General features: G+C 38.4%; 3 protein-coding genes and 2 long non-coding RNA genes across 29 annotated transcripts in view; 1 reads left to right on the forward strand and 4 right to left on the reverse strand.

Annotated features, from left to right (window-relative positions):
• Positions 1-14285: 14285 nt before the first annotated feature.
• On the reverse strand, positions 14286-14832 carry LOC133714697 (uncharacterized). The gene is made up of 2 exons (XR_009848799.1): positions 14725-14832; positions 14286-14651 (listed from the first exon to the last, which is right to left on the reverse strand). It is a non-coding gene; the product is annotated as an uncharacterized LOC133714697 (long non-coding RNA).
• A 5261-nt stretch (positions 14833-20093) lies between these two features.
• LOC133713697 (uncharacterized) lies at positions 20094-34546 on the reverse strand. The gene is made up of 6 exons (XR_009848202.1): positions 34454-34546; positions 26738-27029; positions 25447-26073; positions 20636-20953; positions 20393-20511; positions 20094-20262 (listed from the first exon to the last, which is right to left on the reverse strand). It is a non-coding gene; the product is annotated as an uncharacterized LOC133713697 (long non-coding RNA).
• Positions 34547-47728: 13182 nt separating this feature from the next.
• Positions 47729-52219, reverse strand: LOC133718294 (uncharacterized). Its single transcript, XM_062145103.1, has 5 exons — positions 52067-52219; positions 51430-51766; positions 50126-50181; positions 48280-50035; positions 47729-47876 (listed from the first exon to the last, which is right to left on the reverse strand). Exons 1-4 carry the CDS (start codon positions 52184-52186, stop codon positions 48296-48298), a joined length of 2253 nt encoding a protein of 750 aa, XP_062001087.1. The 5' UTR covers positions 52187-52219; the 3' UTR covers positions 47729-47876; positions 48280-48295.
• Positions 52220-58916: 6697 nt separating this feature from the next.
• Positions 58917-69622, reverse strand: LOC133714083 (putative acyl-activating enzyme 19). Of its 7 annotated transcripts, XM_062140136.1 has the most exons (15): positions 68811-69622; positions 67729-67929; positions 66181-66900; positions 65094-65761; positions 64627-64702; positions 64436-64522; positions 63996-64039; positions 63083-63191; positions 62719-62778; positions 62053-62137; positions 61850-61914; positions 60942-61001; positions 59925-59969; positions 59380-59492; positions 58917-59306 (listed from the first exon to the last, which is right to left on the reverse strand). In XM_062140136.1, the coding sequence occupies exons 1-15, from the start codon at positions 69618-69620 to the stop codon at positions 59060-59062; spliced, it is 3390 nt and encodes a 1129-aa protein (XP_061996120.1). In that variant the 5' UTR covers positions 69621-69622; the 3' UTR covers positions 58917-59059. The 7 variants fall into 7 exon arrangements, 5 of the variants coding, with proteins under 5 accessions (XP_061996120.1, XP_061996121.1, XP_061996122.1 ...); XM_062140137.1 differs by lacking the exon at positions 62719-62778; XM_062140138.1 differs by lacking the exon at positions 62053-62137 and having other exon boundaries at positions 59168-59306.
• Positions 69623-69830: 208 nt separating this feature from the next.
• Positions 69831-72089, forward strand: part of LOC133714084 (phosphatidylinositol/phosphatidylcholine transfer protein SFH10-like) — a 3621-nt gene continuing 1362 nt past the window's right edge. For 4 of the 19 annotated variants that reach the window (XM_062140146.1, XM_062140143.1, XM_062140150.1 and 1 more), the window contains exons 1-7: positions 69927-70137; positions 70300-70355; positions 70436-70537; positions 70620-70663; positions 71239-71352; positions 71451-71529; positions 72070-72089. The exon at positions 72070-72089 is cut by the window's right edge. In XM_062140146.1, the coding sequence (XP_061996130.1) occupies positions 70086-70137; positions 70300-70355; positions 70436-70537; positions 70620-70663; positions 71239-71352; positions 71451-71508 (426 nt within the window). In that variant the 5' untranslated portion in view covers positions 69927-70085 and the 3' untranslated portion in view covers positions 71509-71529; positions 72070-72089. Of the gene's footprint in view, positions 70138-70299; positions 70356-70435; positions 70538-70619; positions 70664-71207; positions 71353-71450; positions 71530-72069 lie in introns of those variants that run through there. The other 15 variants (XM_062140149.1, XM_062140145.1, XM_062140148.1 and 12 more) reach the window with 11 other exon arrangements.

Consider the following 72089-nt stretch of genomic DNA (forward strand, 5'->3'; position numbering starts at 1 on the left):
TGGACAGCCATCATTTCAAATTACCGGAATTTACAACCCCTTCTACAACAGGAGAAACAGATCTCTTGATGATTACTCCTGATGAAGTTGCCCGAGCAAGAACAAAAAATTATCAATTTATGCACATTGGAGCAGTCCAAGTAGGCATAAAACTTCTTGCCCGAGAAGGCATAAACTGTTCAGTTCTATGTGTCTTACAAGACAATAGACTAACAGACTTTCAAGCTAGTCTGTTGGGAACACTTGAAGCATCTTTATGCAACCAAGTAGCATATTACAACTACTTCCCAAATTTCTCAACCAGCTTGAAAGATGCAGCCCACTGTCTCAGACTGAGAGTCAAGACAGATGGCATATCTATGAAAAAGGATATGCAAGAACTGGCTATAGTATACAGAATATACTATAAACTGATCAGTACCACCGTATAACCTAAAACAAGGATATCAAATATCACAGGTCTTACTACTGGATTCCTCACCAGCCAGAAGAACCATTCACAACAAATTCACAAGGTTACTTGGAATGAAGTAACTTTTCTTATTGAATGGAAATTATCTGGTCCGAAAAAACCAGCAGAAAATGCCAAAGAGGCAATTTATGAAAGCAAAAAGACTGGAGATATCAGTCTAAAATTTGACGATCACAGAAAAACTGACGTCTGTCCTGAAAATGTCAGGATAAACAAAAATCTTCTTAGAAGAAGCTACAGCACTAGAGAAGCTAGTGTTAGTGGTACCAAATTCTCTGTTGAAGAACCAACAGAGCCAATCACTGAAGAAGAACTAGAAGCTGATCTGAACAGACCAGTTAATATGCTTAGAGCACAAAAGCTGTATGATCTCTATGATGAAGCAGAATTTTGCGAAAATCCTGAACGATTAGAAAAACTAATCGAAGAAATGAAAATTTTCAAACCAGGAAAGGAAAGAAAACTCCTTCCCTATCAAGATATTGAAATGGAAGAAGAAGAAAGCTCCAATTCCAAAACTTTCATCATTCGAGAAAAGGGAAAACTGAAACTCCCTATACAAAAAGCCCCTACAGGAAGAAATGGAGAAAGAAATTCTCAAATATTTGTCCCAGAGGACAAGATACCCAGAGTACCAATTTCCAATTATGGTATTTGGCTAGATCTAGACAAAGCACTAGACAAGAGAAAAACTCTTGACCAATGGGTAGACAGCCTGATGATGGCCTCTGCTCTTACCCTTGGAAAATTCGAAGCACCAGATCTTCAGATGTACTTTGAAACTACTCTCACCGGAGTAGCAAAAAAGTATTACTTCTCTTTCAAAGAGACTGCCAGAGGGAAAGACTGGCTAGAAGAAATCAAAACTTCGAAATCTCCGTATGATTTTGCAGTACCCCTGTACGATCAGTTCTGTGGAGATCTCTCAAATCTGAGTGAAAAGGCTAAAGAAACTGCCAAATCAAATATCTATGCTCTCAAAATTTGTGACATGAGATATTTTGAAGAATACTTGAATGAATTTCAAGAATACTACTGTACGATTGGTGAACTAGAGAATACAGATCTAGTCAACCTGTTGCACAGAAAACTCCCTGAACCATGGAGAACAGCTGTGAGAGAAAGCATAGCTGAAAAACCAATTGAAAGATTTCAGTTGGAGGAATTGCCAACAGAATCAGGCAATTACTAAAAGAGCAATGCAAAGCCAATCTTAGAGCGAAGATGGCTAAGAAACAACTCAAAGGAGTTGAAAATTTATGTTATGGGATACTGGATATGCCAACCAACTGGGGATGTCATGAATCCAAGTTCCACAGAAAGAAAAAAGAAAAATATTACTCTAGAAGATTCGAAAAGAGTAATAAGAAAAGAGATTGGAAATTCAAGAAAAGTTCCAATTTCAAGAAACAAAAGGATAAAAACCCTAAAAAGAAATTCTTCAAGAAAAAGAAGAATCACCAAGTCAACCATAAACAACCAAGCAAGAAAGCTTGCAGATGTTGGTTATGTAAAGCTGAAGGGCACTATGCCAATGAATGCCCAGAAAAGGGTAAAAGATCTACTAAAGCTCTATTCAACGAATACGAGTCTATAGTAGAAACAGCAAATATGAAGGGCTATGAAATAGCCTATTCTGGTGATGAAGAAGATGACAGGTCAGTTTACTTTGCCTGGTCAAAAGAAGAAGAATCATCTGATTCTGAAACAGATTCTGAAGTAGAATACTTAGAATCCAGACAGATGAATGTTCTTAAAGTAAAAAACTGGGAAGAAAGCAAGACAGAAGCAATAATGTCTTCTTATCGTTTGTGACTACTGCCTATGTCATGAAAAGAATGGACTCCCTATGTTTTGTGAAGAGTCAAAAAAGACTTATCACAAAGAATGCTTCATAGCTGAAGCAAGAAGAAAAACCAAGCATGGCCTTATCAGCCAATTGGTTGAACAAGAATATGAAGAATATTTCTCTGAACAAAAAGAAAAAGAAATAGAACCTTTGTTCCAAGAAATCATGGAACCATCTTCCTCAAAAATAAAGGAAGCGAAAATCGATGAAGAAAAAATCAATGAAGATATAGAACTGGTTGAACCACCAGAAATTGTTCCAGAAGAATGCAAACCATTCATACCACAGGAACAAGCTCAGGAAAATGAGCTTCAACAGTCGAAAATCGTCTCTACTAGTAGATACAGCAACTACATAGAGATTGGATTAAAATTCCCTGATCACAAGAAATATCATCTACATGCATTTGTAGATAATGGATCAGGATTCACTGTTGCAAAGAGATTTGCAATTCCAGAAGAACTCTGGTAAGAAGATAAGAAAAGAACAGCTACTGGTGTCACTTTTGACGGAAGCCACCTTACAATGAACAAAGTAGCAAAAAATGTTCACATCACCATTGGTGGAAGAACATTTATCATCCACAATGTTTGGCAATCTGAAGGCCAAGGATCAGATTTCTTGTTGGGAAATGATTTTATTCTCCAACAGAGATTCATCCAGGATGAAGAAGCAATAGCCTTCAGAAAAGGAGAACGGGTGTTCTGGGCAGACCGACTTACACAGGCAAAAAGTGTAGTAGGTCCAAATTTTACTACTCAGTATCAGAGATCGCAACAGAATAGTGGTGATCTTACCCCCTACAAACCCAAATTCGAACCCATACTCCAAATCAAACAACAAGAGGAATTACTTGTTGAAGAATCTTCTGACGAAGAAGAAGAAGAAACTAGTGAAGATGAATAAGCTAGTTTTCTCCATGAGCATAACCTCAAGCACTTTCAGAATAAGCTTGAGTCTCAGAAAATTCCTACTCTTGATAAAATCAAGAAACTACTCGAACAGAATATCGATGTAGACCCTCAGAAGTTTTGGGAAAAAGACCCAGTGGTCTGTGAATTAAGATTACATGACATGAGTGCTATCTGTCATGTCAAAGCAATTCCTCAGTACAAAGAGGAAGATCAGAAAGAATTGAGAAAAGATATTGAAGATCTCCTGAACAAGAGATTAATTCAACCTTCCACTAGCCCTCATCATGCTCCAGCATTCTACATGAGAAATCATGCAGAAAACCTCAGAGGAAAAGCTAGAATGGTGATTGACTATAGAGATGTCAACAAGAAGACCGTTAAAGACGGTTATCAAATTGCTCAAGTACGAGTACTGATCAACCAGCTCAGAGGAGTTAAAGTATTTTCAAAATTCAATGCAAAGTCGGGATTTTAGCAAGTCAAGATGCATCGTGAGAGTATTCCTCTCACTGCATTTGGAACACCACAAGGTCATTACGAATGGTTAGTAATGTCTTTTGGTCTAAAACAAGCCCCTTCAATCTTCCAAAGAAACATGGACAACATCTTCAAACAAGTGGCTGAATTCTGCGTCGTCTATATCGATGACATCCTTGTCTTCTCCAAAAACAGAGAAGAACACATGAAACACCTCCACGAGGTTGTCAAGCTGATAGTTCAGCATGGAATTATCCTATGAGAAAAGAAAATCTTCTTTATCCTCGATGAAGTTGATTTCCTAGGAATGTAAACATCAAGAATTGAGTAATAAAACTCCAACCCCACATTCTTGAGAAAATCTGGAAGTTCCCAGATAGAATTCCTGATGCCAAGAGTCTACAAAGATTCTTAGGAGTTATCAATTATGGGAGAGATTTCATTCCCAAAATCTCAGGACTAACAGCAATGTTATCTCCTAAAACAAGTTCCAAGAGAAAATGGAACTTCACTGAAAATGATGAGAAAATTGTGAAGCAGATAAAAAATCTCTGCAAAAATCTCCCTCCTCTACAACAACCAGAGGAAAATGATGAAATTATCCTCCAAACAGATGCGAGTGATAATTACTGGTCCGGTGTTGTTCTGGCAAAAACACCTAGAACTAACATTGAAAAGATCTGTAAATTTTGTAGCAGCAAGTTCAGCCCTGCAGAACTAAATTATCCCACAGGGGAAAAAGAAATCTTGGCTGTCAAGAAAATGATTTTAAATTCTCCAGCTTTTCTTGGAAAACCCTTTACTGTACGCACCAATTGTGCCAGAGTAAAGAATTTTAAAAATTTCAAACTTGATAAAGCTGCTGATAGAGGAAGATTAGCAAATTGGCAATTATTTCTTAACCAATATGATTATAATGTTGAATTAATTGCAGGTAACAAGAACTATCTTCCAGACGCCCTAACCAGAGAATTGGCAATGTTCAGCCGAAAAGATGACGACGAAGGTCGCAATCCCAAAAGTAGAAGAACTGGGAAAGAACATGAACCTGCTGAGGATCCTAAAGAAAAAATCCTCAAAAGATTCCTGCTAGATCCAAAAGGACTAGCTACAACTAATCAATCCCAGGGCAAAGGATTGGCTAGCCCGTCTCAAACGGCAGACGGTAAAGGCTCATCAAGACTGTTGAAGGCTGTTGCTTTGCCAAAAAGCAAACCTACTCCAACTGGAGTAATAAATGTTTTTAATTATGAACTTCAAACATTTGATGCTCCTGTGTTCAGAACTGGCAGGAGGCTAGCGTACCACCAGAAAGCTATCTTGGATAATCTCTTATTTGCCTTTCAAGAAAGAAGCAGTGGTATGATGTTCCCAGCTCTCTTCGCACTAGCTGAAGAACTCTATGAAAATGCTAGACCACAGTTTGAAGAAGTCCATACACAGCAGAGTGCTGTTCGAAATGAAAAAATTCACTTCCTTGAAGATCCAGAAAGTGCTAGAGTTCCTATCATTGCACTAAAAGAATCAGATTGGTTCGAATTCCATAATCTGATAGGAAGTCATAATTCTGAGGTCTGTATTCCTCCAACTCTCTTCATAATTGCTGGACCTTATGTTGGAAGATACTTGGTCAATGTTCAGAGTGAACATCCTCAAGAACACAAGCTTTGGCTTGTTGAAAATGGTTTTGTCCATAATCTATGGACCAAAACAAATGATGATCTCAAGGGCCTGCCCCCTATCATTGTCAACACAGTCAAAAATGTCAGAACAAATGACTGCATATTGCGACTGAAGTTCAGATCCACTCCACCAGAATGGATACAGAAGATAAATGGTGAAGTTGAGTACATTTCTCCATATCATTATGTGAGAATTATTCAAAGAAGATATCTTCAGCCCGCCTGTGTTGGATACAATGGCCAGCCAAACTCAAGCATTCCATGGATGAAGGCCATGACCTTAGAGTATATCAAGAAGATCTTCTCTGAGGATACAAAGAATACTTTCCTGGCAGCAGGAGAAAAAACAATAATCACTGCTTACGATCATCCTGACGTAGTCAGCAGTGACCTTTTCCTATCTCTCACAAGAAAGGAGATAGATTTGACACTGGCATGCTTACAATGGGTGAAAAAGCTTGAAACAGACAACCACTACAAGATGTATGTTGATACAGATGTTGAAGACAATGCAACAACTGCTCGTATGACCCAGGCAGATAACAACTCATTTGTCCTTGGTCACTATTCAGAAACATACGAGAACATGTGAAGCAGCAGGTGTAGAAAGCACTGAAAGTACTTTTGGACTTTTCCCAAAAGATGCTTTTGCTTTTCAAAAAGAAAGGTGAAAAACATTTCACCTAAAGGAATCTGTTTTTCCCTTGTCCGACCTCCATCATCAGGAACACTCAGGAAAGCAGAAAATCACGGAGTTGTTCTGTACATTTTTATGTTTTGCATTTTGGTTTGAGGTCCGCTCCCTATATAAGGAGCTTTGTGTTTCAGTTGTAAGGCATCGAAAAATCCTCACATCTAAAAAATCTCTAGATCAGGAAAATTGAGCAGAAGAGTCTTCTCTCAAGAGGTAGCAGTGTGCTCCTTCTTTTCTGTTTAAGTGGAGCATTTCCTTTTCAAGTAAGTATTTGTAAATCATTCTTATGGATAGCTAAACAGCTTCTTAGCTGTTTACTTGAGAATGAGGCTCTGAATTTTAGTCTGTAAATTATGTTTGAATAAATAATTTCAGATTTCTCATCCACCTTGTCATTATCTTAAGTTCAATGTTTTAGTATTTAATCTACGTCTGCCTTATTCCTGTACTATTTTAGGCTTAGACTTTCTATTTCTTAGAAAAAATTGACTCATCTTAAGATAGAAACAAGCAGCAGTGATTCCGCCTGTTAAAGTAACCGTTAGGTGAAAAACTTGGGCATGTTGAAGGCTAGTTTTGTTTTTCTCAAAAGTGTGAACATTTTTTTTTAAGGGAAAAAGCAAAGGTTAAACCCAAAAGTCAGCATAGGACATATTAGGCACTAGTTTAGAAAAGACTACCCCTATAGGTCTTTTCCTCTAAGATTTGTGTAAATGGGCACAATACAAACTTGTTGGTGCAAGTGGGCACAATACATGTGATTTCTGGGTAAACAGGAATTAACCCTTGAGGAAAAGTCTATTGTGCGCCGACCGTAGCAGCAAGCCAATTCACATTAAGGACCAGTTTGGGATTGTTGTGCTATGAGAATAAGCACTTTTACTTTTGCTGTGATCGAGATGAAGCACTTTTGAAATTGCTGTGAGAAGAAGCAGTTGAGTGTTTGGTAACTGTTTTCAAAAGTGTTGTGAGAACGAAAAGCAATTTTTAGGTGTTTGGTAAGTTGCAAGTAAAAAGTGTTGTAGCTGGGTGTAATTATCAAAATGGCCATAAATGCTAAATATGCTACTAAAATACATAATTTGTTTTATGATTATGTATCTGTACCAAATTAAAATTTGTCTCCGGTATTGTTCTTGTACACTAGTTCAAATTAACAATGCATCACTTTTATTTCAATATGTATATTAATTATAGAAATTATATAAGCAATTTTAGGTTTCTTGTAATATCGGTTAAATTTTAGCTTTTGTGGTTGAGCCCGTGAAAATTTAAGGATTTAAGTTATAATTATTCGAGATATAAATTTGTGCTCTCGATAATTATTAAGAGTGCTCGGGAGTAATTTCAAAATTTTTAAGTAAATGAAATCTTCAATTTGGTAAATCGATAATAAAGTACACGTTATGATGAGTCCGTGGTAATTTTCGTGAAATTTTCGGACGTCAGAGCTATTTATTTCATATTTCGGAAGTTTGGAAATAAGGAAATTCATTTTAAACAAAGAAAATTGGCGGTGCGATCTGGGCCGTAGATTTCAATCACCATTTAATCTGGCCCGTCACTTTCAAGTGTATAACAGTCGAGATCAGATCAACGATCCAGAAACCTCCAGAAAATTTCAGAACTTGAGACCCGTCTCGGGTATCCGCGACAGGACCTGATCCTCACTTCCAATTCCGGCCATCACCAAGCGTCGGAATACCTTTGTTCGGACCGCATCGTCGTCGCGACCAAGCCTGTGGCTTGGGTCTTCACCAACGAGCTCCGATGAAGGCGATTCGAAACCAAGAAGCTCCAGCATTTCCAGGGCGTTTTCCGGCAACTCCAGCGATCATCGGCAATGCATGAGGTACGAAAGTGGATCTCCTCTTCACGCTCTACCTATTGATCTACTTGATTTCGACTATAGTTGAGTTTATGATGATTAACATTTTGGGTAGAATTCGGCCACTGCCGAGGCCACTGTGCAGGGTGGCGGCTTGGTTTGCTTGGTCTGGTTCCGACCTTAATGTATCACTATTGATATTTATCGTTGGTTAATTTCCAGTGTTCGTGAAGATTAGTGAAGAGCCAAGAATTTTGGGTCGTCTCTGTTCGAATTGTCGAAGAGGAGAAAAAATTGGGTAATCAATGTTCAATGTATATTTAAAAAAAGGACGAGGACAAATAAGGCTATTCAGTCAACTTCATTAATAACTCCGTGTTTTTCAGCTCGGTTCCGCAAAAGCCATTTTGAAAAGCTACTGAAAGTAGCTTTTGATTTCCTACTGTGGGCAGCAGCACTTCTGCCCAGAAGCTAAAATTTTGGAGTTTACCAAACAGCCTCATTGAGCAGTGAGCACCAGAAGCACTTTTGAACCAAAATCAGGTTCCAAAAGCAATGCCAAACTGGGCCTAAATAATACCATAGCGAGCCTCCTCATGTCTTGGGTTGGGCATCCGCTATTCCATTGTAGTCCAATTCAAAAGAGGACTTTAACCATAAATATGAAAAGATTAATAATCAAGTTTAAGTACTTGTGTAGGGTGTAATATGAAAAATAAATTATATTTTTATAATAACATTTTATTCTTTATTATAACTTTATATTAGTGTATTTTACTATTTTAATAATCAAAAACTTGTAGGGTGAAAAAAGTAGTTAATAGGGTGAGAATACCAATGCTATCAGAAGGAGAGAAATATAAGAGTAAATACTATCTCATGTCCAGCATAAAGATATGAACCTTCTACTAATGAAACATCCAAATAAAGGTCAAGAGTTAACTTAGACCAATTACAATTTTTATATTAAAAAAATTATCTTAAATTTGGTATCATACCACGATTTGAATTTCTTGATGAATGATGCATCTTTCAGAAGCTTGTATCTCATTCTGCTAGTCTAGTAATGGAGAAGAAGATCAGAGGGAGATATCCCAACATTAGGAAATCCGAATATCCAAACATGGATTAGAATATGAGAAATGGTATTATAAGGCAGAGCTTCAAACTCGAGCATTCTTGATGTATTGTAATGCATTCTGAAACTCTAAAATAGAAAGAGGTCTGAACGTACATTTGTTCAACAAAAAAATAAGAAATAAAGGAAGAAGTAAATAAACAGTTTTTTTTGGGTGATCGGACCAAATTACCCTTAATATTAACAGTGGGTAACAGAAAATTTAACGGCAGTGACTAAAGTGAATGACGGAGCTAAACTTGAGTGACTAAAGTGATATATTTGAAAAGTCAGTGACTAAAGTGTCGAACAAGTTAAAGTTGAATGACTATTTGTGATATTCTCCCTAAAATTTAACAAAAATGTTGGGCCTTCACCATCTCATTTTTGTCGCCTACTTACTACTATAACTGGAAAGTCGTTTATTTTGACCATAAATTTTATTATTATTTTTTTTCGTTGTCAGTGAATTAACTTTTGATATTTGGAAACAACATATGTATGATGTATATTTGTTTTTGCTGGGTCGTTTGGTAGTCGTAATCTTCAAAAGAACACATGTTGGTCATGTGACCATAATCCCCTTGTGTTCGATGCCATGTCGCCATGAATATATATCTCATTTTGACACCTAACCAGCCTAAGCCACATGGTTGTCATGTAGCACCTACCCAGCTTAAACAGTTCTCAACTTCTCACCCTGGCTTAGGAAGTAGGGAATCTCAATTATGAAACTGATGCCCAACTTTAGGGAAAAGGTAAGCAAGTAACGAGGACAAAGATAGTGGGACATAATCACATAACTATCCTTTCAAAAGATGAAAAGGATTAGGGAGGATGGCACCATCTACTCATCTTTATTTATTTATTTATTTATTATTATTATTATTATTTTTCCATTTAGTGGAAGGTAAGACTTAACTTATCCACATGGTTGATGGGAAGGGATGGCATACAAAGAGTATTTCTCATACACGGTTGGCTAGACTTCTTTGTTTCAAGTTATGTTTGTATCTTCCTGAATGTTTTACATGTATCCCATATTATCTTTTTTTTTCTTTTGTTTTTAATTGGTAAGGAACAGCACTCATATAGAAATGTTAGCCGTTTTCATTGACATCTCATTTTGGTCTGATTCTTAATCCATCTTGTATTCGCATAGTGATTTGATTTTAATCTGTGATAAAAGAAAGTTCAGTAAATGATTGAGTAATGAGATGTAGGGTGTGATACCAACTAGACTCAGAATAGCAAACCTAATGAATGTTATTTTTATCGGCAAAACCTTGCAACGACAATACCGAATACTGGAGTTGGTATTTCAGTTTCTCTACCATAGTATAAGTACAGTTACATGTTAGGATATGTGGTTATGTTAATGATCTTAACTCAGCATGCATTATGTACATCCAGGAGGGCTGCTCACACTTCAGTGTACGATAAGAACCCTGATGAACAAATTTGCCCCAGCTTTGTCCACTGTGATCCTTACTCAACCTGAGAAGTACTAGACTCCAAACCTCGAAATGGGGTATTTCGACCTGAGACTGCGCAGAATTCCACCCCAGCTGGAGAGTCTGGAGCTGTGAATGGTAACGAGACATTAGTGCTGGAGGAGAAGGCCTTGTACCGCCCTACCAACATTGAGGACTTGGAGAAGCCTCACTGACTTGAGCAGTCGAGCCACATTCAACCTTTCCGCCATATTATATAATAGAATGATTGGATTTATAGATAGATGGATTATATATTGGCGTGGCTACTGCCGGCTGCCTATATATGGTTGTAGTATTAGTTCGTAGTGTAAAAGTGTTTGCCCGCTCCGCCATACAAGAACTGGTTTGATCTTCATATTATTTAGTGTGTAGTAGGGCTGGAGTTGACTGCATTTTATATACATGTGTCACGCCCCGAATTTTGAATAACCAATTCAAATCCGAAACATGAATAAACAATTAATACAAATAACGTTCTGAATTTTTTTCTCAGAAACAAACACACCACTCGCCACTCAACACAAAAACTCGAAAACCTTGAGTTAATTATTACAATTCACTCTTACAAAGTAAAATTGTAAAGCTGTAAATGAGCATAACAAACCTCACAATATAATGTTGTAATTCACATAACACTACTCTAAGCAGCCCGATCACCGTCCTGGTTCTCCTGACCTGCAGGGTTATCCGCTACACCGTTTGAATAGTGTACCGGGATTGCAACAACACAAAACCCGGTAAGCTTTTGACAGCCCGTATGAGTAAAAAGAAAGAACTGTTGATTTATTAAATTACAATTCTTATAACTCAACAACACAACCAACAATCTCAACATCCACGACGCAAACGTCAAACCAATTCAATATCACCACTTTGGTCCTATCACACAACACTATCACCACTTTGGTACTATCTCACAACACTATCACCACTTTGGTCCCATCCCATAACACGTTAGAGCTCTAACTGCCTCGTTACCTCTGACACCTTGGCCTAGGGTCAAGCAACGGCAAAAATACTTCGGTTAACACTATAACCGTCGCGCTTTGGACATCCCCGTCCTCAGCACCATATACTTCGGTTAATAATAAACCGTCGCGCTTTGGACATCCCCGTCCTCAGCACACAACTTCGGTTAATAATAAACCTTCGCACCTTGGACATCCCCGTCCTCAGCACACAAACACTCCGGTTATCCTTAACCGTCGAACTTCGGACACCTCATCCTCAGAACCCTACATTCTCTAACTCTATACATCCCCCAATGTAAATCATGAATATTAACAAGAACTCATCAATCATGTTCATCACATATAAATATGGTAAGTCACATGTCAATTCATAATAATTTAATCATCCCAATTCCACACTCTTCAATGTCACACCATTCACATATAATCACGTAAATATATATATACGTAATTATCCGCTCAGGGATAATCACTAATACCAACTATAGTTCACATGCAATAAAACTGAGAAATTCATTTGTATAGTAAAAATCATTTTACTTACCCATGGACCGTAGTTGATCAAGTCCATATGATTTTAAAACAAATATTTATTCCATAAATATTTTCACGCAATTACGACAAAATAAGGTAATTAAATTTATTCGGTTCGTAATATGAACCACGTGAGGTTTACTCACCTCTAAATTCCCGTTGCGTCTTCTTAACAGCTCAAAATACAATTTCACGAATCGTCCGCCAAATCAAACCGTCGATCACCTAATCAAACATGACCTTAACTTAGCCAATAACTCAAAAACATAATCAAACGACAATCCAACGGTCAGATTGAAATTAAATGATGATCCAACGGTCGGATCCTCACGGATCGCCTTCCTAATCACTGTTTTGCATTTATACGAAGATCCAACGGTCGGATCTTCGCCCATGACCACACAAAGCCACTGGGACAGTCATAAGATCATCATATCAAAACTACAAGTCCATCTGACGGTCCTAACTTCACAGATCACAAATCTAACGATCGAAATCGATCTAAACTTAAAAATTCATAACTTAATCATACGATATCCAAAAATTGCGTATAATATATCGAAATGATCGTATTGAAATATAGAATCTGAAAATGTACAGAAACCATATTTTTGATCCCCGGAGGTGGCCAGAAAGGGCCGCCGGAGTTAGTGGCAGAGCCGCCGCCGACCACCACCAATGGTGTCGGGGCCGGGCTGCTCTTCTTCCTCTCATCATGCTTAACAACTTTCATAACTAGCACGAAGTCTGAAAATGACCGGAAGGGGTCGAAAATTACCTTGAACAGTATGAAGGTGGCCGAAATTTTCCAGAAACCGGCGAGAAACTGCAGAAAACGGCGAGCTCCAATTCGACGTAAAAACGTCAATTTAAGGCTTCGATTCCTTCTGAAGAGTTGTTAAGAAACTCAAGAAGAACTCACTGGTTCAAGAATCACAGAAAAATATGGTCTGTAGCTCGAGATATACCGATCGAAAGATTTTCGTTTCGGATTGAAAACTTACCGAGCTCCGACGAACGTGAAACCGGTCACTCTAGGTACAATCCTCCTAGTATGATGATCAGCAGGTTGAGGGGAGTTCATGGAGCCAAGGATCGGAAGTTTTGGTGGCCGGAGCTAGGAGAAAACCGGCGTTGACCAAAATCGAGCTTAAATCGGACCGGGCTTGCCGCCGCCGCTACAGGCCGCGCCGCCGTGCAAGGCTGCCACAGACAGGTGCGCAAGGACCATACGAAGCCAATGGAAGAAGTTTGGTGAGGATCGGTGGCCGGAGGAGGAAGAAATCGTCGATCGAAGTTTTGGAGGCGATTTCCGGCGGGGAACTAAAATCGCAGCAGATTTTCCAATTTTGGAAAAATTTGTTTTTATTTTTGGAAATTTCCAAAAATGGAAGCTTTATACTAAATTGGAAGCTTTTTCAAAAAATCATAACTAATTCATACGAACTCCGATTTTTGCGTTCCGCATATGCACGCGATCGTATCGACGAGCTCTACAACTTTCATGAAGAAAGTTTTCCCAAATTCTGTACGTATAAGAAGTCACTTTTTAAGACCCCCTAAATAACGTTCGTTTTCGAAATAAAATCGTTCGAACTAATTCCACAACTCCTTCAAGCTTCGTATTCGTGCCCACGCCTACAAAATCATTTCCAAAATGACATCGGACGTTAATTTAAATTTTTCGGGTATTACAACATGTACCTAGAAATGCGCTGCCTTCTTCCCATGGTATGGTTCTATAAAATACTTGGATATGCTTGTCATCTCTCTCTCCCTCCCTCCCTCCCTCCCTCCCACCATCTTAGTAATATGGGACTTAATTGATGCTTATGCCATGTTGAATTTGGCTTGATATAGCCTCATATGGAAACCATCTTCTAGGACTCTGCACACCCATGCTTCAACTATGAGTGATTTAAATCACGAGTCATAACCTTCAAATGCACACGTTTAATGCCTAAAATGCTTGCGGGTAATCAATCCTTCACTACTTTGGATTCTGATCTCAAATTGGTGCTATTATGAACACATGTGAGGCATTGTAGCCTTTTGGAAACACATACAAGAAAATATAATAAACTCGTAAGGCTTTGAATTTGGTTCAGATATTGCCAGAAATTGGACCTCCTTGGTTTAGTGAATTATTTGCTGCAGCTGCAGCTGCAGTGTAATCTTGCTGGAGGCAATGGAGGGGGGAGCTCACGTTTAAGGATATTCCTACCCGAAAGCTTTTCTAGTTCTTGCCGTGTCAGATAAATTGTAGGAGTCATAATTTCATATGATAACAAATTGCACCTAAACGTTTAAAAAAAATAAAAATGAAGATTCCTATTGACCAAAAACAAGCTTTTGCATTTTCATAAATCAACAAATGCAACCCAGTTGTCACCTTGGGTGCGAGAACGATTAAGGATGCTCATGCAACTGTTAAAACATTGATAACAAGAAGCAATATAATTTACAACAAAAATCATCTATATAGAACAACTCATTGTTCCTGTAGAGACCTGCTAATTCCTCAACATTGAAATTCCTTGGACTTGCACCTTCGGTGGCATCCAAATTAACCTGAATCAGAACCATGCTTCCGGAGCTGGAACATACACAAACAACCCTGGAAAAGTTTTGGATTAATATGAAAGTGATCATATAGAAATTCAGTTTTTGTTAGCTCTGTACTTCTTTACCTGCTGTCGGGAAAGTTAGACTGATCAGACACCAAGCTCAGGTGCTCATCGACACAGGCAGATGAAGTAATTGGATCCTTAACATTGTATTCCTAGAGTAAACCTCCCGATTCCTGGAGTGAACACAGCAGTGGTCAATGTGCTATGTAATAGTAGTAATACACTGAATATGAATAAACGAAACACCGTCTTTTACAATATTTTAGGGAACACAATTGCGATTCAATGATCAAGCAATCAGTGTCATTTTGCAAAATGTCTGAATATAATAAAAAATTGAACCCGAGCCTAATCATTTATAGACAACGGTTGCTCAAGTTTAATTGGAAGAGAGATCACCATTAAGTCTTGCAAATCCAGAAAAGTAAGGCTAGTTTTCCTTAATTAATAGCCTTATAGCCTTATGCATCTCATAGAATTCTATAAAATATAAATTAATAAGTGCGTTTAAAGGAGAATATTAATGCATGCTTGATGTATGGCTTTGAAAATAAAGAAAAATAGTTTTCCTTTTCTGTTATTCAATATTTGTTTGTTTTTTATGAACTTTCTTATTTTTCTTTGAAAACTATGTAAAATTCAAGGTGTGATGGATATTTAAATTGAAATCGGAATTCCGCCACTGATGTTCAGTGAACAAATCAACAAACTTGTGAATCATAAGTCTTATTTTCTAGACTTATGTATGATAATTTATCACATTTTCGATACAAAATAGTTCATGGTAACAAATCATACGGTAAAGCGCAAACACTTTTTCTAGTTGGTTAGAACCGAAGAGAAACTATAGTGCTTCTTCAACCCATGTTCCTACAGGGTGATTGGATAAAAAAGTGGTTGGCAGCGTGCTTTCGCCAAACATTTTGTATTTGAGATTTTGCGCCTAGGCAATCGTAGTTGGTAACAAACCAACAACTATTAAGCTGAAAATTTGTTTCCTCTAGTCAGAATGAAGAAAGTTAGGTCCAAGGCCCGATTTCACTTTCAATTCCGAGGCAAGCTCAACAAAATTTTCTTACTCAAAATAACATATTTCATCTTTTTACTTCCGAATCAAATATCCATCACACCTTGAATTTTACATAGTTTTCAAAGAAAAATAAGAAAGTTTTTTTTTTGAGGGGGAAGACGTCAACTTTATATATGAATAAGGAACTAGTTCATACATGGAGTAGCAACAACGCTACTGATAGCTACAGGGACAGGCCCCTGCCATACAAGATCTAGATCAGAATTGAGAGCTAAACTAGCTAGCCTATGGGCGACTGAATTAGCATCTCTGTAACAGTGAACAAAAGATGAACAAGGAATAGAGTCTTTGAGAAACACAATATCCCCGACTATAGTACCAAAACCAGAGAGATCAACATCCTCAGAAAGTAGTGAGTTAACCAGTTTAAGGCAATCAGTTTCAAAACTCACAGGAGCCATCCCATGCTCCATGGCGTATTGAACTGCTGCTCGGCCTGCCATGGCCTCAACCACATCAGGCGCCTCAGCGTAGCCAATTGTGCGACACATACCTCCCAAAACAATCCCTGAATGATCCCTTACAATGAACCCAATACCACCTTTATTGGTGCTCTTATGAAAGCCACCATCAAGGTTAATTTTCAACCATCCAATAGGAGGGGGAGTCCAAGGTTTGAGAGGCCTGGAGGGTCCCTGGCTAGCTTGTGACCGCACTGAACGTGCAAGCAACATATGCGCACGCACTTGGCCTGCAATTTGTGCCGGCGTCATGCCTTTACCAACCCATACCCTGCCATTGCGTTCTTTCCATAAAAACCAAAGGCAAGTGAGCAGCAGATTAAATTGATCACCACTTAGCATCCCCAAACACAACTCAAACCAATCCATTATGGAAGAATGGACAAGTTGAGTAGAGGTAATACCACTAAGCTCCGCAAACATAGAAAGCACATCCCTAACAAACCAACAATCCCGACAGACATGCTCAATGGATTCATCACTATCATTACAAAAGAAGCAGCCATTCTCAAGGAAAACATGCTTACCACGTAATTGAGAAACTGTAGGAAGTATAAAAGATGCCACCCTCCAGATATGAACTTTGATCTTACCCAACACATTAGCCGACCAGATTTTCTTCCAAATAGATGTGTGAGCATTAGGGAAGGAAGAAGAAGCCCCCATGTACATCTGACTAAAAGCTAGTTGATAAGCAGTCCGTGTAGTAAAGATTCCTTTCCCATCATAGTGCCAAATGAGTCTATCCGGTATAGGTCTACAACTTAGAGGAATACTCAGAATTAAATTAGCATCAGCCACATCAAATAGACTGAATACCAACTCCTTATTCCAGCCACCATTGTCCCCAAATAGATCCTTCACAAAATTCGGTCCAGCAATAGGCCGAACAATAGGCCTGAAAGATGAAGGTCTAGGCAACCAAGGGTCATCCCAGATGCGAATAGTAGCCCCATCCCCAACCTGCCATCTGATGCCACTCAATAACACTGCCCGGGCTGCAAGAATGCCTCTCCAACAAGAAGATGGAGACCCACTCAAGGTAGCTGACCAAAAATCACCAGTAGCAAAATATTTTGCTCTATATAAACGAGCAAGTAAAGAATTCGGAAAGCATACTAACCTCCACCCTTGCTTCGCAAGTAAAGCAAGATTATGGGCATAGAGATCCCTAAAACCCATACCTCCTGACTCTTTTGGTTGACAGAGTCGCTCCCAAGACATCCAATGAATTTTACGATTTTCGTTCTTACAACCCCACCAAAACTTAGCACACATTTGGTGTAACGAAGCACAAAAAATTTTTGGAAGCAGAAAACAACTCATCGAATATGAAGGTAGAGCTTGTGCAACTACTCTGATTAGAAGATCCTTCCCTGCACCGCTGAGAAGTTTACCTTGCCAGCCTTCAAGCTTCTTACTGAGACTTTCTTTGATGTACGAAAAAGTGGTAGTTTTATTCCTACCAACATAGGTTGGTAGCCCTAAGTACTTGTCATGCTTAGGAACAATGACAACCCCCAACAGAGAAGCTAATTGCACCTGCAGTTCTGCTGGCACCTTCTTACTAAAAACCACACTACTCTTTGAAAAATTCACTTGTTGACCCGATGCAAGTTCATAGTCACTCAAAACAGCCTTTATATGAGTACACTCCTCAATAGACGCCTTCCCAAAAAGCAGACTATCATCAGCAAAAAGTAAATGATGGACAACCGGTGCATCCGGGGCAATCTGCACCCCCTGTAGTAAACCTTGAGAAGCTTTCCTCTCCAATAGAGCAGAGAAGACTTCAGCACATAAAAGAAACAAGTATGGTGATAATGGATCACCCTGACGCAAGCCTCTGGTAGGAGTAAGATAACCCCTCGGTTTGCCGTTAATCAGAAAAGAATATCGTACCGTGGTCACGCACTGCATAATTATCCGGACCCAAGACTCAGCAAATCCAAACCGTAGCAACACAGCTTCCAAGAAACACCACTCCATACGATCATACGCCTTACTCATATCCAATTTCAAAGACATGACACCCTCAGCGGCTGACATACAGGTATGAATATGATGAGACACCTCATTGGCAATGAGTGTGTTGTCAGTGATCAACCGACCAGGAATAAAAGCACTCTGATAAGGGGAAATCAAATGGGATAGAATTCTCTTAAGCCTGTTAGCTACTGCCTTAGAGCATATTTTGTATAGAACATTGCATAGTGCAATAGGCCGAAGATCAGAAACTTGAACCGGATTTGCAACCTTTGGAATCAAACAAATATGAGTATAATTAATTGCACCGAGAAGTGATCCTGAATGCAAGAAATGCTGGACAGCCTCAACCACATCATGACCAATCACTTCCCAATACTGCTGAAAGAATAATGGTAGCATGCCACCTGGACCCAGAGCTTTAGTGGGGTACATTTGGAATAGAGCCTCCCTAATCTCTGTCGCCGTATAGTCTGCACACAACTCTGCATTCATAGCAGCTGTGACCTTTGGCTGAATCAACTCAACCTTGGACTGCATCTGAGAGAAATCAATATTAGCAGTTTGGAACATTCTCGAAAAATACTCCAAAACAACTCCCTCCATCCCACTCTCTGATGATTGCCAAACACCTTGCTGATCGAAAAGCCCGGTCAGTCTATTCTTGGCCCTTCTATTGGTAGCCTTCCTGTGGAAAAACTTTGTATTTCTATCACCTTCCTGTAACCAAGTGACTTTTGAGTGTTGCTTCCAGTATGCATGCTCTGCATTCAGTAACTTGTCCAACTTAATAGACAAACTAAGGCTCTCATCTTGATTAGAAACTGAAATAGGGAGTTCAAGAAGCTGCTGCAGTCTACCACGGATTACCTCAATCTCCCTACCTCTATTCCCAAATTTGGTACGCTGCCAGGCATTAAGGGCAAACCTAGAATTCGTAATTTTCTTCACCACCTTGAACATCGGAAAGCCCTGAACGGGGACCTGCCACCCATTGTTGACTGCTGCTAAACAATCATCATGCTGCACCCAGAAACTCTCAAACCGGAATTGCTTCCGACAACTCCGCCATGGAGCCTGAGCCGGCGTGGAGTACACCCCTAGCAGAATAGGAACATGATCACCATGGATAGGAGGTAGGTTGGTAACCCTAGCTTCCATGAATGTATCAATCCAAGTCAGGGATGCTACTACTGCTCGATCCAACCGACTTCGCATGCCAGGCCCTCTCCATGTGAACGGGGCACCGTAGGAACCCAAGTCCACCAAATCGCAGAATGACAACGCGTCCCTGAAAAGTTGCATTTGCCCTTCACGACGACGCTCTCCCCCTTCTTTCTCACTAGCATGAAGGATTTCATTAAAATCCCCCACCACCACCCATGGAAGATCAGAAGCATCTCTTAAAATCCTAAGCAAACCCCATGTACGGTGGCGTTCCGACGTGGTAGGGTGACCATAGAACCCTGTTAGTCTCCATTGCAGACCAGTGCCATCAGTTGAATGTATCTCCAGATCGATATGATTCATTGACTTCGTCTTGAATCTGACATCAAGGCCATCCACCCAAAACATAGCAAGACCTCCTGACTGACCGCAAGAGAACACGGCCTCACAGTTCAACAACCCAATCCGACGTCGCAAGGCATCCATATAATCTGGGTTGTGGACTTTGGTTTCACTGAGAAAAACAAAAGAAGGTTTCTTTTGTTGAATAAGGCGCTGCAGCGCTTGAACGGCGGCGTCGTTGTTGATGCCCCGACAATTCCAAGCAAGAACCTCCATTGATCGATGCTTGGAAGATACTGAACGCAAACCCTAACCCTAGAGAGCGTTTTCGATGAGCAGAAAAAACCGCTATAGCAAAATATATTGTCCAAACATTTAGAAAAATAAGAAAGTTCATAAAAAACAATATAAAATAAATATGTTCAAAGTTTCAAATATAAGTTTAAATTTATCCCTCCACTTCATAAATTCAGTTTCATGGCCCAGTGTCTAAACCTCGAAGGGCATAGTCCTATTATCTCTCTTTCTCAATCATCACCAGAAACCGAAGACCTGCAATTAACCAACAAATAACTAATCAACATTATTTAAAAAATAATAATAATAAACATTATCAAAATATAAAAATAAAATTCTAGAACCTAGATAGTAAACAAGCGATCAAACTAAGAAATTAACTTACCTTCGGTCAACTAAGAAAGAGAGATCATTTTCAGACATTCTCTCGAATAAGAATCCAAATAATTGGATCAGCATCTAAGGAAATCTGTTGCTTAATTCTCGCTCTACATCCTCCCACGGCTGCAAAAAAATTAATTAATTAATTAATTAATTAAAAACTTAAAAAAAAAACTATATAAATAAAGATATATTATTAAAATAAGATAAATTCAAAAGGCAACGAAAATAATATAAACGTACATACCAAATATCTCCCTGGATCAGCACCATGAAACACCAGAGCTCTTACAAATCTTAAAAGTCCCACATAATCTTCACGAAAACCTTTGTCAGGATTTCTGTTATCGTTACCGTTGTAAACAGTTACGAAATCTTCGTGACGGGGCTGGTAGATTTTATTTTTAATGGCACAATATGCATGGCCAAGGTGCCTCACATAATTATGAAATTTTTTTCCCAATCTTCAATCTCCTGAAGCCCTAACCGACAATCAGCAGGAAGATAATATCGCTCCCTGATATTCATTAGTATCGGATGATATTCCAGCAGCCAAAAATTAACCCTTCAAAATAAATACACATATAAAAATATGAGCTTATTAAACAATTACACTAGATGATATAAGAATTCAATACTCATGGTTATGGGATAAAGTGAAAAGAAAAGGTGCATGTCAAAAATCCAAAAATATGCATGTGAAACAACTATAAATAAGTCGCATGTCTTAGTTGAATGTCTAGTTCCTTATGCATTTTATGTTGATGAACAATTTGAAATCATGTTCGAGTTCATTAATAGAGTGGTTGCATTGAACATATAATAGCAAAACATGCAACAATTTGATGATGAAGATCATATATCTGCAAAATCCAGACAGAATTTAGCAACTAGTTCCATTGAACGTCTAATAACAAAACCTGAAAATCCCTCCTCTCTGTTGAGACCAAAATTTACAGATTTTGAGAAGAAAAAAAACGTTGCAAGCCTACAAGAATGTGGCAATATCCAAATTATCTACTGATGGGTTTGTTGCAACACCATGCAGAAACAAAGGAAAAAAAAAAACCTGCAGGTCCCCTAGTCCAACAGATAAAATATAAAAATAAAAAAGGGGAGAGCTCCCAAGATATTCACAGGTGGATGTAGAGTTGTGCTCCTTTCTAATAAGCTTTCAAGTTTTAAAATTAAAGTCTTGGATAAGCTTCATCTCTCATTGGTTGGAGGCCAAGTCAAGGTGGTTTAGAATTGAAATTTTTATCCAATGAACGAAGAAACTGCAGGCTTTCAACGTGGAAAGATAGGAGTTAGTTGTTGTTATGGTTATTCAAATTTCAAACTTGAATTGAAAGGCATCCCTATCTTCAGTTGATCCTCTAATCCATTATTGCCTATAAAAAGGCACGTCCAGAAGCAACAGGGGGCAGAAGCAGAAAAGGCAGCAGAGAGGCCGAGCAGGGGCAAAAAAAAAAAAGACTAGAGAGCAGAACAAAAAAAGAAGTGAAAGCTCTGCAACATTAAAGAGCAAAAGCCAGCAGCACGGAGGCACACAAGAGAGAGGAGAGCAGAAAAGAGAGTTCACACAAGACCGGAGTCCTACAACATTCCATCCTTAAAAGCTTTTCAAGAGAAGCCACTAAAGGAGAACCACGTTTCTGTAGAAGAAGCTCCATAAGTCACAGGTATATAATTATAATTATCACCTGAAATTACTGAACTTTTCCTTTCATGGTGCAGACATTGTCAAGTGTTAAGATCCATGAAGCAGGGCCAAAAATCTCTCTGGAGTATCTATGTTGCTTCCATCCTCATAATCTCCTGCTGGTGACCAAGGCGATTACCACATCGGCAATCACGGAGAAGTCAAGCTGCTGCCCACAATAGGCTCTCTGGCACGCATCAAAACCACAACACCATCCCCATGAGGTGCTCTCCTGGTGAAGGACCGCTACGTCAATAAATGATGGTGCTCTCCTGGTGAAGGACTGCTGCTTCAACAAATGATGATGCTCTCCTCGCAAATAAATGCAGTGTCCCTTTTACCTGTGTCACCATGGAGCTATGGAGGTCCCCGAAGCAGTCGCTATCCCGTTTACGATACATGTGTATCAACGGGTGTATGACCAATCCGGTGGAATTTTTTAAGCCTTGCAGCAGTAAACGAAGTGTCAGCGGAGCTTCAACGAAAACAAACAAGCTCCATCAAAGTTCTTGCCTGCACCCTCACCTGTTCCAAAAAAGGATCAGCAGGGTCACCATCAAGAAGCCTCCTACATCCTGCATGCTTCTCCAATATAACAAAACAGATGACCTTGCACCACTTGCAAACAAGCCGCACAAAAGAACAGACCAATATGCAAGCAAGGAGGGAAGGAGATCAAAAACTTGAAGACCAACCTGACGAAGCTGAAGCTTTTCTCCTCTCCGAACCTACCTTGTCAACTGAATCCTAGCGCAGGGCAGAAGAAGATGCATAATTGAAGCAGCTGTATAAAAGATCAAGAAAGAATGCAGCAGTCGCATTTAATTAAAGCAATAATCACCACTCAAGAAGCTGCTTTAAGCTAAGAGGTGGAGGAACATGCAAGACCCACCTACACCTAAAGACAAAAGCTTTAAGTTATATATAAAGCTATCATTTGCTGCAAACTTTCTTTGAATATGGGTCAGACCATAAAGAGCAACAAGCTTTGAAGAAACATAAGTTTAGTTAAACTTTGTCTCTTCTCCCTCTCACGGTGATCAGAACGTGGTGGAACAATGATTAAGGAGACCAAATAAAAGCCATGATCATGCCTTTTTTTAAAAAAAAAAAAAAAAAGAGCTTAGCGGTGGGATCCGATCAGTACACATCAAGACAAAAATTTCATTATGCAATTAAGCATAATTGGCGAACCATGGTGCTGTTGTGGGGATTAAATAGCAAAGTGACGAGGAGCATGGCCACGGTGAAGCGGTGATACGTTCAGAGCCTCAAATAAATTCTCTCTCTAAGTCAAACTAGCCGGGCCTCCTATGAAAAAAATCGGGAAGCAAGCCCATTTCAAAGCTAGTCAAGAACTCAAGATGGGTGCCCAAATCACTTGAAGCAAATCACTCACTTGAAGTAGATCACTATGGTTCCGTAATATGATTCGCCGATAAGTGAAGAAGGCGACACAAAGCCCATTGCAAAATCCAAGGCCCATTATGAAGCTCGGCATGTTTGGGTGCCCAGATCACTTTTTCACCTAGCATTGATTAAACTAAAGCCTGAGGATAGATATGGGTGTCCAGATCACCTTAAAGCTCGAGCCCGATTAATTTGCAGCCTAAAAGCCCATACCAAATGACAAGGCCCACTGCAAATCTCAGTACATCGGGTCTGGGTCAAATCAACAGACACTTTACCAAATTAGGTGTCCCAAAGAAATACATTTGACGGGTTCAAAAAAATATACATACATCCGTCGGATAAAAAGTCGGTACAAAACCGAAATACCAATTCCGATGAACTACAGTGGTTTGATCCCTTCACAGGGTATGTAGGCAATCTAGCAACCCACTAGATGCAACCACAAGTCCAAACAGAATCCCTGACTCCACCAGTCAAATTCAGCCAATCCTAAATTGAATCACTGACTCCAGTCAAATTCTCCAAACACCAGAAATACCAAATTCGATGAACTACAGTGGTTTGATCCCTTCACAGGGTATGTAGGTAATCTAGCAACCCACTAGATGCAACCACAAGTCCAAACAGAATCCCTGACTCCACCAGTCAAATTCAGCCAATCCTAAATTGAATCACTGACTCCAGTCAAATTCTCCAAACACAAGAAATACCAAATCCGATGAACTACAGTGGTTTGATCCCTTCACAGGGTATGTAGGCAGTCTAGCGACCCACTAGATGCAACCGCAACTCCAAACAGAATCCCTGACTCCACCAGTCAAATTCAGCCAGTCCCAAATGAATCACTGACTCCAATCAAATTCTCCCAGCACCAGAAAATCAAATCATTCCCAAATCACACAAAATTCAAAGGCTCTAAACCTTTCAAATCTCCCAAACACAAATCCAAAATAAATGGGTCATCTACCCATTTATATCTCAAATGCCGGAACTACATGTGGTTTGATCCCGCAAAGGGCATGTAGGCAATCTAGAACCAAATCTATCTAGATGCAACCGCGTCCTAAACACAAAAATCGAATCCCTGGTCCACTTAAACCAAATTCGTCCCAAACACTACTCTCATTCCAAAATCAAAGCCCTCCAATGAGTCATTCACTCATTGGAACTCTTGAACTACGAGTGGCTTGATCCCCCTCCAAGGGTACGTAGGCAACCCATTCAAATATCCGGGTGCAGCCGTAAAAACAAACAAACACTCATCCCATCAATTGGTTTCTTCATAAATGGAATCAAAGGGTGTTTCCCTGTAACAATGGATTGTAATTAAGAAACACATTCTGTCTTGAATGGGTCGAACCCGAAATAATAAAAACTCTATTCACTAAATGAATACGAGTGAAATTATGTTGGGTGACATTTACGCTTACTGTGTGCAATTTTCACTCAACACTCTCCCTAATTATATTAAACCAATGGGGCCTATGCACTGTGTTTAGACTTGAAGCTGCCATTTATATCTAGTTATAAGCACTAGTACTACCTCCAAGGTTCAAAGCAAAGAAATATCTATTCCTTTTTTTTTTCCCTTTGTTTTACGATTTGCAGTCCAAAATGCTACTGTTATTATGATAACACATGCTAGGAGGGCATCAATTATGGCTTCATAAGTAAAGTATTGTCTACACATATGCAACAACCTAAATTAATAGTAGAAACACAAAACCATACTACATGTTGGAAGCTGCAACAGTAAAACATGATGGGGATGTGTGTGTTCAGCTCTGGTAAATAATAGGAGAGTCATAATTTTGTAGACATTTTATTCTATGCATTATAATCCTCCTTCTAAAGACCAAATCTAAAAGAATTACGGCACATCCGACCTCAAGAAAGGAAAATTGCATGTAATTGAGAAAAGAGGGTTTGTGACTTATTCTTACTCAGTAGAGTCTTGAATCATATTATAAAAGTGTTGTAACTCCTCGTTTAAATTATCATCTCCCAATATGCTCTTCAAGAATGCTAAAAGTGCCACTTTCAATTCCGGATCTGATTCACTGGCGGGAATGAAATCTACTTCAACAGAATTCGCAAACATTCGAATTTTTCCCACTCGGCCAGTTTGTCTTCCCATTTTGTAATAACCATGAAATGACCGTATCGTTTGCTTTTAGTATCAAAGAAAATTAATTAATTCAAATATGAGAAATAAAATTTGTCAAAAAATAATTAAAAGAAATATTTAATATGTAAGCAGATTTACCTAATAAAGCGCCGGTGAATATCTCGGATCCTGTTGGCAGTTCTATTAGGCTTCGTAATCCAAACGGAAGCTGACCCCGTAGTTTGTATCCATACATCATGGGGATACCTTCATAGGGAATTAACAATGGATTAACGACCTGCGCTGTTCTCAAAGCATCTACAATCGGTGAATTAACTACAGGCCTACTTCGTGATCCTTGTCCGCTCCTATTAGAAGCCTCAGCTAAAGACATAAATTCGTTAGCCTTTGGAACTTTTTGCCTGTCCTCGTGTTTCGTCTTTCCCCACTTGTGTGGAAACATCTACAAAATTTAAATGCAAACGCCGGTAAAGAATGACTTTTTAAACTGCTCACAATTAAACATAAACACCAGAATTCCCAGATCAAAAACGAAATACAGATGCTTGAGAAAACAGTATGAAATCTATATCTAGAAAGATGGAAGAAATACAAATTAAAACTCAGTCAGGCTTAACATCAATGTAAATTTTTTTTTGAGTGGAAACTCGATGATATGTACATGTTTTTTTAACTTGGTAATCCGGTATCATACAATATCAAGAAACGAACTTGTCCTACAACAAATTAATTAAATTGCACAAACCCAATTTTATGATCAAGGCACTAGAACAGTAAGACAACTTGATTAAAATTAAATTTTGAGTGCATACACGAGTTTTCACCTCAATCAGTTAAGTAGCGGGTTAAAGCAAAACGAACAAGAGAAGGATAAAAGAATTTGATCAGAAGGAAATTCCAGTGACAAGTCATAGTTATAACCAAAGCTATATGAGCGCAAGAATTCAAATTAACAAGAACAGAATTCCAGAATTAGTAAACAGAACACTGGATTCAAAAATTAGAACCATATTCTACCAAATTACATTATCCCCCAATTGAACATCAAATTACCCATCAAGAAACACTTAACCCAAGATAGCCGACAATCAAAGAAACACCCATACCTTGAAGGTTAACAAACACCACGAAATGCTTGCCGAACAGTTCGGGCCTATTCAGATCCGCAAACGCAGACTCGGGGAGGGAGAGGCGGAGAGAAATAGGTTTGCTTCGGGAGCTATAAAATACTGTACGCATGGATTCGGTAGAAAACCGACGACAAATTCCGTCAACCGGGTACCGATCGATGTTGGTCGGTTTCTCAAATCTGCAACCGAAACCGAGCCACCGCCGGTGGTTACCGACAAATCGGTATACCGAATTTCGGCTTGAACTAGAATGTGTGCCCGCGCTTTGCTGCAGAAATTACTGTTGTATGTTATTGGGATAACTGAAATTTAATACGATTGATCTTATGACATCACATAGTACAATTTTTATGTAAACCAACTAAGAAAAACAATGAATACGAATTGTTTTTGTCAAAATTTACAGATTAACCTATACTGAACTACTCAAATAGTAGCATGCAAACAGATAAATCAATTGAATGAAATTACTATACCGATATGAAGAAAAAAATAAGCAGTGATTACATTATATTGATTTTATGAATTGAAATCTAACAATCCAAATGAAAGATTGTATACTCTGTATACAAAGACTGGTATCTATGCCAAGTTTGTTTTTGTGAATTAGTGTGTTGGATTTCTATTTCAGACTAACAATTTATTTAATGAAAAAGAGTGAGCCTAGTAATGCAGTTTATGTTTTGCTTAGTTTTGTTTATGACGGTTTGTTTTTAAATGATAAACTATAAACTGCCAAATAGAAATTTTCATAGATTTAACCAATAGATGAACATGCTCAAAGGAGATTTCGTTGTTTACTCAATGAAATTAATCTGACAACCTGCGCTCAAATGTAAACAAACAAAAAACATGGCATCAAATTTGATTTGAACAAATTATTGGGAAAGTATCAATCCAAATTAAAGAGCTGCAGTTTGCTTAGAGAAGAAAACAAAAACAAAAAAAAAGTGTAAAAGCTACAGAGAATAAAGAGAGCTGCAAACAATGATCCAAAATGGAAAAAAATATTTCAGACTTTGAAGTTTAGTTTTTCATTCAGAGAACAAATGCAACAGACATTATTTGTAGCAAATTTTATTGCACTGTTGTTTGAAATTTATATTAATTGCTGTTTGTTCTTTGTTTATTTGTAAGCTGATTCACATTTACAGAGACATGAACAAAAAATAAAGTCAAATGGATTCAAAAAGTTTATGAAGCGAAAAAAAACTAATTAGCAAGTATTTAAACAAAAACTTAATAATAACAATATGTAAATGAAAAATATGCCTCAGATCAAGGTTGTATCTAAAGATCCCTTTTTTTTTTTTTAGCATAATAAAGCAAGTATAAGTGATTGTGAGATGAAATGTCATTCAGCTGCTAATCTAATCTTATCTGTACATATATGTTAGACTTGTGATATCCATAACCACATAAAAGTGGAAATTCAGCAATCCACTAATTAATAGGGATATAAAAACTGAAGTGAAAAATATATTATTCTGGAATCAACTTAGTAACTGATCCAAAAACAGTGCAGCTAATCTCTACTATTGTAATGTAAATGCAAAATATTGATATTGAACGAAAGTGTTTTACAGGCTGACAGAGAAAGAAAGAAAAAAACACAATAAACTGATATTGAACAAAAGTGTAAATAGCAGAACTACAGAAACTTTTTAACGATGCTACATGTAGTTTTCTAATTGTGTTGATTTTAAGGGAAAATTCTAGTATATGTTGACATATGTCATACATCAAGTTTTTTGAATATTTTAGACCGTTGGATATAATTAAAATTTGAATATATCTGACGGTTTAGAATATTCAATAGTGGTAACCTGCTTACCCGTTAATCTGTCTGAATTTTTTTTTTTTTTTAAAGATTCCCAATTACATATCCAAAATAATTTTTTTTTTTTTTGAAAGGATCCAAAATAAAATTTAGAAAACCCTAAATTGAAAAGGAGAAGAAGAAGATTAGAGGAAGAATATCGTCCCCGTCCAGATTTCTCGTCAATTTTTTACAAAAGTCATTCAGTTTTTGTCTAATTTTGTTCTAAGAGAAAACCCTAATGTGAAGAGAAGAAGACAAGAGGAAGAAGAAAGAGCTTTGATCGTGGAAGGATATGTCACAGCACACTCGTAAGTTCTTGTTTGCTTCCTTTCATCCTTAAGTAATCCTTGTTTGCTTCAATTTGGTGTTCAATTTCCCACCAACACCATGCACCACGATTCCTATTCTCAAGTTAAAATTTTGGATTGATGGGAATAAACAGGGTGCAAGGATCTTCGTTTGTTTCCCAAAAGAAGAAAAAAGCAAACAATTTTACTTGTTATATGAATAATCCAACAATCCCTACTCTAATCTTGGGAAATTTTTTGATCGATCAAACTTCTTTGATCATCCATATAAACCAGGAACTAGCTTTCGTTTCAGCATCAGTACTCCACAATCCAAAACACCCCAAAAGACTCCACATTACAAATCCCAAACCCTGTTTCTTCCTTAAATTGTTCTACTACGTACGTACATATTGTTACACCAACTACTGAATCCTAGGCCAAAATTATATATGGGATGCATATGCACCCTCTGTAATCAAGTGTATTATGTTTAGCTGTTTGCTTTGCTAGTCCTGTGTTGGTATTACAAGTTGGTTCTGAGGATGTTTGGCTTCTTGGGGACATTTGTTCCAGCTTTAGTTTTGGTATGAAGCTGCTGTCAATTTCAAGCAGCCTGCAGTTCCGACATTAAGGTGTTTAAAAGCCTTTCAAGAGGAGTACTTTTATTGTTTCATCTTGTTATTGGGCATCAAACACTTTCAGTTCATATCAACTTTAGATCAAAGTACTGTTCTTGAATGCATAGTCATGATCAGCCTTCACATGCTGATTCTTTTATGAAGTTGCTGTGAAGGTTTGTCATTTATATTTCATTCTTTTGAACCATTATCATCTACTTTCAATAGTAGTAAACCATTTTGGCCAATCATTTTTGTCATATCTTGAAATCTTAGTAAGCCATTTTCGCTACCAGATTTCTAAATGGTTATCTAGATGGTCCTATGGAAAATAATAAAAAGGAGCAAAGTTTAGGGATATGTGAGATAGATAAACCTAGAAAATTCTGTAAACGCATTGCTGTACGAATTTAGTGTCATGAGTTTTTGATTAAAAACATCGTTAATTTTTTTTCTTGTCGGCTGTAAAGATTAAAACTAAAAGATTCTTGATCCAATCAAATTTCTGGCCAAGGCGAGATGGTAATTAGTCAAGTTGAAAGTTTCACTGGTATTGCATTTTGAAATCAAGATCTGTAAGCTCAAAAATGGTAGAGCGCTCAAGCTTTTTGGGCTTTTGAGAGGATGGTGGTTCGAATCCACCCAGATCTACTACAGCTGGTGGCTATCTTTTAGTGACAGACTTGTAGTTCTTTTTTCCCATTCTTTTAGACCTAGCTTGCTAACGTAACGATAGGGTGCGCTTTATATTTTGGGACTGGTTTCACCCGACCTCTAATAGCCTTCTAACTTGTAATCTTGTCTGAAAATTGTGGCCATTTCACATGAATGACATTTCGAAATGAGAATAGAACCAACCTCGGCACTGCTTTTCTTATATTAGTAGATATTATTAGTACACTGTGATTTTTTTTTTTTTTTTGGGATAAAGATTACACAGTTGCTGATTATGGTTTTGGGTCTTTTGACAATTCTGTCTAACGACCATGTTTTAGTTGACTGTAGACGAATATGTTAACTACTCTGATGAAGCTACGTGATTGTTCCAATTCTTTCCTTCTATGAAAGAAGTTATACAAATGTTGTTGGACGTCGAGGTGTTGAGAGTTGTTGGATTACCTCTCAACCAAAGATGGTATCAACACATTGGATTTGGTTTTTGGTTGATATACCAAGTATGGGGAGGAGGCATTCTGAGGGGAGTAAGATATACTGTCTAAATTAATTGTACCAGCTGCCGAAGTAATTGAGCACCTTCTTTATCTTGCTTACAACTTTCTGCTAATTAATAATGGAAAATCTTAAGCCATCAGCCTAGGTTGAGCACTTGAGTTAAGTTCTTCAAATCGTACTTCATTTTTCATTCTATAGACTATGATGGGCTTTAACATAAAATGTAAACTTGGAATTCCTTCCTGCCTAGAGGTTTCTTTTAGTAGGTGCCTCCAATTTTTTTAGCTTGTTTGATTTGATGCATTTAACTGAACATTATTTACAATCTTGCAGCTTCCCTCATTAAAACCTAGTCAAAAGTAGTAATTAAGGTTGTAATTTTGATAAAGCTTCGATATTTCAAGTCTAAATTATAAAATTGATCATAGAACGAATTATGGTAAAAAGTGGTGATCAAGTTGCAATTAGTGTTAATATTTCACTATTACAGGTTTGAGAACTGTTTTACCAATGAAGCAAGGAATTGTGGTAACTGTGGTAATCTAGTTGTAATAAGTGTTAATACTTCACTATTACAAGTTTTCAGAACCACTTTACTAATAAAACAACGAATGTGTTGCTATACTAGTAAAACTTCATATATTTAAGTAAATTTCCGGTGAGTCCTTTATGTTGTAATGAAGTTGTCAATTTTGTAACTACTGTCCTTGAGGAGTTATTTACTTATTTAACGATGTTTTTTCCTGATTTTACGACAATTGAGGTACAAAGTAGTAATCAAGGTTGTATTTGTGGTAATTCTTCAAATTACAGGTTTGAGAACCATTTTGGCAATGAGACAGTAAATTGTGGTAGAAAAAGTAATCAAGCTCTTATTTGTGGTAATTTTTTATAGGGCAAATTACTGGTCACACCCTCATCTTTTTGGGATTCGACAGTTCAGTCCCTCGTATCGTAATTTTAACAAGTAACTCCTCAGACATTCAAATTTCACACAATTTGGTCCAAAATGACCATTTTACCCCTCACTTCATTTAAAAAAAAAAATTATTCTTCTCTCTCTCTCTGATACAAATCTACAAACCCCCTCTAAAGCTCCAGTCTTTCTTTCCCCAACTATTTCTTCTTCAAATTGCAGCAATGGATCCCTATTATGAACAAAGACTCAGAGACGAAGTCATTTACCTCCACTCTCTCTGGCACCAAGGTCCCCCTAATCGCCGAAACCCCATTCCCATTCCCTTTCCCAATTCCACAATCCAAGCCACCCCAAATGGCGGAAACCCCCAATTGCCGTACCCGATCGCCGCCCAAGAAGGCCCCACCACCAAGAGGAAAACAAGAACCGAAATTGCAACAACAAGAAGCCCTCCCAACCCGACCCGCGTTCGGAATGCCCGGGTCCGGCTTTGAACGATGACTCAACCTCTGAGTGGCCCTCGTCTGGGTGGACAGTGACTTCAGCCAAGCTCAATTTGGCTCCGGCATCGGCGGAAGAGCAGTTGAGGCACCACGCGCTTCGGCTACACAACAAGGCCTTGGAGGCCTGCAGCGGATTCTTTAAGGGCATTGCCGGGTCAGGTGGTGGGTCCGAGAGTGAGGAGGAAGAAAAGGATTGCAAGGTTGGAGATGAGGAGAATGAGGAGTACAAGTTGTTGTTGAATTTGTTTGTGGAGGAGAGTGGGTTGAGGAGTTATTACGAGGGGAATTGGGATAGTGGTGATTTCTATTGCTTGGTGTGTGGTGGGTTGGGGAAGACGAAGAGGATCAAGGGTTGTACCGGGCTTGTTCAGCACGCGGTTTCGATAAGCAAGACGAAGAAGAAGAGAGCTCACAGGGCTTTTGCTCAGGTTGTGTGTAGGGTTTTAGGGTGGGTGGGATTTTGGCCGAAAAAAAAAAAAAAAAACAGAGAGAGAGAGAGAGAGAAGAATTCTTTATTTTTATTTTTTTTAAAAAGGAAGTGAGGGGTAAAATGGTCATTTTAGACCAAATTGTGTGAAATTTGAATGTCTGAGGAGTTACTTGTTAAAATTACGATACGAGGGACTGAACTGTCGAATCCCAAAAAGATGAGGGTGTGACCAGTAATTTGCCCTTTTTTATATTACAAGTCTGAGAACTATTTTACTAATGTGACAACAAATTGCTATCAAAGTGGTAAAACTTTATGTATATACAGTAAATGAGGCATGAGTCCTTAATTGTGTAATAAAGTTCTCTATTTTGTAACTAAAACTTTTGTTGTGTAAATCTCATCATCCATGAGATAATTACTCGTCTGACAACGCATTTTACTATAAATTACAATAATTGACTTGTAAAGCGGTAATTATGGTCGTTTTTATGATAATTACTTGAAATATGATTCCATTTACAAAAATAACGATCACTTTACCAATGTTACAACAAATGTTTTGTCGATATGGTAAATAATCATATTAGACCTAAAACTTCTCAAGTCCTTATTCTTGTAATCCAGTTATTTTTTGTGTAACTAGAGTCCTTTCTTTTGTAAATTATATCATCGATGAGATACTTTACAACAAACCACCACATTTGACGTATTTAGTTATAATTATAGTTTTAATTGAAGTAATTACTATATTTACGATCTTTATTACAAGTTTTTGAACAATTTACGTATAAAATAATTAATGAGTACTTAGTATGGTAATTTTTTTCTTTTTAAAGCACACATGTCAAATTATAAGTGGATAACCTGTTGACCTGTACAACAGGTTTCACCAACTAATTTAATTTAATATATATTTATTAAAAAGTTAATGTATGACAAACATCAACATACCTTAGACTTACCCAATTTTAAGAGCAATATGCAGTTTTAATATGTTTTGTTTTTAAAGAAAACAAAATCCAAAGTTCATAGATTCAAAAAAAAAATTGATGAACCTGGTTAAAGATCACTTGCACAACGGCAGTTAAAAGGTAAACAAACAAAGTGAGACAGAATCTTGAACATAAGATCAAATTCAACTTGAACAAACTATTGGGGGATTAACAATCAAAATATAGGAGGTGTAGTTTTCCAAAAAAGAAAAAGAAAAGAAAACAGTTTAAAAGCTATAAAGAATAAAGAGAACTGGATAGAGTGGTTCAAAATACAAACAAATATTTAAGAGTTTGAAGTATAGTTTTCGATTGACAGAAGAAATATATTTTAAACTATATCAAGTTAGCAGAATATTATAAAGTATAGCTGTAGATAAAGAAACGCTTTGTTTAAAAGACAATCATATACCACTTGTAGCAAATATTAATGCCGGTTTTTTGCACATTCACATCAATTGTTATTCAATTTTTTTTTCCATTTGTAAGCTTATTGATATTGATAGAAACAAAAACATAATATAAAGTGAAGTAGATTGAAATATAAACCTCCATAGAGCAAAATAACTGATCAACAGCCCCCGTGAAAAACAACAAAAGATACAGCCAAAACAGGTCTCAGGTTAAGGTTGCATCTGAAGGTTTAAATGATTTTGTTTGTTTTGGCATTAATCGAGGATAATAGGATTCTCATATTGGAAACTAACTTGGTGCAATGGGGTTCTGATTTAGCTATTAATCTAATTTCATATCTATTTATACTTTGACCTTTTCATATTCACAACCACACTAAATTTGAAACAGAGCAATCCACTAATGAACAATGCTGTTAACAGTGAAGCCAATAGTAAATCATATGGGAACAAATATAGTGATTGATCTAAAGACAGTGCAGCTAACTTCTATGAATGTAATGTAATCTTGTTTTCAGAGTTTTACTCACCTTCAAAAGGTAGATGGATCAGTTTTAGGAAACCTCTTAACAACTGCCTTTTGATGAGCTAAGTTTATTTTGATAATGTGCACACAGTGTATCTCCGCTGCGAGGAAAGACAAAATACATGAGTAATTCAGAATTTCAGATGATAGCTATGTTGTTTCAATTTTACCAAATTAATATTCAATTTTTATTTCAATTATAACAGTGACATTGATAATTTGCATTAGACCTTTAGATGAGTATAGGTCTGCGGTTTATGGTCAAAAGAGGAGATTTTAGTTATACTGCAGTGATGAAGTACAACTGTGGAAAGAGATTATCAATTGAATCAAATTATTACAGTAATATTGAAAAAAGAAAAAAGAAAAAAAAAAAGAGCAGTTATTATATTACATAGATTTTATAAAGAAAAATGTTCGTGTACACAGAGATTATTGCAAATGATTGTGAGAATAAATCTGATTTAGTTGCTAATCTAGACTCATATTTACTTATACTTTAGATTTCTTACATCTAAAATTATACAAAACTTTAAACTTAGCAATGCACTAATGAAAGCTAAAAAATTTGTATGACTGAGACTTACGATGTAAAATTTGTCCCTAATATGAATTCTATTGGACCAGGTTAGTCTCTCTGTAATAGTTTTTTGTTCATTCCTTTTCAGTTGCTTTGTTTGAAGAAGAGATATACAAAAGTTTCAAACTTGTATGACAATTTCAACAAAGGCATATATGAATGTCTCTGCTCTGATTCCTAAACTGATCAAAACTTAAATTCACAGTATATAGTGTATTTAGTAGGAAACAACGGAAACTTTTGAATTCAGCGGGATAGTTAGTTAATGAAGCTATGGATTATTACATCATCTGACACGTTGAAAAACTTACCGAAACAATATAAGGTATGAATTTTAGTGAACTTTATGATGAAAATTTAAAATTCTGAATCATATCAAAGACTGCACACATAAAACTTTAGATTAGATGTTACAAATGGATTATATCTATTGTCAATAATTAAATCTGGTTTTAAAAAGTTTGCTTTTTGAAGTTATTCAAAGGGAACAGAAAACACTAGAAAATGAAATCAGATTTTGGATATGAATAATTTGATCGGATGATGTTTAATTAACATAAGAGAGAAACAACAAAAGCTTCCGTTTTGACCAATTTCAAATTTCAGAAATCAATCATTATCCAGGTAAAGAGATTCAGCTCGTTCTAATCGGTGTTATAAATCAAGAATCTTTGACATACCTTGTTATGAAACTGACCCATTTTCATATTACCACTAGAAGTCCTCAGTTGCATAAGCTACGCACATGGTTCTTTAATTATCTGTTTTGTTTGTTAATTAGTCGTTAGGGTTAATTACCAGTTATTTGGGTTAATTGCTTATCTCATTCTTATCTCGTCCTCATGGCTGACACGTGTCGCTGTTTGTGTGATCAGTATGAGCTATATAATTCTAGTTGTAATCATTCTGAAACCCGTCTATGAAAAATCCCTTTTGTTTAATTCTCTTTGCCTTTCATTTCCTTTCTGCTAGCTCTGCCAGGGTTTCGACCCTAACAAGTGGTATCTAGAGCCAGTAATGGTCAAACTTAAGGGCGCGGGGGCGAAGCCGTTGTCTCCTCCGCACGTCTCTGGTGAGCTCTCTCACCTTGAGTTTGAGTTTCAAGTCCATCGAGATGAGACTACTGCTCGCCTTGAGGAGACGCAGGCAACTCTGCAGGCTTCGCTTCAGGCAACGATTGCCGCTTCCTTGGCTGGTTTCAAATCTGCGATCATGGAGGAGATCTCCCATCTCCAGCTCACTCAACAGGGTAGCGCTGCTATCCCACTTCCTGATGGCTCCGTCCGATTTGGATCGGTCTCTTCCCCGGTCGTCCGATTTGGGGGAGGTGATCCTGTTGAGTGGCTCAACAAGGCCGAGCAGTATTTCGAATTCTACCAGATTCCAGAAGAGAGAAAATTATCAATTGCAACTATGCATTTAACTGATAAAGCCTCAGACCGTTGGTATATGTTTCGGCATGAATTTCCTCATACATGGCAAGGACTAGCTGACCTACTCATGCAAGAATTCAGTAGCTATAACCGGTCGAAATACCAGGCTGCCTTGGCCAGAATGTCTCAGACTGGAAGTGTGGAACACTACAAGGAGCAGTTCACCAAGCTCTCACGGAGAGCTCCTGGAGCAGTCGGAGGCCACATCTTCAACCCTCGCTCGATCGGAGGGCCTTCCGTCCCCGCTTGGTAATATCGCTCATATCCCTAATTTTTCACTTGGTACTGATGATGTGTTGCTCGGGTTTATTGGTGATTCTGTGACTAGCACTGTGGGAATACTTCCTGATGCACTGGTTAGCCAGCCCTTGGCTCACTCTAGCCCCCTTAATTCCACTCTCGGCATGTCAGTTTCTAGCTCTAAGCCTGTCTCTGTGGGGAGTACTACGTCTGTTAGTCGGAATGGGAGTTTGGGGCCTCATGTGCAGATGGGGGGGTGGGGGTAACCCCCAGTCACAACAGTTCCAGCACTCATTCACAGGCTCACAACCCTCGGGAGCTTCCTTAGGACCCTTGCACAATAATAGCCTTAGTTGTAAGCGGAAAAATAAACTACACATGAAGTTGCACAAATAATAAACACAAGATGAAGATCATATATATAGCATAGCCTAGCAAGATAATAACATAATCGGTTATGAACATGAATCATACCAGCAGTGGTGGAGAAAGCCATCGATCTCGCAACAAGGTCTTCTGTGATCCTCTCAACTTAATTAGAAGCTACTATCTATGGGGCTAGAACTGTATGCTTGCGTATTTGGAGAGGTCACAGGGACCTTGTATTTATATTGTACAAAACAATGAATACCTGCCCATAACAGGTTACTTAATATCATTATTACTGTATCTAACAAAATATATCCGATATATTCTCGCTTGGTTACCAAGCCATTTAGATTCCCAATCGTAAATATTAGATTCACAAATAAATACGAATATCATGGAATAGGTTTTCTCATATTATCTCAGATTACTTTCTCTTTAGGTAACAATAGTTATTACACTTGATATGCATTCATTAGATGTTCATATCAAGTCTTACAATCTCCCACTTGAACTTCTAGTGAATCCATGTAATAAGAATATTGCTCAGCATAGACATAGTAACCAACTAAAGTGTGCACAGAGATAAAATGAGTACCTTAATCTAACCAAATCTCTGTCAATGTACAACCATGTTGAAGAACAACAGAAAAGATTCAAAATTGTAAAAATTGATCCTTCTGCAATTACAAAACCCCATGATCGTGCATCACATGAAACACTAGAATTATCACTTAATATGTACAGTGCCAATGAATGTGAATTCTAACTCTTGATGCATCTATACATGGTCTTCTTAATGGTTCAATGTGCAAGAACCTCAACACTCAGTCAATGATTATAACTGATCATAATGTGTTATGAAAATTTTGATCCATAATAACTAATTGCTGAATGTATACATATATAGTAAGGGTTAGAAACGGATCAAAACATAATTCAAAAGAAAAGCTGCAGCAAATAAAAGTATAACTAATACACCATGGATAGAGACATTAAATTCCGATCCGAGAAAGACAAGAGCAAGGAACGCGCCCCACGCGCGGAAAAAAAAGAAAAAACTTCGAAGAGTGCGGTTCTCTCCCGGCCGTACGCGGACGGCGTTTCGCTGCTGTGTTCTGGCCCGGGAGGGGATTCCGATGAGTAGTAGTGGCGGGCCTTCATAGCAGAGGTGCGGTCCAGGGAAGAGTGGGAGACCTTCGACCTCGGTTGGGGAAGACAGATCCAGATCTGGTTTTCTCGATTGGTGGTCGACGGCGGCGGTGGGTTCTGGCGGCCCCGACTCGGCGGTCTGGGAGGTGGCAGAGGTGTGGTCCAAGGCTGGAGGTGGTGGCTCGATTTCGGAGTGGACGGATCGGTCTCGATCTCTTCTTCTAGAATCGGGGAGGAAGGCGGCCGTGGTGCAGCGCTTGGAGGGTGCTTTTCGTCTGGGGCATCCGGGTCCTTTTCGACGGTGGAGATCTCGTTCTCATGGCGGTGCTCAGCCCGATGAGGGTTTTGATCGTGGTTGGATCGTGTTTCTGACGTTGCTCAGGTTATGGGGTGTCCTGCGGTGGGCTGCGGTAGGCTGTTTGGTGTCCTGCGGTGGGTTGCGGTCTGGTGTCGGCGCAGGTCATTGGCTGCCGGCGTGGTTGGCTGCTGGGTTAGGTATTTGGGTGAGATGGTGGCTGGGCCGCGCTTTGGCTGTTGGGCCTTGCTGGATGTTGTTGCCTTCAAGTTGTTTTAGCCCTAGTTGGTTATCTTTGATTTTGCTTTATTTAGTGTCCGTGTGTTTTTCGCGGGAGTTATGTCTATATTGTAGCTTAGTCGGAGGTGGTGGGCTTGATGCCTGTTTGTGCACCCTGTGTGCCTGGTCTGCCCTGGTTTGGCGGCGAGTTCCTTGCTTCTGCAAATGGTCGCTGCCTTCCAGTGGCAGTAATGTGTCTGCCCTCGGTAGGCGGCGAGTTCCTTGCTTCGTCAAATGGTCGCTGCCTCCTAGTGGTAGGGAGAAACTATGTGTCACTGGATGTATTTTCCAGGGGCATCATAATGGGAAAGCTGTGCATACGGTATTCATGCTTTGCTGTAGTCGGGTTACAGATCAAGTAATCTTTCCGTTGTGTCACCGCTGCTTTATAGCAGTTAAAGCGAATAGAGTCGCCAATAGTGCGATCTTCGCTAGTTGGTGCATTGTTGAGTACATGTGTTTAGTAGAGACTCAAGATAATATGTCAGGAGGTTCTCTAGTTATCTATTGTAATCAGGGGTTCAGGCCAAATGTCCCCCCCCTTGTATTCGACAGTTTCTTCAATTTAAGCCACCCAGGCTCGAGGGCATTGCACCGCCCTTTCATAAAAAAAAAAATACACCATGGATAAACTGAATTTTATTGACTTGTAAAATTCAAATGTCAAATACAACTTGATAAGTTCTTAAAACTCAAAATATAAAACTGAAACATTAATCAGAAAACTTAAAAATCAGCTCAAAACAAAACAGAACTCCCACTGAACTTGGCTATACTCCCACTAAGCTTCAATATCCAAAGTAGGCAGAATGCCAATACATCGAGTATGATTTTGAAAAGCTGCAACAGTTAAGGGTTTGGTGAATGGATCAGCCAACTGGTTCTGGGTACTAATCTTCACAATATCAAGCTCTTTATGCTTCACCCTTTCTCTAACACTATAATATTTCAAGTCAATATGCTTAGAGTTGGTTGATCTTTTATTGTTCTTGGTAAAGTAAATTGCAGCTGAGTTGTCACAGTGTACTTTCAATGGTTTAGAAATAATTGAATTCACCAACTTGGTATGCTGCAAGAAGTTCTTCAGCCACAATCCTTGACACGTTGCTTCATAGATGGAAATGTACTCTGCCATCATAGTGGAGGTTGCAGTTTGCGTTTGCTTTACACTCTTCCAAGCTATGGCTCCTCCAGCAAGCATGAATACAGAGCCGGAAGTTGACTTTCCATAATCAGAATATTGCCCTGCAAAGTCTGCATCCGAAAAGCCTTCAACTTCAAGCTCATTCACTCTTCGGTAAACCAAGATATAACTTTTGGTTTTCTGCAAGTACCTTAAGATCCGCCAAGATCCGCGACCTCGCCGACCACGTCAGCACCAAGGTCCACGAGCTCGACCTCGCCCAGTCCCGCGTCAACTCTGTGATGCCCCGGAAATTCGTATTTATTTTCCGAGGATTTTCCGGAATCTAATTTGTGGTTATTGGACGGTTTCGTGGCTCGTGGATGGAGCGGAAGTGTTTCGGATGAATTTTTATTCGGAAAGTATGACTTTAGGGGGGGGTTGCAAAGGTTGACTTTTGAAACGTTGAGATCCTCTGAAAACTTCATTCACGAAAGTTGTAGAGCGCGTCGATACGAGTTCGTGGACATGTGGAACGCGAGAATCGGAGTTCGTATGAGAAAGTTATGGCCATTGGAAGGAATTTCCATTTTGATATAAATAGAAGTTTCCCAAGTTGGAAACTTACTATTTTCATTATTTCCATTTCCAGAAGCCCAATTCTCTTCCTCTCTCTTCTCTCTCAGCTGCACCTTCAGAATCGAAGAAATCCGACTGACCCGACCAGGCTTTTCCGGCGGTCTCCGGCGACGAAACTTTCCAGATAGGATCGTCTCCTCCGTCTGGTAGTCCCTCTGGTGTCCTCTAGCGTTGATTCTCTTCCACGACGGCGCTGCAAGGCGGAGCAGTTGAGTGTTTTCGGACCCGATCGGTTCTCCGATCTCCGACGTCGGCGGGGCTTCAAGTTGAGCTTGGGGAGCTCAGAGCAGCCTCCTTGATCGATCCTTGGTGGTTGTTTGGATCGATTCACATAAAACTTGGTTCAACTCAGTTTGGATTTGTCACGTCCCGAATTTTGAATAACAAATTCAAATCCGAAACATGAATTTAACAACTTAATCAAATAAACGTTCTGAATTTTTTTCTCAGAACAAACACACCACTCGCCACTCAAATATAACATCTCGAAGACCTCGAGTTTATTATTACAAATTCACTCTCACAAGTAAAATTGTAATGCTCTAAATGAGCATAACAAACCTCACAATAGAAAATCAGAATAACACACTTGCAGCTACTCTACGCAGCTCGATCACCTTCCTGATTCTCCTGACCTGTAGTAGTACCCGCTACACAGTTTGAATAGTGTACCGGGATTGCAACAACACAAAACCCGGTAAGCTTTTGACAGCTCGTATGAGTAAACAAGAATGAACTGTTGATTTATTAAAATACATTTCCTTTAACTCAAGTATAGAAATGTAGAAACACCACAATCACAACGACCACCACAAAACCACTTCACTTTCTCACTCTCATATAGATATATATACACTTATGAGTTACTCTCAATTTCCCTCATAAGATCACTCAACATTTGGCAAACAGACTAGAGCTCTAACTGATCGTAACCACCGGCCCGGCGCGAGAGTGTGGTTCACGATTTAATACTATTAGTAACCACCGGCCCGGTACGAGAGCGTGATTCACTAATAGATGCCATGGTCACCCCGTGACCTATTGATCTCCACAGATCAATATATCTCAACAACTCAACAATTTACTGTTTCTCAAACAATAAAACTCAACACCTTACTATATGGTTTCCTCAACAAAATCCATCAATACATATATATTTTCCATGTAAATAATATATGTACATAGACATTCACACAGGAATGCCTATTAATACCAACTATAGATCTCGTACAATAAGGCAATAAATATTTCCACACAATTACGACAAAAAAAATCAATTAATCATATTCGGTTCGTAATATGAACCATGTGAGGTTTACTCACCTCGATATTCCTACTGCGTCTTCAATTCAACACAATACACACCGAAACCGCTCACCCAAAGGAGACCGTCAATCACCTAATCAAACATGACCTTAACTTAGCCAACAACTCACAAACATACTTATACAACGATCCAACGGTTGGATCGAAATTAAACGATGATCTAACGGTCGGATTCTAATTTAATGATGATCCAACGGTCAGATCGAAATTATATGATGATCCAACGGTCGGATCCTCACGGATAGCCCTTAGGATCATCCTCCATAATTATCACGAAGATCCAACGGTCAGATCTTCTTGAATCACTCTAACAAACATCTCCTCAAAATTATACGAAAATCTGATGGTCGGATTGTCACGAATCGCCTTTCAAATCACTATTTCACAATTATACGAAGATCCAAAGGTCGGATCTTCGCCCGTGACCACACAAAGTCATTGGGTCAGTCATACGATCAAGATATCAAAACTACAAGTCCATCGGACGGTCCGATCTTCACAGATCACAAATCGAACGATCGAAATCGATCGAAATCACAAAATTCATAACTTAATCATACGATATCCAAAAATTGCGTATAATATATTGAAATGATTGTATTGAAATGTAGAATCTAAAAATGTAAGGAAATCACATTTTTGACCCCCAGAGGTGGCCGGAAGGGCCGCCGGAGTTAGGGGCAGAGCCGCCGCCGATTACCGCCGATGGTGTCGGGGCCAGGCTGCTTCTCTTCATCTCATTAAGCTTAACAACTTTCCTAACTAGCATGTAAGCTGGAAATGACCGGAAGGGGTCGAAATTACCTAGAACAGTCGAACTTGGCCGGAAAAATTCCAGAATCCGGCGAGCTTGAGTTTCGGCGTAAAAACTTCAATCTCAAGCCTCGATCCCTTCTGGAAAGTTGTTCAGCTCCTCACTCTGAGTTCACCAGTCCAAGAAACACTCAAAAAGACGTCCTGTAGTTCGAGATATTTGGATCCTTTGCTCCGTTTTGATCCGATCGGGGTTGAACTCCAGCTGCCTCCAGAGACAGCGCCGTCGTGCAAGGGTGCTTCTGGGAGTTTCAGAAGGTTGAGACGAACCTGAGGATGGAGTTTGGGAAGGTTTTGTGACCGGTAGCTCGAGCTACCAAGCTTGGAACCAAATCGGGGCTGGACGAACCCGGTCTCTTCGCCGCCGCTTCCGGCTGTGCCGTGACCCAAGACTGCAGCAGGTAGCTTCGCAAGGCTGAGGCGAAGCCACTGAAGGTTGTCCGGCGTCGATTGATGGCCGGTGGAGGAAGAAAGTGCTCGGAGAGCTTTACTCTGTTTTCTGGGTTTGGTCGAGAGAGAGAGAGAGAGAAAAGTTTTTCTGACTGATTCCTCTAATAATTCAGCTGCTATTAATCAAAACGGTGTGGTCGATCACTAATCACTCTCAAGCCACAACCCTACTAACTAAGCATAATCATGAAAGGTAAAGCATTGCAATCATGAAAAGTAAAGCAATGTAATAATTATGTTTTTGCTTTGATTAAAGAAAACAACCGGGTATTACAGGATTACTGTTCACGGCTTGTGAGGTAGTTTTCGATCCTTTATACTTGTTTTCTGACTTCGAGCTAGTTATGAAAGTTCACAAGCATGCTTAGATGAAGAACTTTGATGTTGGGAGTTTTGTGAAATATTGAGTTTTGGCCGGCGGCGGTGCACCACTGCCTGTGGCGGCGTTCCGGCAGTGTTTCGGCCATGTATGAGGCTGTTTCTGGTATTATATGTTTTCTACTCGTTGATACGAGCGTTTTGATATATAATACGCATATTTTGGAGTTCGTATGAAATTGTTATGATTTTTACGATTTAATACCGGTTGATTTATTCGATCCGTGAGGATTCGAGCGTCCGATCAACTTGTGGTTTGGTCATATGGATCGTGGACGTATTCCGGAGACTTTGGGAGGTCTCGGATGTGGTTTTGCCTCGATTGGCGCCACTTTGGGGAATTTTAGTTCAAAACAGGGGTTTCGGACTTAAATCGGTTGTGAGTTGTTACTGAGTGGAAACCGTATGTGATTAGGTACTTGACGAAGTATTTTGGACAGTTGTTTTGGGGATTGGCTGCTTTGTTCTTGGTTGAAGACGCAGCGGGAGTTTCGAGGTGAGTAATCTCACAAGGTTCATTTACGAACAGAATACCTTTATCATTTTGAGAGTTATTTAGTAACTGTAAACTATAGTTGGTATTAGTAGGCATTCCTGAGCGGATGACTATATATATATATATATATATATATATATATATATTTACGTGAAATATATATGTTTTGGTGGTTTGTGGATTTATGAAAACAATAGGCATGAATGATGCGTTTTATTGTTTTGGGTTGTGGCTTTTGGAAAACAAATGATTGTGGAATTGTTGATTCGATTTGTTTTGAAAAGCATTAAGTTTTGGGAAAAGCATTGTGATTTGTGTATGAAAACAATATACATGGAATGATGCTTTTTATTGTTTTGTGTTATGGCTTTTCGGAAAACAATGATTATGGAAATGTTGATTTCGATTGTTTTCAAAAGCGTTGAGATTTGTGTAATGATTTTGAGTCCAGTGCGACTGCTTAATGATTTGCTCCAAGGGACTGTGCAGCCCGAGGAACGAAGGTCTATGACCTTGGGGAGAATATCAGGTAATCACGTCTTTGGTCGGACGAGTGGTTACGTTTCAGTTAGAGCTCTAGTCTGTCTGCATATAGGTAATTCATGGGGTAACGGGAATTGGTTATTGATAACTCATGACATTACGTGTTTTTAGGGAACAAGGTGTGAGTTGCTTCCTTATTAACGGTTTTTAAGGGGACAAGGTGCAAGTTGTTTTCCTTATTAACGATTTGATAGAAATCAAGGTGTGAGTTGCTTTCTATGGTACGATTTGGTATGATTGATAGAATTCAAGGTGTGAGTTGTTTTCTATGTTATTTTCGATAGAAATCAAGGTGTGAGTTGCTTTCTATGGTACGATTTGGTACGATTGATAGAATTCAAGGTGTGAGTTGTTTTCTATGTTATTTTCGATAGAAATCAAGGTGTGAGTTTCTTTCTATGGTACGATTTGGTACGATTGATAGAATTCAAGGTGTGAGTTGTTTTCTATGTTATATTTGATAGAAACCAAGGAGTGTGTTGTTTTCTATGTTTCGTTTTAAAAGAAACCAAGGTGTATGTTGCTTTCTTTTATTTCGATTTGAATGGGAATTAAAGTGTGAGTTGTTCTCCTTTATTTCGTGTTTTAAGGATCAAAGCGTGATTTGGTTTCTCGATTGAAACGTGCGGGCTTTTATCCCGTGATTTGGTGTGAGTTGTTTTGAGTTACTCATACGAGCTTGCAAAAAATTACCGAGTTTGTTGTGTGACAACCCGGTGCACTATTCAAACGGTGTAGGGGTTAATCCTGCAGGTCAGGGTAATCGTGGCTGAAGCTGAGGTAGCTTGTTGGCAGCAGAACTGGTAGGAAGCAAATTTGATTGGCTTTGCCATTGTTATTACTTCCGCTATGTAGTAAACTCTGAGGAGCTTTTACGTTTTATCTTGTTGTTGACAATTTAATTCGTAAGCTTATGTAATATATGACTCTGTGGGCGGGTCAATATTGACATAGTGGGTTCAAGGCATCAATACGTGTGTAGTTTAAAGGGAAACAGTTTCTAGGTACTTGGTATTGATGGTTGAACGATCACGCATATATAATTATGGGGTTATATATCGATTTTTATTTGTGTTAAAAATCAGGGGCGTGACAAACTCCACGCTCCTCCGTTCGGATGCGATTGTGGAGCACGACCTCGCCCAGTCTCGTGGTTTTTTTTTTTTTTTTTTTTTTCTGTAAATTTGGCAGAAGGCTTATAAGGAAAGAAGAAAGAAGAATGAAAAAAAAAGTTTTATTCAGTAGTTATACATGTCTATTGCGGGGCAATAATATGATTATTGAGAGGCAATAATATGAGTATTGGGGGGCAATAATAGGCATATAAATTGATCATTTGTGCCTGTAGTGTATTCATTTTGGTTTCGGGAGTTTATACAATTCACTGGAGGGCAATAATACGAGTATTGGGAGGCAATAATATGATTACTGGGGGGCAATAATATGGTTACTGAGGAGCAATAATATGATTACTGGAGGGCAATAATATGGTTACTGAGTATTATTAGGGGGCAATAAATTCAGACGCCGGAATCCGGTCACCAGTCCGGTAGCCGGATTCCGGTCATCGGTTGCCTGATTCCAGTCACCGGAGTCCGGTCACCGGTCGCCGGAGACCGCGGCCAACCACTGATCACCGGAGCACAGCAAGGTGGAGGATGACTTCTCTCTCTAAGTGAGAAAGAAGGAGAGGGCAAAAAAGTCTCAAAAATAAATAAAAAGAATTAATTGGGTATTAGGGAAATAATCTCTTAGAGTGTTTTGGGTAAATGAGGTTAAAAAACTGTTAGTGGAGCAAGTGGGCAATTTTTAAGCTGAAATTGGGTAAATGATCATTTCCCAAAAACATACTTTAATGAGTATATAGTGAAATTGGAAAATTAATATAGATAAAGAAAATAATAAAGAATGAAATCTAATATTATTAAATTGAAAAGTCTAGAGAAAATCAGTATAATATTTCTTTGGTATAACTATTGTCCTTAAGAGTCATTTTATAATAGATTATATATGTCATTTATGAATTCATAACACTCTCAAATGAGCAAATTTAGAGGTCCCAATAGAAACACTTTTTGTTCAAATTATTTAATGTTAGTCTATAATTTGTTTTACTTTCTCACCTTTCATGTTCGATATATTGTAATATATCAGAACATGGAGAAGGAGGATTTAGCTATTGGAGGAACTAGGCCGGGTAACATCTTCCAGTGGAAACAGGTAATTAAACTTGGATTTCATTTAAAGTTTCAAACTTTCAATACAATACATGTTATAACGTTGATTCGATCGTGTTATCATTACAGCATTGCTGTAAGTAATGAAAAAAATTTAGGATTTATCTGTGGTACCTTGACAAGTACATGTACATACGTTGTGAAATTTCTGAAAAATCCTCTGCTCGGTCCTGAGTCGTTATGATTATAAATGTATGAATCTAGCTTCATTGCTCCGATAGTGTCTATGATCAGGAATTCATTTACCTCAAACCCGCGCTTCGCTTGGTTTTGGATTCCACGGAAAGCGAACTCTGCAGCTGATTTGGTTGCCTCGCTAGTAGTGCGGAAGATCTTCCCGGAGGTCTAGATTGACCGACCGCCTTCTTCCCTAGTGCATGTCCTATCTGGCGACGGCCTCCCTTGCCCACCTTTTCAGATTGATCACTTGCGACACCGCTGATTTATCCGAGGTTGCGGGTGTGTGTTTTTTCATCGGAGCTGTGATGCTGCTGTCGGATTTTCTTATTTCCAGTTTCTGTGTTTTCTGTTCTCTTTGTTTCCTTGTTGTTTGGTGTCCTGGTCTTTTGCTTTAATTAGCTCTGACCGTGTGAGCCGTGTTGTTTGGTGTCCTGGTCTTGTCGTGCGTATTTGAACCTTTCAAACATACAAAAAGGATATTTTTTAATAATTTCTAAAATGTGGGTAAAAAAAATCAACTTGAATGGTCATTTATCCAAATTTGCTGTTAGTTTGTACAGTCAGATTTAAAAACCAAATCCTCACAGATGAAGATTAAGTTAGAAGGAACAGATATACACTGCATTGGTGGTAAGGCTTTGGTCTCATATATAAGAGGTCAAGAGTTCGAGCCCCATCAAGGGTGGGAATGGGGTGGGGTTTTTTTAAAAAAAAAAAAAAAAAAAAAAAAAAAAAGATATACACTGCATTGATAAATGGTCTTACAAAAAGGAAAAATTACAGGCCCATTATCATCTCCAAAATTACAGGCCCAGTATCAGCCCAAAAGAATTCATTTCCATTTCACAAGGAAACATGAGTAGGAACCTATGATTCTCCTCTGTCACACCACAAGACCTGCAAATGGATCAAAACAATGGCATATCAATGATATTGCCATAGTAAATCGTCACCTGAATTAGAACTTTTCAAAGCCATAGATTGAGTGCATAAACAAGCTTCTGTGAACCCTAGTTACTAGCACCTTGAATGCAGACTGCTCAAAATGTAAATCTAGCTTATTTACCTTGATTAAAATGGGGTGGGGTAATCGATCAAACTTCAACCCTAGTGAAACAACGTACAAACCAAATGCAACAAAAGCAATAAACCGAATGATCTTTCCATATTTCTTTCCAAACTCATAACAGACAGCGCAGTAGAGCTATAAGGCCAACCATGTCTACTATTAACAAGTGTAATACTTGGTTTGATGTAGCACTCACTCTAACATTAATACTTAAGAGAGAGGAGGAATTACCAATGGTTGGAGTGAGTTAGAACACAAAGCTACCAATCAAGTCGACGGATCGGAGGCCGGCGGAATGGCAATTGTATTCAAAGGTGCGAGTGGCCAGGAGCTTTCCCCATACATATCTTGATTTTTTCACTTCATATTCAATTACTAACACAACAACACGCACCTTCCGGAGAGAAGGTGTATCATCTCTTAGCATTGTAACCATGTTCCCGCACACAACAAAGCCAACTTTTTGATTTCCTAGATCGACAAAGCTGTATGACTTTGAATGTAAAGGACAAAGGTCACGAAAGAAGGTATAGAACCAGTTAAAAAACAACAGAGGAGAGTCCTGAGAGTTGTATATACTACCATCATCATTCACAACTAATCGGGAGACATATATCTCGTGATATTCACGAACGGAAAACATGACCTTATCATGTGTACCATCGTTCAAGTCCAAGACCAAAGCCGCCCTGCTGATGAAGGGAAAGGGCTTACCATTGAACAAGGAAGTCATCTCTCTCCATTTCTTTTCCTTCTCATTCACATCAAAACACATAATGGGAAAGTTAGGGATTAATTCATTGTTGTGCCTGCTCGAGATCAAGATCTTGGTACCAACAATAGCATAAGACAATTCACGACCAGGCAAAGGGCCGCTGTAGTTTTTGTTGTGATCTAGTTCCGGTAGGTAAAATGGAGGATCCGGCAAAGCCTCACATTCACCAGAACTGCTATAGTATACCTCGAAAGTGGGACGATCAAGAGAAAAACCTAGGGGCCTACCTGCGAGACAATAGAGATTTCCGTTCACCTCAAAAAGCAAGGGGTCTGGTTTCCCCTTCAGGAAACTCCAATCATGCTTTTTCCAAAACATAGACTTGGGTTCAAAACTATAGACATCTCCACTTGGCAGAAATTGTCTTCTGACAAATAGTCTTTCCCTAAGTGGTAGTGGAGCTATGCCACCAGCGAAGAAGATTTGGGAGCCGGAGGCACAGCAACCCATACCCGAAGGAATTATCACCTCCACCCTACCGCAGCTGAAAGGATTTTCCTCGCTGGCGAAGAGCCAAGCCCGCTGGCGCAACCGAGATTCCGGTTTGACTTTGGAGGTGCAATAGCTGCACTTGGTTATTTCTTCAGTATCGCTGCTAAACTCACAGGAGCATGCAAGTAACTCGGACAAATTTATGGTGCGGAGAACATAACAACAATTGGTCGGGTCATTGCACTCATCGAAACATAAATACAGCTTCTTCTCCTGTGGGTAGAGACCATGCTGCTGGTAATTTACATATCCAGCCTGCAGGTTAGGAACTTGGGTGAGCTGCCCAAGTGGACGCACATCACTGCCAACAGTCCACTGTGTCTGATGTTGCTGATAAGGCAGCTGATAAGCACAAGGCTGCGGGTATAGACCATGCTGCTGGTAATTTACATATCCAGCCTGCAGGTTAGGAACTTGGGTGAGCTGCCCAAGTGGACGCACATCACTGCCAACAGTCCACTGTGTCTGATGTTGCTGATAAGGCAGCTGATAAGCACAAGGCTGCGGGTATAGACCATGCTGCGGGTAATTTACATATCCAGCCTGTCCTCCATGATACAGGTTAAGGTGATGTGGACGCATCAAGTTGTTCTGGATAAACATAAACCCAGCACCATTACCACCATTCCATAGATCCACATGTGCATGCTTCAAACGCTTGTAACTATCCATAGAGCCAGCACGACTATAACCATTCCACTTTGTCTGTACTAGCTGGTTCTGTAGCAATCAAGACAATAAAAAGAAATGTTAACATGAATAATAGCAGAGTCAAAAAAGATAAGGCTGTCGTTAGAAGAAACAACCCACTTCTGTGTTATTTGGAATAGCCTCGCCTGAATCTCCAAGAGTATTTGGGTAGGCAGCTGCACATGACGAACACATAAGCACCGGTCTGTGCAGTTTTAAGATTATTTATGCACATATTCACAAACACACATGCACTAAAACTCTCCGCATAATTTAAAAAATAGGATCACTCTACATCATGGTTCTCAAACAATCGAATTGTCATATCAACACAAATCACCTACACTTTTGCATGCAACACTAATTGTGCATATATATATATGTGTGTGTATATATATATCCCCAACCGAGTAGCTTTCTAAATGGCAAGCATATATATATATATATATATATATATATATATATATCCCCAACTGAGTAGCTTTCTAAATGGCAAGCAAATAGTCATATCAACACATCTCTCCTAAATTTTTGCATGCAACACAATTAACTGCTATTTATGCATGTCTGTGTGTGTGTAGACAACATGACACACACATACACACATATTCAAGGTTTCATATATGCTTTACTTATATTTCCCCTAATTGAGCAACTTTCATGTTGGCAACCAGAAAAGAAACACAGCTATGAAGGGGTCACTTTGCCATAGCTCTAGATTTTTAAACTGTACGTTGGAGAGGAACAATCCTAGAAAAGCATAGAATTGGAGCTTTCCAAGACTCCAACATTATATAGACAGCCAAACGCACTAACAAGATTAACTTGGGCTAATCAGGCATCTTATAACCATTAAGCTGCGACATATGGCTTCCAAACCTAATCTGACCTTCAAAACTTTTCTACTCCCATTTGAAAAAAGGAACTATAATTGAAAAAACATTGAGGGATTAATTCTATTTTTGGTCCAGGAATGTCTGTCTGATACGTTAATAATTTGAAATCAAACATACAAGAAACATTAATAAAGTAGGTCAACATAATAGCATTAGAAAATCTACAGGAAAAAGAGGCCATAAAAAATGCACCTGTTTACAATAAAACAATTTCAAGTTAAATGCAGCAAATTAAATAATTACACAACATCCAATAGAAGTTTCACAGAGTATTTTGAAAATATGTTACCAAGTTCAATATTCATGGCTACTTCATCGTAAACTATAGTGCAAAGGATGCAAAGGAAGGGGCATGATAGGGTACAACATAAATAATTTAAAAAAAAAATTAAGAAGGGAACTTGGTTCTCCAAGATTAATAAATTATCACATAGTATTGACTAGAATATATACCTTGAGATAAGTTGTATAGTTTAGGTGTTACTATAGATGATTATGAAGTATTAACTAGAAGTTCAGAATATCTACCTTGCGAATATTGCTGAGCACTACCAGATGGCTTTTCAGTAACAACAGGTATGCAGTCCTTGTACAACTCGATCACTGTCTTGGCATCCAACATATCACAGTGCTCATCATAACCAAAGAAAGACCATTGCTGGTAAACAGGATCCCAGCGCCACCTTGTACCGTAACCATCAGTGTCCCAGCTCAGGCAAAATCTCCGATTATTGTAGTTGGGCATGAGCTCACCATTGTAGGAGCTCAAGACAAACTCAGCCACACTGTGAGAAGCAAACTCGACAAAACCATGATCTTCCTGCCATCCGGTTTGCACTTTCCGCAAAACTGTTGCAGCCAAAACCTACCATCACCCCGAAAGAACTAGCATGAATACAACATAATAATGGGAGACATATAAACAAACTTTGGCAACTTTTAACTCTTGAAGCAACTAAAATTACATCAACTCTTGTACCAAGCGAAGAAATTAATCTAACTTTCGGGTTATCAAAGAAAACAAAAAAGTAGTTGCAATAGTCAAATTACCCCTTTTAAATTCAAGTGCATAATAAACTCCAAGGATGAATTTCAGTAATTTTTGCCCGTTTAGGATACTCAAAAGCAAAATAGACGAATTCAATCCCTACACGAACAGAGATACATCTGCGCAGTCACTGAAGCAGTTGTATAGATACATCTCACCCATCCTCGGACTCAAGCCGTTGACCCGTAAGGAGCGAATCTCATCGGCTGCCGTCGTCGACTCCTGAGGTTGCTGCATAGCTCAAGGCGATTGGAAGATCTCCGATTAGGGTTTTCCCCTTTTTTTTTTTTTTTTTTTTTCTTTGAGAAAAAGTCTATTGTGCGCCGACCGTAGCAGCAAGCCAATTCACATTAAGGACCAGTTTGGGATTGCTGTGCTGTGAGAATAAGCACTTTTACTTTTGTTGTGAGATGAAACACTTTTGAAGTTGCTTTGAGAAGAAGCAGTTGAGTGTTTGGTAATTGTTTTCAAAAGTGTTGTGAGAACGAAAAACAATTTTTAGGTGTTTGGTAAGTTGCAAGTAAAAAGTGTTGTAGCTGGGTGTAATTATCAAAATGGCCATAAATACTAAATATGCTTCTAAAATACATAATTTGTTTTATGATTATGTATCTGTACCATTAAAATTTATCTCATGTATTGTTCTTGTACACTAGTTCAAATTAACAATGCATCACTTTTATTTCAATATGTATATTAATTAAAGAAATTATATAAGCAAGTTTAGGTTTCTTGTAATATCGGTGAAATTTTAGCTTTTGTGGTTGAGCCAGTGAAAATTTAAGGATTTAAGATATAATTATTCGAGATATAAATTTGTGCTCTTGATAATTATTAAGAGTACTCGGGAGTAATTTCAAAATTTTTAAGTAAATGAAATCTTCAATTTGGTAAATCGATAATAAAGTACACGTTATGATGAGTCCGTGGTAATTTTCGTGAAATTTTCGGACGTCAGAGCTATTTATTTCATATTTCGGAAGTTTGGAAATAAGGAAATTCATTTTAAACAAAGAAAATTGGCAGTGTGATCTGGGCCGTAGATTTTAATCACCATTTAATCTGGTCCGTCACTTTCAAGTGTATAATGGTCGAGATCAGATCAACGATCCAGAAACCTCCAGAAAATTTTAGAACTTGAGACCCGTCTCGGGTATCCGCGACAGGACCCGATCCTCACTTCCAATTCCGGCCATCTCCAAGCGTCGGAATACCGTTGTTCGGACCGCATCGTCGTCACGACCAAGCCTGTGGCTTGGGTTTTCACCAACGAGCTCCGATGAAGGAGATTCGAAACCAAGAAGCTCCAGCGTTTCCAGGGCGTTTTCCGGCAACTCCAGCTGTCATCGGCAATGCATGAGGTACGAAAGTGGATCTCCTCTTCACGCACTACCTATTGATCTACTTGATTTCGACTATAGTTGAGTTTATGATGATTAACATTTTGGGTAGAATTCGGCCACTACCGAGGCCACTGTGCAGGGTGGCGGCTTGGTTTGCTTGGTCTGGTCCCAACCTTAATGTATCGCTATTGATATTTATCACTGGTTAATTTCTAGTGTTCGTGAAGATTAGTGAAGAGCCAAGAATTTTGGGTCGTCTCTATTCGAATTGTCGAAGAGGAGAAAAAATTGGGTAATCAATGTTCAATGTATATTTAAAAAAAGGACGAGGACAAATAAGGCTATTCAGTCAACTTCATTAATAACTCCGTGTTTTTCAGCTCGGTTCCGCAAAAGCCATTTTGAAAAGCTATTGAAAGTAGCTTTTGATTTCCTACTGTGGGCAGCAAGACTTCTGCCCAGAAGCTAAAATTTTGGAGTTTACCAAACAGCCTCATTGAGCAGTGAGCACTAGAAGCACTTTTGAACCAAAAGCAGGTTCCAAAAGCAATGCCAAACTGGGCCTAAATAATACCATAGCAAGCCTCCTCATGTCTTGGGTTGGGCCTCCGCTATTCCATTGGAGTCCAATTCAAAAGAGGACTTTAACCATAAATATGAAAAGATTAATAATCAAGTTTAAGTACTGGTGTAAGGTGTAATACAAAAAATAAATTATATTTTTATAATAACATTTTATTCTTTATTATAACTTCATATCAGTGTATTTTACTATTTTAATAATTAAAAACTTGTATGGTGAAAAAAGTAGTTAATAGGGTGACAATACCAATGCTATCAGAAGGAGAGAAATATAAGAGTAAATACTATCTCATGTCTGGCATAAAGATATGAACCTTCTACTAATGAAACATCCAAATAAAGGTCAAGAGTTAACTTAGACCAATTACAATTTTTATATTAAAAAAATTATCTTAAATTTGCTATCATACCACGATTTGAATTTCTTGATAAATGATGCATCTTTCAGAAGCTTGTATCCCATTTTGCTAGTCTAGTAATGGAGAAGAAGATCAGAGGGAGATATCCCAACATTAGGAAATCCGAATATCCAAACATGGATTAGAATATGAGAAATGGTTGTTTGGCTCCAGTTTTTCTTGACCTGGTCAACAATCTCTTTTCTTGCGCGCGGGCGTGCCAGCACCGTCGGGTGCGGTCGTCGGGGATGTCCCTTGACCTGACTTCTTTCAAGTGATTGTAGACGAGGAGAGCACCAACCTCGTCGCAGGGGTCTTTGTGCCTAGTGATGAGGACTTTTGCTTAGTTTCTTCAATATCACACAATCGATACTCGACGTCGTAGATCGAGCAGAGCGAAAATCACTGGGAAGTGGGGAGAACTTGCTAAATTGTGACTTTAGTTTGGCTGGTTTGCGAGGGCGTTACCCTTGCTTGGATGGTTCCGTAACAGTTGTGGTCGCGGTACTACAGTCGGCTCCCGAGGAGACTAGGACCGAAGCACGTTGACAGAAGGTTTGGTGGCACTGACAGTCGGCTCCTGAGGATTCTGGGACTGGAGTGTGGTCACCGGTAAGAGAAGGAGAGGGGTTGCTCTGGAGAGGCTTGGATAATCTTAGAGATTGTTGTTGATGAATTGGGTTGTCTATTGTTACTTGTCGTAGTCTCTATATATCGGCTACCAAGCCATAGTGGTTGGCCTTAAACAAATCATGATGGGTTTTCCATTTAAGCACTAATGGAATCATGATAGGTTTTCCTATTAAGCACTAATGGAATCATGGAGCACTTAATGGAATTGTGGAGCACTTAAATGGAATTGTGGAGCACTAAATGGAATTATGGTGCACTAAATGGAATTATGGTGGGTTAGGCATTTAAGCACTAATGGAATTGAAAATGATGAGTTTTGGAGTGGTTTTAAGTCACTTTCTGACCCTTTATTCCTTCAATTATATCTCCACCAAGAACTCAGAATGGGCCTTCGACTTCTTCATATCAAATGATCCACCATGAGTGTAGATCATTGTGGTGCAATTTCAGAGCTTAATTACATGTGGTTGGGCCGGAAACGCTGCTGGACTCCTTACAGGTCCAGTTTTCCATTTTTGCTTCTGCAGAAAATTGGACTGATTGTTTGAAGGTTTTCCACTCAAAACTAGCTCTGGCACTCTTCATAATAAATGATCTTTGGGATGTCTAGAATGGATCTGCAAAGTTTTACCTCATTTGGATTTCGTTTGGTTAGTCTTCCGCCCCTCCTTCCTTATTTAGCTCGGTTTCTCCTAGCCAAAGTAGGAAAATGTGCTAAAGTTGACTTTTCATTTCCATGCTTCCATCATTTCCTTTTCTTGCAGCTCGCATAATCTTCCATAATTCTGCAGGTAGGCTTTATTTAGACTCTAAATAATATATTTCGAACTTGTCGACAATATATAGCTTGAGCCACTGACATTGGCTCAATTTCTCCAAGACCCGCCTTGTCAGGTCAAAATGCTTATTTTGGGTTCAAACAATAGTATTATAAGGCAGAGCTTCAAACTCGAGCATTAGGGTTTAGTATAATTAATAGAAAATGTTAGTAAATGGGCCTTCGGGCTTTTTTTTTTTTTTTTTTTTTTCTTATTTCTTAGGCCCGGGCCCGAACCATTTTTATTGCTTTTGGGCCGGGCCTTGCAAAACTATGAAATTATTTTTTAAAGCCCGGACCGTTTGGACCGGTCCCGAGCTAGTTTCGGGCCAATTTTCGGGTTTTCGGGCTAAATGCCCAGCCCTAGTTCTCAACTTCTCACCCTGGCTTAGGAAGTAGGGAATCTCAATTTAGATAAAGTCATAAAACTGATGCCCAACTTGGTAGGTAAGCAAGTAACGAGTACAAAGATAGTGAGACATAATCACATAACTATCCTTTCAAAAGATAAAAAGGATTAGGGAGGATAGCACTAGGCCTGGGCACGGTCCCAGCCCGACATGGATTTTATAGGGACCGGGACCGGGACCGAAATTCTCGGGTCGGGCTCAAAATATGTTTTTTATTTTCAAGGACCGGCAAGGCCCGGACCGTTAATAAACGGGCCGGTCCTTCGGGCTTTCCGGGCTTTTCGGTAGCCAGAGAGAGAAAGCAAAGATGAGAAGCTCTGGCGGCAAATCGAAGAAGAGGCCGATGAAGGTGGTTCACATATCAAACCCGTTGAATGTTACAACGAGAGCCTCCGAATTTAGGACTTTGGTTCAGGAACTCACCGGCGAAGATGCCGACGACCTGTTAGATATGAACGACTTCAGCACACCAAATCACCAACTGTCAGCTGCTTTCGAAATCATCTACCAAAAACTATACAAAAAATTCAATCTTCCACTAATCCAACCCAGAAGCCATTGAATCTATGAGAAGTGGTTTCAAGTAATCATATAAATATATAATTAAGGCGGCCATGAGTTGCAGAAGAGGGAAAGGAAGAGGCTAAAGAAAGAGAAGAAGAAGAAAAAGAGAGAGAAGAAGAAGATGACGAAGAGAAGTTATTTCAATTAGCCATACAATTATGGGGAAGAATAAGCAGTATCAATTAGCCATAATTATATGGCGGCCATGAGTTGCAGAAGAGAGAAAAGAAGAAGAACGAGAGAGAAGACGAAGAAAGATAAATTATAAAAAAAGGGAGAAAGTAAGAAAGATGTGTTTTTTTTAGGTCTAGGACTCTAGGGTAATACTACCGAAAAATATATATAAAAAAATAATAGGAAAAATATTGTAGAAGTGTAGAAGTGTGGAAAGTCAAAGGGATATATTCAATTGGGCCCTTCTTCGGGCTCTTGGGGTTATGGATATTAGGGCCCGGGACCGGCCCATTAAAACTCAAACGGTCCGGGCTTTATTCTTTTGTCTATTTTTTCTCTCAAAGCCCGGCCCAGACCTGACGGTCCGGGTTTTCGGGCTTTCGGGCTAAAATGCCCAGGCCTAGATAGCACCATCTGCTCATCTTTATTTATTTATTTATTATTATTATTATTATTATTTTTTTTTTTTTTTCCATTTAGTGGAAGGTAAGACTTAACTTATCCACATGGTTGATGGGAAGGTATGGCATACTCTTTGGATTTCTCATACACGGTTGGCTAGACTTCTTTGTTTCAAGTTATGTTTGTATCTTCCTGAATGCTTTACATGTATCCCATATTATCTTTATTTTCTTTTGTTTTTAATTGGTAAGGAACAACACTCATATAGAAATGTTAGCCGTTTTCATTGACATCTCATTTTGGTCTGATTCTTAATCCATCTTGTATTCGCATAGTGATTTGATTTTAATCTGTGATAAAAGAAAGTTCAGTAAATGATTGAGTAATGAGATGTAGGGTGTGATACCGACTAGACTCAGAATAGCAAACCTAATGAATATTGTTTTTATCGGCAAAACCTTGCAACAACAATACCGAATGCTGGAGTTGGTATTTCAGTTTCTCTACCATAGTATAAGTACAGTTACATGTTAGGATATGTGGTTGTGTTAATGATCTTAACTCAGCATGCATTATGTATATCCAGGAGGGCTGCTCACACTTCCGTGTACGATAAGAACCCTGATGAACAAATTTCCCCCAGCTTTGTCCACTGTGATCCTTACTCAACCTGAGAAGTACTTGACTCCAAACCCTCGAAATGGGGTATTTCGACCTGAGACTGCGCATAATTCCACCCCAGCTGGAGAGTCTGGAGCTGTGAATGGTAACGAGACATTAGTGCTGGAGGAGAAGGCCTTGTACCGCCCTACCAACATTGAGGACTTGGAGAAGCCTCACTGACTTGAGCGATGAGCAGTCGAGCCACATTCAACCTTTCCGCTATAGTATATAATAGAAAGGTTGGATTTACGGATAGATGGATTATATATATATTGGCGTGGCTACTGCCGGCTGCCTATACATGGTTCGTAGTGTAAAAGTGTTTGCCCGCTCCGCCATACAAGAACTGGTTTGATCTTCATATTATTTAGTGTGTAGTAGGGCTGGAGTTGACTGCATTTTATACATGTATACCTAGAAATGCGCTGCCTTCTTCCCATGGTATGGTTCTATAAAATACTTGGATATGCTTGTCATCTCTCTCTCCCTCCCTCCATCTTAGTAATATGGGACTTAATTGATGCTTATGCCATGTTGAATTTGGCTTGATATAGCCTCATATGGAAACCATCTTCTAGGACTCTGCACACCCATGCTTCAACTATGAGTGATTTAAATCACAGGTCACAACCGTCAAATGCACACGTGCATTCATGCCTAAAATGCTTGCGGGTAATCAATCCTTCACTACTTTGGATTCTGATCTCAAATTGGTGCTATTATGAACACATGTGAGGCATTGTAGCCTTTTGGAAACACATACAAGAAAATATAATCAACTCCTTTGAATTTGGTTCAGATATTGCCAGAAATTGGACCTCCTTGGTTTAGTGAATTATTTGCTGCAGCTGCAGCTGCAGTGTAATCTTGCCCGAAAGCTTTTGTAGTTCTTGCCGTGTCAGATTAAATTGTAGGAGTCATAGTTTCGTATGATAACAAATTGCACCTATTCGTTTAAAAAAATAAAAATGAAGATTCCTATTGACCAAAAACAAGGTTTTGCATTTTTATAAATCAGCAAATGCAACCCAGTTGTCACCTTGGGTGCGAGAACGATTAAGGATGCTCATGCAACTGTTAAAACATTGATAACAAGAAGCAATATAATTTACAACAAAAATCATCTATACAGAACAACTCATTGTTCCTGTAGAGACCTGGGGCTTAACAGCAATGCAGTGCACATAATCATCCCTACAACCAACGAAAATTCTGCCACCAATCATTACAGGGGAAGAGAATACATCTCCTGGGAGTTCCAACCTTGCAAATTCCTCAACATTGAAATTCATTGGACTTGCACCTTCGGCGGCATCCAAATTAACCTGAATCAGAACCATGCTTCCGGAGCTGGAACATACACAAACCACCCTGGAAAAGTTTTGGATTAATATGTAAGTGATGATATAGAAATTCAGTTTTTGTTAGCTCTGTACTTCTTTACCTGCGGTCGGGAAAGTTAGACTGATCAGACACCAAGCTCAGGTGCTCATCGACATAGGCAGATGAAGTAATTGGATCCTTAACATTGTATTCCCAGAGTAAACCTCCCGATTCCTGGAGTGAACATAGCAGTGGTCAATGTGCTATGTAATACACTGAATATGAATAAACGAAACACCATCTTTTACAATATTTTAGGGAAAACACAATTGCAATTCAATGATCAAGCAATCAGTGTCATTTTGCAAAATGTCTGAATATAATAAAAAATTGAACCCAAGCCTAAACATTTATAGACATTAATGGTTGCTCAAGTTTTATTGGAAGAGAGATCACCATTAAGTCTTGCAAATCCAGAAAAGTGGATGCAACACCCATATGTCTATCAGATCCTATTAAAAGATAACAGAAATGAACACATTACCTTTTGATCCTATTGTTCTATTGGCAAACAAACAAAGAAAATAAACATGATTTGTCATGAAGAAAATTTATACAAATATAAACATTACAGATTACAAATCAAGAAGAGGTCCCGGAACTTACGAGTTCGAGTGAATAGATGTTTCCGTCTCTGGAACAGACAAGTAGCTGTGAATCATAAACAAAACAAGATAAGTTTATACAATGTGAAAGGGTTGCAGGACAGAATGTCCAAAATTAGGGGGTGACATGCTTACAGCTTCAGGACAAGTCCAACTTTATGATAATCAGGCAATTTGAACAAAACCTCAGCTTCTAAGGTTTTCTCATTTCAATTTATTTTCTCTTTTCTTTTTCATTAGAAACATTGGCAACAAATTATTAGTGTTGTAATTTGGTTTGAGCCATGCTCTCATACTAATTCCAGTCAAACTCACTCCTGGAATTACCAACTTCTTGACGTTTGAAAATCATGTGCCTCTGAAATACTGATATGTAAGAATAGCTTCCCACAAAAGTTATGGACCAGAAATTTTGAAAGTTAGCAGACTCAGGTAATGACAATTTTTTTTTTATGAATTAAGAATACTACCACTATATTCCAACTTGAAAGGTGAAAAAAATCATTAACCCCATACTATCAAGTATCGATATATAATTATAATATTATATATATAGTTGTTAAAAGTCTAGGCATCCAATGCAAAACCAATTGGCAATGGATGGCAAGCCCAAGGCCTTATAAGCTCTACACAAGGCTTAAATTCTTTTAAGCAGTCCATACAGACTGCTCATCATGCCGATCCCCCCCCCCCCCCCCCCCCCCCCGGGACGCCTACTGAATCAGAGACTCTCAGACACTGCCTCAAGTCAAATGTAAGGATAGCTTAAATGCGGAACATATGTAGCCAGTCAGCCTAACATATCGCGTGGGTTAATCTCCTCTTATACCATTGATAAGAAATATAGGCATCCAATAGAAAATCAAATGTTGTGGTGGATTGGCTAAGACATTATATGTTTTAAGCAAGGCTTTATATTCCAAAATGGGAAAAGCTCCACATTCTATCATATAAATATGTATGTATGCATGTATCTGTGAAAGGGAACATGCATGTAACCTAAGTCTAGTTAATATACCTGAAAGGGAAGAGCAGAAGATATGCAGGCTCCAGCAAATACAGGCCCAGCAGTTCTATACTGTTTCATCAGTTAGAAAAAGGATTCAGGAATTGTGAATGGAGCACAACTTTCATCTTAGAGGATTAAAGCACATATAGGAAATAACTACATCCTTATCATTGATCTTTTCTGTAAGAGAACTTCAACAGGGCGCATTGGATTGAGAATGTGCATAAACACACTTTTCAGAGAGCAGAAAACTCAATATTGTATAGAATTTGGAAACTCTTTCGTTGATTCCCACAACATAGGCGGATATATCATTGGCAGATTGAGTTTGACCGGAAGAAGATCAAGATCATTATTACATACAGCATATAAAGCTTTTGGATTTACTCAATCCTAAGGTGTTTGAAATATACACAATCGAAAAGTAGTCTTATCAGCGATCTGATTCTATTACTGTTGATTCATTTTGAAAATACATCTGAAACTTCAGCTATTTATACGAAGACGGGAACTTTGTAAGTGTGCTCCATATAGTTATAATCCATACTTGAAAAGTATGGGTTTGAAAATACAGGCAATAAATATTGCTCATAATAAGTTAATTTTATATCAAGGCCAAATAATTCTAAAGAAAACAGCTAAATAAGACAATAAATTGCTAAACCGATAACCTAGTTCTGCAGATTACTTGGAAGGTTATCAGTCCTGGTAGGAAAAAATAAAAAAAGGGAAGGAGGGGGGGGGTGGGGGTGGACTCTTCTGTTCCATTATTTGCATTTATCTTAACAAACTTATAGGAAACAGTATTTTCATTCTGAACTAAACTCCAGAATAAGGATGCATTTAGATGGCAAAAGCAAATATACATTTGAAACATAAGATAATAAATATTAAACAAAAGCAATATAAAAATGTACCCTCCAAATAATAGATCCACTTGTATTAAATGCAAGAACATGCCCATCCACCAAGCAACATATAACTGTATAAGAAAAACCAGAAGAATATTAAGAAAAATAATAACAATATGCAATCTTCATGCAAGTGTATTGTCATAATAAACCTTCACATATCACAAAGGATGAACACATAACCAAACAGTCAATTGAACCTTACATACTATTTCCATTCAGAGAATTGATGGCAAGAGACCCAAATACTGGCACTTCTAACTCATGCACCCACATAATAGAAAACGGGAATGTCTGCATTTGTAAAAACAAATTCCTTAAATCATCAAATAACTTGAACAAATTTAAAAATTACTTTTCTTTTCAGAAACAAAAGATGGGACATAATAAGTTCACGAACAAAGGCAGTGCATGAAATATACAAGCTAAAAGGTGTAAAAACCCCTTGAATGCAGAGGTGGGTAGGCAGGGGAATATGAGAATCAGTAATGGTTCAATTGAGTCAGAATGGGATGAAATTCAAGAAAAAATAAAAATAAATTGTGAGTTAATAGCATGGAATTAGCAACCAAGTATCTTACATGAGCAAAACATTAGACAAATTCTAGAGCTGGGTATGAAATTCGGTTAAGGTAGTGGCACCAATTACTATTGATGCAGGTAGTTTTACTTGTGACAGGACTATTGAATAAGATGTCACGGCTATTCAGAGCTAATAGTAACTGCATTTACTGGATTTATAGGTATGCAAATACAATTTCTTCCTTAAAGTTTCCCTGTGATTGAGCTTATTTTTAAATCCTCTTACAAAGACGAGCTTCACCTTTGAAAAATATATAAACATACTACATAATAGCACTTGCAGTTTGTTATACCGTTATTGAAATGGCTGTCATTTGGCCTCCAGTAGAAGCCACATAAAGTACATTATTCATCTGCAATTAGTAAAGATATAACATGTGAGTAATCTCTAAAGCATACTGAGAGAAACACTTATATACAGTGGAAAGGAGTAGACCAATAAAGCATCTCAATATAGTTTTTTTTAAAGAAGAAAGAAATTTATTGAAACAAAAACTTATATAGAGTGGAAAGGAGTAAGACCACAATGAGAGAAACACAGGCTTTTGATAAAACCAACGATGGACAAGGGGTCGACCACAACCAGACCCTAACTCAATAGACAGAAAACAGAATACATTCAACTTACTGTATCATAAAAATGTTTTGACAACTCACCTCATCTATTGCAGGAGACCCACAGATACTCCCACCACATGGAAGCCGATAAACACAGCAATGATTTTTATAATCTAGCGCATACAAGTTATGGTCATATGACCCACACCTGCAGAAAATTTGTCACAAATCAGTCTATTTGTTTCCTTTTCCAACAAAAGAGAAAATCACAGCATGTAAATGGAACAATTAAGAGAAATTGCTCATTATTGAAACATTTAAGAATACAAAGATTACACCAACAAGCTCTTCTTTTGGTTGCATCACAAACAGAGTTTCATCCACCGTCCTAATATACAAGTTCATTACCTAAGAATTACTAACTTCATTCTAGTACAAAACTCGTAAGGGTTTCTACTTATATGATTGATGTCATAAACTCTATTACTGAAATATAAAAACCAATCACAAAAGATGTATCGGTACCAACAGGCAAGCTGGCAATACCTAAAACTATTTCCCTTTATTTTTCCTTCTTGCTTTATCATAAGATTTTACTCTTTTAGACCTATTTTGATGCCAACTTCCCTTTACACCTGTGGCATGGTTTAGATGCTATAGAAAAGCTTTCTACTGGCAAATACAGGACCATAAATGCTGGGGATGAACAATTAAGTTGGGCATGTGAGCACTTTTTTTAATTAATTTGAAGAACATTAAAATCAAAGCAAAAAAACATTTATACTACTTGAGTCACATTCTTACTGTCAGATGACTAGTTCCTGATTTCCATTCTTTTATATCGCACTGGTTGTTTACAGATATAGTTACTTCTAGTCAAAATACATAGAATTTATGAAAGAAATACGAAGAAAAGCAGGGAATAAACTATCTTCTGAACAATTAGCACTACAAGTGAAACAATGCTTTTCTCATTTGAAGAAAAATGCAAGAGGCAGGTTCAAAACATTACCAAATCAATTGTCTTTGACTGTCTATAACCGGCTGTGACTTTACCTTCATGATATAAATGCATCAACCATAAGAGCATATAAAAATAATAATAATAAAAATAATAAATAATATAAGGCTTTCTCAAACAGTGTGTATGAGTGTGTGAGCACATATATATTCCTCTTGCCAAATCAATCTGGACAATTTATTAATTGAAAGCTGTAAGCATATCTAGTCCAGATCCACAGTTGGCAAAACATGAAAAATATCGGGCAACAGAATGATTCTACATATAATGTAAAGCACAATGCAAATGATCAAAATATAAATAAATAAAGTAGCATATAAGTGTGCAGTGGAAAAATAAATGAAATCAATGTTCATGCAAATGAAAAGCTAAAACAAAAAAGAAGATATATAATAACAAAAAATAAATAAAAAGCTTTAGAGCAAGCATACCTCACCAGACGTTTGGAAAGTCCAACTTATGTTACCATTCAAAGAATCCAGGAAATATATCTTCCCTTTGTAGCATCCAACTACAACCTGAAGCGGTAACCTAAATGAGAAAGATTGAAATGCCCTATGGTGCTAATTTGCAAATAACATATGAAGTTCAATGCACAGCAGACTGTTATGCCGAGGACAACCTGAGTAAAGTCACCAAGAATTGCTGCTGAACATTCTACACGTCCTTCAAGTTGTAACTCCCACTGGATGGAACCACTGGAGAAAATTATATAATAGTACACTACTAAATAAATAAATATCTCATGCGGAATGGTGAAGATTTGCAGAAACATTCTTGGTCAAAATGAAATTATATTTCTACATGAACACCTAAATTGCTAAAAGTGCTGGAAAGAATCAATATGGTAGTATATTAAGGGCCAAATGTCCAGTCTTGCATAAAGGGGACACAACTACTGTCACTCATAGGGAATATCAAGAATCCAGAATGTCAGAAGCTCCAACAGAGATGCACACCATAAGGATGAGAATGACCACTCAAAAATTCCATATCACATCTATCATGCGGTAGATAAAGCAATAAAATGTCTGTGGAAATTGCAAAGGATTGTAGCCCAAAATATGACTACTACAAGAGAGTTCTAACCTTCTGGCATTAACACACACAAACTTTTGTGAGTGTGATCCAATAAATAAGTAGATATCCTGGCCTTTACAAACAATAAGTGGTGATGCGTCAATGCAGGATCCCATGTCAACTTTCCACAATTCTTCCAAATGCACTTTTCGACTTTTTGGGACAACCGCAGAACTAGCCGCTTGATAAACATCATTCACCCTGGAACTGCCCCCATACACAACTTTGTTGCACCTGCTGAAAGAACATGTCATACATTTTTGCACAGAATTCCATGGATACCCATCTGCTGGACTAGTACTCCCTGAAGCAACATTTATACTTGAATCTGCATTCAAGCGTTTAGATATAACTGCTTCATTTTCATTCCTTCTAGGCAGAGTTTTCAACTGTTCAAGATTAACAGCACTAGGAGTGTCATAGAGGACATGAAACATGTTCTTTCCCCTTTCCTGATTCATCTCAGATTCAGAATCCACTTTAACTTTCATACTGAATGGTTCTTTTCTCTCTAGAAGAGCCATAGAAAGCTTAGATGGAGTTGGAAAACTATATATCAATCTCATATCAACTCCTATGTTGTTAGCAAGATGTGCAGCAGCAATAGAATTTCCACCAATCATAAAGAAATCATCATCATCGGAAACCTCTTCAGCCATTAAAACACGACTAAAGGCCTGACAGAAAATTGCAAAAGGAAATAATCTTAGTTGAGAAAACAAAATATTATCATTATCTAAAAAATAACAGCTTAATCGTCATGCTGTAATGATATACATAACACAGGAATTTTTAGAATTTTAAGAGAGAGAGAGAGAGAATTAGGAAATGTCCACTTTCCTATCACAACTCGATATGTTGTTGCTTTTAAATACTACTGGAAACGAGTATGATCCAGAAATTTGGAGCAAAATGCACAGGCCATAATGCCTACAACATCCACTATATGACATCAATAGGAATGAATATCCTAGTGGCATGCAATATCATTTGGACTACGTATAATGAATGGTAAAATAAACTAAAGTAAACCCAAGCAAACATATGTAATTTAACAAATAATTGGACCCAATAATAGAAGCACTAAAGGGAAAACCTTTTTAATTACTTGCAGTAGATTGCTTCTCCCAATATGACCAAGCTCATCTTGTATATGTTTTGCTAGAAATACTGAATCTGCTAACAAAGCATAGTCAACTTTTCCACTAGTAGATACAGGAAATGATTCCATTATAACAAAGTGGCCAGGAATCATTGCCAGTGGAAGTTTGTCAACCATCCAACTTTTGATGGAAGATCTGAATATTTCATCAGGTCTTCCCTCCTTTAACATTATAAATGCTACAAGTTGCATAAGTTCCCCTTGACCTTTATGAAAAACAACAGCAGCATCAGTTACATCTGGATGTCCCACCAATGTATGTTCAATTTCTTCTAAAGCAATACGCTGCCCATTGAGCTTAATAGTGCGGTCCTTCCTTCCCAAGAAAACCAAGTCACTGCTATGAAGTTGTTTGGCAAAATCACCAGTTTGAAAATATGATTGACTTTCGTGTCCATTTACAGAACCGGAACAAACAGAATCTGGAGGTAATTTTACGGTGTTCAAAGGAGTAAATGTAGAATCAGAATAGTATCCAGAAGCATTGCAGAGACCAGCAACAAAAATTTCTCCTTCATTGAGTACATCATCATCACTAACAAGCACAACATCACAACCAGCTATAGGTATACCAATTGGAACACTTGTTAGCGTCTCTGTCTCCAAAATCATTGGCAACCTCTTGCAGTCAAAATATGTACAATCACCTGACACCTTGAATACAACAATTTTCGTGTCAGCAACTGACATATTTACCATTAACATTGGAATGCCAGAGAAGTAGTTGAGATTTCATAAGTAAAACCACTCTTAACTGATATTGATTATGAAATGAATAATAGCATCTTTCTCAGTCATATGCTAACATAGGCTTTACATAATTTTTTTTTTTTTTTTTTGGTCTGAAGGCTTTACATAATTCAAAAATATATAGAATATATCAAAGCCTTTATAAAATTTCAATGCATTTTTATACAGATTAGAGCCAGAACATCCAGGGATATAAGAATTGATATTCACAAACAAAATGATCCTAAATTTTCGATGGTAATTAAGTCTGAACTATAAATAAAAGCACATAAATTCCAATACTAGTTCGTGGTCATAATTCTCTGCGTGTACCAACAAGATGTGAGTATCAGGCCAGGCCCACACTTTGCTTTGGAACCCCTCACAGTATCTACCTAGCTATTGCTAAAGTTTCTGGTCTCCTAAATATTGTAGGCTCTGGCAGGTGGCCCCAGTTTGGAGCCCAGTCCGCAAAGTGGGTTTGGGGAATCTCTGGCTATCAAAAGAAAAAAATATGTACATCTGTATGTTTTACGGGACAGAATCAAATACTCTTCCCACTCCAATAGCATATCAGGATTAGCATTATAATTCAACACAAGAAAAATGGAGCAGATAAATCAGTAAAAGGAGGAAAATGAGTTAAAAAGGAATGCAAGTCATCCAACCAGAATATGACTTGATCTACTCTGTTGGAGATCTAATCTAATCAAAAGAAAAGAGTTCAATCCAAGGGAAGTGCTAAATTTTTACCTCCGTACTCCCATACAGATTCAAAATAGAGGTCCTTGGTAATCTCTTTGACAGCATATCCCACAAGGATAAAGGCAAAATTTCACCGCTTAGCACTAACAAATTCAGTGAACTTAGAAGCCGATAGTCTCGACCTTGCAAAGCTGGAAGGATTACTCTCATCAGTGATGGAACAGCAGTAAGTCTATTGATAGAATAAGCCTACAAGAAAACTCCCAACTGAATAAATAAATAGCTAAAAAGAACGTAAGAAATGTGTCATGTACTATGATAACTTTTCAGCATAAGAAATTTGTTCATAGAGTCTAAGGTTTGCATAATCAGCTTTTGGCATAATAAAAAATGTGAGAGCTATTTCCTTAGACAACTAATGAAAATTTTAAAGGAAAACTCAGTTTTATGAGCATTAATGAAATGCTTATCATAAAGGTCTGAGTAAATCAGTTCCACATGCTCAATACGATGAAAGCTATTAAGGATTGTAGCATGGATATTACTAGAGTGAGACCTAGTACAGGAACTACAAGCAAAGTTCAAAATAATATATGTTTGGGTCAAACGAGATACTTTTGGTTCCGCAATTCAAAATTAGTACTTTGCACTAAATATAGCCTTCACTGCACATTTTTTTTATTGTTATCAGAGTATAGAATATTAAAACCAGAATATGAGCCAAAAGTCTGTTAGCAACTAGAAGCAACTATGGCTTGAATCTCACAGCGGAAAAGGATGCAAACCATAAATTTTCAAAGGGGCAGTTTCCTATTTCTGTTTTCTTCCCGAATACTTTTGTTTTCTTCCCAAATATTTTTGTTTTCCCTAATCAAACTAATAAAGCAATTTCAACCCATATGCGCCTACTATGAATCCAAAATATATATTTTCCCATAATCCCTCCCAAAACAATAAAATTTCACATGTCAATACCACAAGAAAAAATACCCCTAATTATATTAATGAGTCATTGCTAGCCAGTTACCTTTATGAAATGTAGTATTTTAACAAAGTTCCTTCCAATCCTAGTTCAAGAATATAATCCAATTTCGAGAAAGCTAAACAAACAATAAGCAAGGGTCATGTACCTGTAGAAAATCGAGAATGGAGAACACATTCTGTTTAAGCTGATTGAAAGGAGGTATGACCAAAGTAGAACCAGTAAGAATAGCACTAAGAAATTCTTGCAAGTGATCAACAAAGCTTATTGCTGTCTTGAACAACAAAACCTCCTCTCCATTCAATGGATGCAATTCTTGCATCCACCGAAACCGATTCCAAAGACCTTGTTCAGTTCCACAGACACCTTTCGGCTTCCCCGTCGAGCCCGAAGTGTACATTACATAACAGAACAGCCTCTCTTTCTCACTCTTACACTCTCCTCCATCACTCACTGTCACAGACTCTCCACCACCCATGGAAAACCACAGAAAGCTACGATTGGAATTCTTTTCCAGCCAATTGGAGTCCAATTCGTAACCAAACGGCGTCGTGCAGGTGATAATTAGGTCGACATTGGCCGAAGCAACGACGGAGAGCAGCCTCTGTTTTGGCCAGGACGGGTCCAGAGGCAGAAACGCCTCGCCGCACCTCAAAACCGAGAGCACGGAGACTATGTATTCCACCGACGGCGGCATATATATACCGAGAATTCTCGGTCGGAGCTCTGATGAAGCTGAATTAAGGTTATTGCGACGGAGCTGCGAAGTGAGGGAATCGACGGCGGAGATTAACTCTGCGTACGTGAAGGAGCGGTCGCCGTCGTAGAGGGGTTGGACGGTGACGGAGGTGCGGGTACGACGGCGGTCACCGGAGGCGTGTATGACTGCGATTTTGTTGAGGTTTTGGGACGCTGCTTTGGAGAAGTGGTGGAATATAGAACCTTCATGGCTTCTCATCTCTCACTGAGCTGCTCTCAGTTTTGGACTAGTGCTTCTCTTTTTATATTGGAGGAGTCTGGAATGAATGAATTGTAGACCAACAGATGCCGTCCGTTAGATTGACCGCGTCAACTCGCATATGATATGACAGGAAAGATGAAACTGTAATTGGAGTATAAGGGGTTTTAAGGGAGAAGGAGAAAGGCATGTGCATCGAGGAGGTCGGAATTTAACCATTTCTGAAAACAAAATTTGTGATCAAGTTTAGGAAAGCAGGAATGTTCTATAGATTTAGGTAGAATTTAACCATTTCTGTAAACTTTACTCTCGAAACTCAAACTCTGATGTTTGCATATATGAGATACCCGTCACTCATGCACCCACCCTTCATCTGTTTATTCGTACATGAGTAGAAGGATTCCTATGCTATGTGCAGATCCATGAGTACCATAGGAGACATCCAGCTGCACGCACTAGTTGTTGATGCCAATGAGGAACATGAAGCACTGCTCAAACAGGAGCCTCAAGTGGAGAGGTCAGTCTTTATATCTTTTTACACATCTGTAAACAATGCTTGAGGTTGCAATCACAAGGGAATTTACTATTGCTTCAGTCTTTTCTCTTTCAACATGAGATTGGAAAATCGATTACCAGTGAAATTGCTAAATTTTCATATGAATGATTGATTCGCCTTCAGTGAGATTGGAACTTATCACTTGCCTTCAGACGATTGATAGCAACAACTATCCTGAGGTACTATCTATACAAACATCTTTTGGTCTATATTATTTTTGTGGACAACACAACTGTGAGTTTTCTTGTTTTCATTGCAGACTTTGAATTGTATGTTTATCATCAATGCTGGTTCTGGTTTTAGAATGTTGTGGAGCACTGTGAAGTCCTTCCTTGATCCCAAGACAACTGAAAAGATTAATGTCAGTATACCTTTTGAGCTAAAAGTTATAGTTCTTGTCAGGACGTACCATATTATTAACTAGTGGAAGTTTATTCCTCCAGGTCCTTGGTGACAAGAGCAAGTTACTTCAAATAATTGATGCTAGGTAAGCCTCTAAATGAGCAGAAGCTTATTTTACACTCATGAAATAGCTCACTCTCTTTCACAAGTAAGACAAATAACTCTTTCAGCAAAGTATTTTAAAACTATGAAAAGAAATGCTTGATGAGTTGACAGCAACAGTTGAATTGGGGAATGGCTTTATTGGAGGTATAGGCGCGGTGTTATAACGGTGTGAGCGAGTGTGAGAGTTGAACTTATTTGAGGCATAGCAGGGTGCTAAAAATGTGTGATTTTTGGTTAACATCGTGACAGTGGAGCCAAGTCTAGTATTCACGACAGAAGGGATTGCTTAGAAAAAGATCAAATTGTTGTTATATATCCCAAGCTTTTCTTTTAGGTCCAGTGAAACATGATTTGGGAGGTTTATGTTGTGTTTGTGGATAGTTTGATGGGGATTCAAGTGAGAGATAGGATTGTATAAAGTGGCCATATTACAGTTGCTTCAAACTATTGATAGATATTGTAAAGCCCACACATGTATGACAAAGTTGTTCTATTTCTGTCTCATAATTCTATTGAGTTTGCAGATCGCTATAACACCGCCCTAGTTTGCCACAGATGGCTTTTCTTGGCATGTCACCCTCGCTTGTGGCTGCAAGTTGAACGATCCATTAAAGATCCATTGGAGCCTGGCGTCTTCCCCAGTATTGAGACAGCGGTTGCTGCCGCAAGGTTTGTAAAGTTGTATCTGTCTGTATTCCTCTTTAGCTCATTCGGTGGAGTATTAGAACTAATCATTCTTGTTTTTCGTGACATGTTTTTTGTTACAGGCTTGGCGACACCATTCTAATTTCAGCAGGGGGAAAGCATCTTGCTTCTGATACTTAAATAGAAAAGCCACTTTGCCTGGTATGTCTCAAAGTAATTAAGACAGTTTTTGCTTGCATGTATACACCTCTAAATATGGGAGATTACCTTGGTATGCTAAAGAATCAGCAAAATTTAAATCTTGTCAGTGAGGGACTTGTTAAGTCAATTTTAGTATTCCAGAAAGGCATTAAGACGGTCCAACTCTCTTGTTTAATTGGTTCCTCCCCTATTCATTGGTCAAAGCCTTCATAAGAGGAAATTTTATAAACATGTTGAAAATCAAGTATTGTTGTGCTTGAGAGATTATTAATGTTTTAACCCAAAATAGTTGAACAAGGTTAAAGTGACACTGTCCCCCCCCCCCCCCCCCCCCCCCCCCCTACAAGAATGTGTTTGTCTGTTTGTTTTAGTGTTTATATAATCCTTTCTACTTGAAAAGTAAGCAGTTGTCTCACCTGTACTGTACCTTTCTCAGCGAGTATACTTTGTGTCCTACTTTCTGCTAGCTATGTTCCTTTATGCGTCGTACTACTAGTAGATCATGTGTTCTTTTGTGAAGTTATCGCACTTGTGTTGTAGGTTTAGTGAAGTTATAGCAG

Source organism: Rosa rugosa, chromosome 6 (assembly GCF_958449725.1).
Source record: "Rosa rugosa chromosome 6, drRosRugo1.1, whole genome shotgun sequence".
Taxonomy (NCBI): domain Eukaryota; kingdom Viridiplantae; phylum Streptophyta; class Magnoliopsida; order Rosales; family Rosaceae; genus Rosa; species Rosa rugosa.

What these genes read in the sequence shown, in the direction of transcription:
- LOC133714083 (XM_062140136.1), bottom strand. Translation starts at nt 69,620, where the DNA reads ATGAGAAGCCATGAAGGTTCTATATTCCACCACTTCTCCAAAGCAGCG. An exon ending in CTTTCCAAACGTCTGGTGAG is followed by an intron (nt 64,040 to 64,435) that starts GTATGCTTGCTC and finishes TATATCATGAAG; the next exon opens with GTAAAGTCACAGCCGGTTAT. An exon ending in CAATTCTCTGAATGGAAATA is followed by an intron (nt 61,915 to 62,052) that starts GTATGTAAGGTT and finishes TTTCTTATACAG; the next exon opens with TTATATGTTGCTTGGTGGAT.
- LOC133718294 (XM_062145103.1), bottom strand. Translation starts at nt 52,186, where the DNA reads ATGCAGCAACCTCAGGAGTCGACGACGGCAGCCGATGAGATTCGCTCC. An exon ending in GCTTCAGTGACTGCGCAGAT is followed by an intron (nt 51,767 to 52,066) that starts GTATCTCTGTTC and finishes GGGTGATGGTAG; the next exon opens with GTTTTGGCTGCAACAGTTTT. An exon ending in CTATTCCAAATAACACAGAA is followed by an intron (nt 50,036 to 50,125) that starts GTGGGTTGTTTC and finishes TGATTGCTACAG; the next exon opens with AACCAGCTAGTACAGACAAA.